The following is a 72089-nucleotide window of genomic DNA, read 5'->3' on the forward strand; positions in this document are numbered from 1 at the left end:
AGCTCCCAAGTCCAAAGAATCAGACAGAAAGAGATGGGAAACACCTCCCATGGTTTTGAAATCCCAACTCTTTACCTAGCCTAGATGCACAACTTGTGGCCTAGGAATTGCATAAAGGCTACCAGGGGTCCAAATACAGCTCCTTTTAGTTCCTTGCCCCACAATTCTGTTGCCTCCATCAATAAATGTCCATGTTCCTCTTGCTTCCTATGTCTGAGGTGTGTGTGAGAGAGGGAAGTGGAAGGGGAAGGGGAAGGGGAAGGGGAAAGGGAAAGGGAAAGGGAAAGGGAAAGGGAAAGGGAAAGGGAAAGGGAAAGGGAAAAATAGAGATAATGAAAGAGAGAAGAGTGAGAAGGGAAGGGAAGGGAAGGGAAGGGAAGGGAAGGGAAGGGGAAAGGGAAAGGGAGAAATAGAGATAATGAAAGAGAGAAGAGGGGGAAGGGAAGGGGGGAAGGGAAGGGAAGTGGAAGTGGAAGTGGAAAGGTAAGGGAAAGGGGAAAGGGAAAGGGAAAAATAGAGATAATGAAAGAGAGAAGAGTGAGAAGGGGAGGGGAGGGGAGGGGAGGGGAGGGGAGGGGAAGGGGAAGGGGAAAGGGAAAGGGAAAGGGAAAGGGAAAAATAGAGATAATGAAAGAGAGAAGAGTGAGAAGGGAAGGGAAGGGAAGGGAAGGGGAAAGGGAAAGGGAGAAATAGAGATAATGAAAGAGAGAAGAGGGGGAAGGGAAGGGGGGAAGGGAAGGGAAGTAGAAGTGGAAGTGGAAAGGTAAGGGAAAGGGGAAAGGGAAAGGGAAAGGGAAAGGGAAAGGGAAAAATAGAGATAATGAAAAAGAGAAGAGTGAGAAGGGGAGGGGAGGGGAGGGGAGGGGAGGGGAGGGGAGGGGAGGGGAGGGGAAGGGAAGGGAAGGGGAAGGGGAAAGGGAAAGGGAAAGGGAAAGGGAGGAATAGAGATAATGAAAGGGGGAAGAGGGGGAAGGGAAGGGAAGGGGTTAATATATATGAGAGAATTGGATTTTTGGTTTGGTTTGTCCTCCCATAATTAATTTATTTAAACCTGGTAATAAAGATAGATGGATGGATGGATAGTTTTTTTTTTTTTTTTTAATCCTGCCTTTATTATTTCTTTATAAATAACTCAAGGCAGGGAATTGTCCTAACAGCCAGGAACCACGCTGAGACAAGGAATAGGTCTCTAGTATTTTATTACTGCTACATAACAGAGAATCCTAACAAACTGAAGAAGTGTGGGAAAAACCCAGACATATAAACCCCAAAGACTAAGGCAGGCCCGATCTGTGTCTCTTTGAATGGCCACCTAATTCCTCAGTACTACGCATGCGCTTAACAGCCTGGATGGGAGCCCCCTGCTTGCCATCCTCACTCATGACAAATATACCTAATATTCCTTCCTCCTCCTATTTTTTCCCACAACAACAACCTTGTGAGGTGAATTGGGCTGAGAGAGAGTTACTGGCCCAAGGTCACCCAGCTGGCTAGTTATACTATTTATTATATGTTGATCAGATTAAGTACCCTGTGAGGTTCTGAGCATGACATTTAACTGACAGGACAAGATTGAGCTGCATTAGAAGTATTTATCAAGGCATGGGAAGGCATTACTCATGTCTACTTGGCACTGGTGAGACCACACCTGGAATACTGTGTACGATTTGTGGCATCCCATTCACAAGTTGGAATTCACAAGTTGTGTTCAGAGCAGGGCAACAAAGATGATATATGGACTTAAGGACATGCTGTTTGAAGGAACTTGGGATGTTCAGTTTGAAGAGAAGAAGACTTAGATGTTCAGGTACATAAAGTCTTAGATGCCATGTTTAATGCATAAAGAAAAGCTACAGGGAAGGTAGAATCAGGATGGAGTCAGGTGGCCTATAAATGAAATAAATAAATAAAATAGTCATGAACTATGGTCATCGAAATAATGATATAAATCATGAGCATAAATTGTATCTACTGTACCTAGAGTTTGCTGAAATATAAGGATATAACACCTTTACTGCGTGAGCTGCACTGGGTGCCAGTTTGCTTCTGGGTCCAAAAGGTGTTGGTTATCACCTTTAAAGCCCTACATGGCATGGGGCCAGGTTACCTGAGGGACCGTCTCATCCCCATAATATCGACCCGTCCCACCCGGTCAGGCACAGAGGGCATGTTGCGGACCCCGTCGATAAGAGAATTCCTTCTGGCAGGGTCCAGGAAGTGGGCCTTCTCTGCAGTTGCCCCCGCCCTTTGGAACATCTTGCCCCCGGAGGTGAGGCAGGCGCTTCACTTCCGACCTTCAGGAGGGCCCTGAAAACCTGGTTTTGCCATCTTGCATGGGGCGGGCAGGTGGGCAACCACCCATAGGGTTGGCTCACACCTTAGAGCCCCTCCCACCTGATCAGAATTTTTAACCTCTTGGATTTCATACTTGCATTTTACATCTGTAATTGTTTTTATAGATTTTAACTGTTATTATTATAGTCTTAATTTTATTGTAAACTGCCCAGAGTCCCCCTTTTGGGGGAGATAGGCAGTAGCAAAATTTGAATAATAAATAAATAAATAAACAAACAAACAAACTTTCGGACAGTAAGATCTGTATAACAGCAGAACAATCTACCTGAGAAGGTTGTGGGTTCCCCATCTCTGAATGTTTTTAACAAAAAGCTGGACAGCTATCTATCTGGCTTAAATGATTTTCCTGCCCATTGCTGTTGGTTGGACTAGATGATCCTTGGAATCCCTTCCAAATCTGTGATTCTGTGAGGATTCAGACTATGACAAAGTGCAACAGGTTTGAGCAAGGACCCAGAAACTGAGTCCTATGAAGACAAATTTAAGGAACCTGGAAAGCGTAGCTCCGAAAGGAGAAGGCAGGGATGTCAAAATCAGCAGGATGGTGGACAGTGTCATGATCCAAGCCTCATCCTTACTAAGAAGATAAACAGGCCAAGCTGGATTGGACACCTGGCCCATCTAGTCCATCAGTTTGTTATCCCAGTGGCCAACCAACTGCACAAGGAAGCTCACTAGTTTCCCAACAGAAGGCCTTCAGAGGCAGTCACAGTGCCATCAAGGCTAATAGCCACTGTTGCCCATGACTTCCATGAATTGGTCCAACTGTCATGTTCATCATTCCAATGTTCTGGGTACATCGTAACGTTTCGCATGTCAGTTTCCTGATCCGTGTCTGTCATTTGCTGGGAGGGGTATTTCAGCCGTGCCGGGCTGTAATCTCTTTGCTGTTGTTCTGGAATGTGTGTTTGGGTTATGACATGTGTTCAAGGTTACTTTCCCAGGCCGATGTCTAACGCTCCTCAGCAGCTGGGAGGGGGTGGTTGCTACGACAGGGCGAGGGGCGGGATCGGGTTTGGAGCGAGGGTTTTTAGTTTGTATTTGGCACGCTTTCTCTCATTCTCAGCTTTCTCTGTATTTGCATACTATTCTTTCAATAAATCAGTTTTCCTAAAGAACCTACTTGTGGACCTGAGTATGTTAGAATAGGCAACCATTACACCAACCGTTTTTGAAGCCAGACATGCAGGTAGCCAGCACCACATCTCACAGCAACATTAAAGCAAGTACAAAAAGCCAGTGTTTGCATAACCACTCTCCATCCATCATCTTGCTGATTTTTACCTACCTCCAGCCTTGGATGCTGTTGGAAGAGAAAATGTTTAATACCTGAAAGAATGTCAGATGGAAGACCTGTTCTCCATGGTTCCAAACTAAGGACACCAAAAAAAAAAAAAAATTGGATTTGAGTTACAGGAAGACAGGTTCCAAGTGAATGTAAGAAAGAACTTGGTAACAATAAAAACAGTCCTACAGTAGAACCATGGGACGCGGTGGCGCTGTGGGTTAAACCGCTGAGCTGCCGATCGGAAGGTCGGCGGTTCGAAACCGCGCGGCGGGGTGAGCTCCCGTTGCTCGTCCCAGCTCCTGCTCACCTAGCAGTTCAAAAACATGCAAATGTGAGTAGATCAATAGGTACCGCTTCGGCGGGAAGGTAACGGCGTTCCGAGTCGTCATGCTGGCCACATGACCCGGAAGTGTCTATGACAACGCCGGCTCCAAGGCTTAGAAACGGAGATGAGCACCGCCCCCTAGAGTCAGATTCGACTGGACTTTACGTCAAGGGAAACCTTTACCTTTACCTTACAGTAGAACCATTACTCAGAGAGCTGGTGGGCTCCTCTTCAAAAGATGTGTTCAGGCAAAAGCTAGATAACCCTCCATCTGAGATGCTTCAATCTGGAATCCTATGGAGGTTCAACTTAGTGGTCCCTCCCAACAGTGTGATTCTATGGAAAAAAGTGTAGTATCCTGTCTTTGCCCATTTCTTTTATTATCCATTGGCTCATCATAACTTGGAAGCATTATAAATGTTTCTTCTCCAGACAATTCATCAAGATAATGTTAATGCCCACAACTGGACTAATGAAAACAGTTCTTTTAGTTATAAAGCCCCATTTATAGTAAATAGGGAAAATGCTAGTGTAAAATTCATGACAAGACAGGCTTGGCATTTCAGAAGTGTTCTTCAAAATGTCAGTCAGCTTTCACCTCTTGAACTTCAAAGTAGGAAAAATCCATACTGTTAATATATTGACAAGTAGCCAAACCAAAGATGGCATGGGTGTCAAGAAATAAAAGGGATCTGAATAAGTGCTATGGACTATTCAGTTTAAAAAGGAACAAAAGAAAGTTGGACATGAAAACACTAAACTATCGGACATACTATCGGAGTTAATCTGACCCCCACTGGAGAGAATGAAGGAATTCAAGGTTGTTCTTTAGGAAACATCTACTTAGAGCTTTGAAATAAGAACCCCGAAATCCAGATCTTAGAATACCATCAATCATCAGACTTTTACATGTCCTCACATTTTTTGACCAATGCCTCAGAGTTTTCTTAACTAGAAAATACTGTCATAAGTCCATTGCTCTGTTCTTAACATTATAATCTGCTAGTTTCTCATGAAGTGCCAGCTAGGGTCATCACTTTCACCTGCCACCTAGGGAACATGAGTAGCACCCATGCCAGCTGTATTATTATTGTTGTTACCATTATTATTTCATTGCTAGGTTATGCCAGAAAAAAAAAAGAATTAGTATTTGAAATGTTAAGATCTACTAGAGTTACATTTGAGCATGCTCTTTTGCAAATGCATGTTTCTATAATGAAATTAAAATTACCTAACTTCCTTTCCTTTAAATCAAAGATGGTTCCCCTCTCTACATTGTCACCCCCTGAACTCTTTATAGACTTTATAGTTTTTTTTTAAGATGGCGCCAAGGCCGGGCATGTTGCAAAGTGGGTCCCGATGGTAGTTTGCTTTTAGTATGTTGCAGCAGGTTAGCAGTTTGGAGAGCTGGATGAAAAGGTGGTGGAGTTTCTGTGGATTTGGGCTTTTTCCCCACTGGACCTGGTGGATGCTGCTTTTTATCAAGCCTGCACGATTCGCCTCCATCATTAAGCTGGGCCGCAATCTGGGACAGAATTACATGGCGCGCCAGGGGCTCACCTTCTTGGTTGGGTGGCTGCTGGCTGGACTGTTGGCCGAAGTGCTGCTCCCCCAGGACCAGCAGCTGGAAAACTGGACTGCTGGGTGTGTGGAGCAGCTGCAGCACATGGATCAGCTATGGTGCACTGAGTAGTGTTTGGCCACACGGCAATGGAGGAACCCACACTGGCAGCGACAGAGGAGGCTTTAAGCTGGCTGGCATGGAAAGTGCAAGCTCTGGTGTGGTGACAACAGAGGCAACCAAGGCAATTTGGAAACTAAGATCAAGGGATCTGGGGAGATAGGGAATGGGCTGCAGCGGACGCAAGGGAGGTTGGGCTGAGATGTTGTTTTCAGCTCTAACCTTGCAGCTGTGGCTCCCCTCCACCCACCTATCCGTGCAGCCATTTTGCCTTCTCCACAAAGAGAATCGAGTGGAAGGACTGGCAAATCCACAGACTCCATGGACAGAGGGACACGGGATGGGCCAGAGGTATATTGTTCCTGTGGCGTGTTCCAGTTGCACCCATTCCTGGACTGGGAGGCACTACTCACTGTCACTCATGCCCTCATGACCTCCCGTTTGGACTGTTGCAATGTGCTTTACCTGGGGCTGCCCTTGAAGAGCATTCAGAAGCTTCAGCTGGCCCAGAATGCAGCTGCCCAGGTTGTAAATAGTGTCAGCTACTCGGCAGATGTAACACCTCTGCTTTGGGGGCTGCATTGGTTGCCCGTGTGTTTCCGAGTGCAATTCAAGGTGCTGGCTGTCACCTTTAAAGCTCTTCATGGCTTGGGACTGGGTTACCTGAGGGACCATCTTTTTCCAGTTAGTTCTGCCTGTCCAATCTGGTCCAGTAGGATGGGCATTCTCCAGGTCCCGTCAGCCAGGAATGTCAGCTGGCAGGGACCAGGAGACGTGCCTTGTCTATTGTGGTGCCTGCCCTCTGGAACATCCTCCCTCCTGAGATTAGGAAGGACCCGACCCTTTTGGGTTTTTGGAAGGCCTTGAAGACCTGGCTTTGTGCCTGGGCCTGGGGCCCCGAGTGTGTGAAGGGCCCCATTTCATGGTTGTGCTGACACCAATGGCTTTTAAGATCTCATGGCTCTATTTATATTTATATTTAATTTTTTGGTATTGTTTTTATCATTTTATTGTTTTTATTATTGTCAGCCACCCAGAGTCATTGGTCTGAGATGGGCGGCTATATAAATTGAATAAATAAATAAATAAATAAATAAATAAATAAATAAACTCTTCTTAATCTGTACTTTATTAATAAACCAGGGTGTTTAAAATTTTGGTGCAGCTGAAAATTTATGCTTAAAAAAGGGTGAATCTACAATAATGATAGTAATTAATAAGTCATCCACAGTAGACAGATCCTTTAGAACTCGGTGGGGGATCTGAGATCATTCAAATTCCTATCAGCACTGAAAATGTGATTAATAATTTATTCTTCCTCTTGGTATCAACAGTGGAAGCAATAATGATGCAAAATATGAGATTTAGAAAACCAGCTGGAAAGATAATATTGCTCAGTGAATAAAAGATTGGTTTTTCTGGGGTTGACCTACTCATGACTGAAATTCAGTTCCCAAAATTTGGTGATGATCAGCAGTAGTGTTTTTACTATTTACTTATTTAGTTGGTTGTTTTAGAGCAATGTGGAGATTGTCATTGTTATTGCTTAATTATTCTATTTAATGGAGGACATTGCTTAAGTAAGATAGCAAAACAGAATGGAAAATGCCTGTTTGGAGGCAACAAATCTCATTCTCTCACTGGAAGAAAAAGAAAATCTGATGGCTCTCAATCCTCTGATTAAAATCCTCCAGTGACTTCAATCCTGTAGTTAGAAATGTGTTTGTGTGTGTGTGTGTGTGTGTGTGTGTTCGTGTGTGTTTATGTGAATGTGTGTGCATCCAAACATGTCCAAACATGCATGTGTAAAAAACACGCTGTACTGAAAATTTCTTCTGCATTTTTCCAACTATGATGGAGAAGAAACTGCTTTAAGGAAATTAAGAGCAGAATTGTGTGAAAATTCCCAGAATCAGATGTCACTCTTAACTGAAGTGCAGGATTGTAGCACAGTTATAATGAGTTGTTGTGGCAACAAAAAACTTCCAGGATAATTTTTTTCAGTAGTTTGAAGCAGTTTGCAGTTCCTCTGTTGGTCATCATCCTGGTTTGAAAATATACACAAGATCATTACTGTCCTTCATGTCTTCCTCAACTTGATTTGAAATCAGATGTATAACATATGACAAAACAAGGGAAAGTTCAGGGTTGAAGTATAATTGGGGATCTGTAAGCTGGTTTCAGGAGGGAACACAGCCTCTTAGAAGATCCAAAGTGGCCATCAATGCCAGGTATTCAGTGCTATAATATAAGGGGCAAAAAATATCATAAATATGTTTTTGATTGACTATATGCCATTAAATCAGTGATGACTGAGTGACCATATAATTAGACCTTCTTGGGAAGATCTGTCCCCAACCTGGCCCTTTGGGTCTTCCAAAGGTACACTCATCACCACTGTAACTGAGTCTATCCACCTTGCTGCTGATTGTCCTCTTCTCTTTCCTTCCAACTTTCCTTACATTATTATCTTCACATAATGTACCCAGAATATGATAATTTAAGGCTGGTCTTTTGTGCCTTGAATGAGAATTCTGGGTCGATTCGGGATCGATTTGTTCTATTTTATTTCATATTTAAAAAAATTCCCTTCTCAGCCCTATGGCTGGTATGTGTCTTCCTCATTCTTGGGTCCTCTACCAGAGGCCCGGGAGTTTGAGGGTTCTGCGCAGGATCTGAGCTGTTCCTGGCACTGCAGTCTTCTGGACAGAGAGCTCTGATGTTGCTCCTGGGATCTGTTGAAGCCACCCTCCCAGCTTAAAATCACAGCCCCAAGTGCTCCTACCACCACTGGAACCACTTTGGCCTTCACTTTCTACATCCTTGCTAGTTCCTCCTTCAGGCCCTGGCGGCAAGGGAGCCACCTCAAGATTTCACCGGTCCCCTGGGACACCCAGGCCTGATGACATAAACAGGTCTTGAGGGACTTCTGGAAAATAAGTAGGGATGGAGGGGGGATGTTCCATGAGGTGGGCACCACAGCAGAGAAGGTCTGCCTCCTCAGGCCTGCCAAGTGTAGTTCCCTAACAGACGAGATCTGCAGCATGCTCTTCTGCCAGATCTGATGGGACGGGCAGATGTAATCGGGGAGAAGCGGTCCCTCAAATAACCTGGCCCCATGCCCAGGGATTTAGAGGTCAAAACTACCACCTTGAATTGGACCCAGAAGCAGACTGGCAACCAATGCAGCTTACAGAGCAGAGGTGTAACATGTGCTGTTCTAAAACCACACATAACTGCCTGCGCTGCTACATTTTCCACCAGCTGAAGCTTCTAGATTTATTTTTATTTATTTATTTATTTATAAATGTATTCACCGCCCATCTCCACCTCATGGGGGACTCTGGGTGGTTACTCTTCAAGGGCAGCCCCATGTAGAGCGCATTACAGTAATCCAATCAGGAGGTGACTAGGGCATGAGTGATTGTGAGCAGAGCCCTCTGATCCAGGAACAGGCACAACTGGCACACAACACAAAGTGGTGCAAAGGCCCTCCTACCCGAGGTCTTCTATGCTCCATTTGTCTGTTTTCTTGGCTCTCCATAGTATTCCATAGCCTTCTACAAGTGTGTTTTGTTTGATTGTTGTTTTGTTTTGTTTCACAGTTTTTGGTTTGTATCTTACACTCATTTCCAACTTTTCCAGCCCAGTCACTTCTCAAATTAATTGACGATGCCAACATTTTGTTCCTTCAATGTCAGTCAGAGGGAGATTTATTCCACTTGCCACTTACATACTCCAGAAGATTTATCTGAGTAGATCATATCCCACAGCAAGCTCTAAAATACCTTGATGGCTTATTAATAAGTTAATTGAATTCCACAGTTACTCTGCTAATGTTAATGCATCTATGCTTTGTCACTGACTGATAGGCAAAAATATCTACAAAGATATTTTAATAGCTGCTTTCATGAACAAATGAACACCTAGAGCTAAATTATGATAGAGCAAGTATTAATAAGGGGCACTGATAAGCTGGCATTAGAAAATTGTTAGTGACAATAATGAATGCTTCATGGATTCTGCTCCTGCTTCATTCTGCAACAAGGAAGTTAGATTAAATGTATATTGTTTTAAACATTCTATTTTGCTAAGGTAGGTTCCCACAGGTGGGAATAAGTTAATATGCTGAACAAGATATCAGCCTTGGACCAAGGAAATCTTAGCTCAAGACTTAATCAACCTTGGAACTTACTGATTGATTTGAGGCAGTCCCTCTTTCTTGTCCCAACATACATCATAGATTTGTTATTGTGATATAAAATCAGGAGATATCTCACCCCACCTTGTGAACCTCCAGTTTGGATAAATACCAATTATTATGATGTTATTTTATAACATTATGGTGCACTCTCCCTTGTTAACTACATAACAGACTCTAGTTTACATCTACCTTAGCATCAACATAAGGCTGTTCCATAAGGATAGTCTTAGGAACACCCACCAAGCCCATAGTGGAACCCAAACCTAATACAAACCATGGGATATGAAGAAGTCCAACACTCCCTAAGCATAAGTCAGGAATCCCAACCAAAATGTACATACTTGCCCACATTATCTGTCTGGGCTGAGAGACCCAAGGAAGTAAATACATATTTGTGAAATATCCACTGTTTTTAATTAGTTCAGTGAAATACACAGATCTAATAGGTAGTATTGTGCCTGAGCAGAAAAAGGGAACTTGAAATATAGAAGCCTCTGGTTAGGAAAGTCTAGAATTGAAACAATGGCAGTTTTATGAGTCCCTATGTCTTAACTCTTAGACTCTGCTTCTGGACTATCTCAGACCACATACTTGTTCTTCGCATTCTCTAAAGGTGGACCCAGTCAGTATCTGATCTTTAACATTCTGCCTTGATTCCTGAACTGCTGGACAATTGCATGAGACAAAACAATTGTAGATCAACTATTTCAGGGACTGACCATATAGGAATAGGTGATCAGCAGCCTTGTCTGAAAAGGCACTTCTGATATTTACTTTCAGGATTTATAGGAGTTTGTGATTCCCAAAGGAAAAAGAAGAAATTGGTCCTGCTGCTCTGACAGAATCTTTAATTTACAGTAGGCCTTGTCCATCTTTGAGGTAGTCCTTGGCTACCAGCCATTATCCCATTCTTGGCCTGTTACACACACAGGTTCGACTTATGGTCAATCACTCACAGACTCAGCCTGTTGAGGCACACGGATCTTGTCAGCCCCCCTTGCTTTCTACCTGGGTTTTCCAGATAGGTGCGGCTAGAGCAGACAAGACACACAGCCCTGGTCAACAGCCGGGAAGTAATTAGGGACACACTCAAATAACTTTCAACCGAACACTGAGGCACAACAACAACTAAGCTGCCAGGCACTAGCTAGAGGGACAGAAGCCGCCAAGCCTGGGTCCAAAGACAACTCAAGGAGTGGGCGGGCTTCAGGCCCAACTTCCTTTGTCTGGTTCAGGTGACATTTTTCCTTTGTCTCCTTAACGACTTGCTTCCTTCTTATCTACCTCCCTAAAGGGATCATTTAGACAAGATTATTCCTGTCCTTTGTCCTCTCTGCATACATGACTGCTCCATCTTTAGGTAATGGCAGCTTAAGTCTAGTCTTACAGGCCTCTAAGTTGAGTTCTTTGCCCCTAAGGAGGTAGAGGATGAGAATGCAAACAAAATCAAGGTGGTTGGTCAGGCTTGGAAGAACTGTAGTAGGATCTCGCAGGACTGAGCAACTTTGCTTTAATTGCTTCATCCCAGTTCCAGCAGTTCACTATGATTCTGCTGCTCTTAAGTTATGTACACTCAGATATTCTGCTTACAGAAAAGAATCAGACACCCGGAGATAAGTTTGAAGCTAACAGACCAAGATGAATTGTTGTACTTAACTGTAGTGTGCTGACCTGTAGCCTTTCAGAGAGCTTTACTATAACTCAAATGGTTCTCAGTGAATCGTAGGAGCATTCAGAACAAATTCACAAACACATTCTTCTCAGGTTCCTTCAGTTCACACAGACAAGTCTTACACATATGCAAACATGTCCATTTGGATCATTTATACTAAGTAAGATATTTGTCATGTGCTGTCCAGGGTCTAAAGGAGGGAGTGTACATCAGGTACTGATTGAACGGCTCTCTCTTTGACCTTCAGAGCTTGAATGCTGGGATGAAGTGCCTCCATACTACTCAAGATCTATTCAAGAAACCCTCTTTACTGATGACTGTGTGCTCCTGGTCCACAAAGACAGTATTCTACAGTTGAAACTGAATAAATTCTCAGACACTGCTATGCTCTTCGGCCTGACTATCAGCCTGAACAAGCAGTGCCAAATATCAACCCCATAGAACCAAAAATCACTGCTGATGACACCCAGCTGACAAATGTAAACAGCTTCAAACACTTGGGAAGCATCCTCTTGAGTGATGGGTCTTTGGACAAAGAAATTGACTCCAGGATCAGCAAGGCCAGCCAGGCTCTGGGCCAGCTGCATACTAGAGTACTTAATCAACACAACGTCCATATCTCCACAAAGCTGAAAGTCTACAGAGCTGTAGTTACCCCTCCCCTCCTTTATGTATGTGAGTCCTGGACTTTGTACCAACATCACATCAAACAACTGGAGATGCTTCACATGTCCACTCTCTGTTCCATCCTTGGCATTTGTTGGCAAGACCGTGTCTCCATCCTGGAGGACTTGGACCATACAAAGTCCACCAGCATTGAGTCCCTGATTATCAGAGCCCAAATGCGATAAGTGGGACGCATCATCAGAATGGACAACCACTATATGCCTCACCAGTTGGTCTATGGTGTGCTGGAGACTGGGAAGAGACTTTGAGGTTGTCCATGCAAGTGCTACAAAGATGCTATGAAGGAAACCCTATGCCACTGTGACATCCAGCCAAGGGAACTAGAAGCTGCAGCTACTGACAGAACCCTCTGGTGAGCCCTGTGCTATGAAGCCTCCACCAGCTTTGAAGACAGGTGCTGCCAAAAACTGATAGAAAATTGTGAGCAGTGTCACAGAACAACACCCACAGTTATTAGAACAATGGACTTCCAGTGCCCTCATCGTGCTAGACTCTGTGCTTCCAGACTGGGACTCAAAAGCCACCTCCGTGTCCACAGATGAACTGCATAACAGTGTGTCCTCTTTGAACCTGAAGTACTAGTTATACTAATGCCAAATTTTCAGTTGCCAGTGTGGCTGGGGAGCATGACCAATGTGCATTATCCTGCTCTCCCCTTTCACATGTTAAATGAATGCATGGGAGACCGAATATACTTGTTCTTTTCCACTTATAATTTATTTATTTGTTTGTTTGTTTATTTATTTATCTAATTTGTCCCCACCCATCTCCTCCCGTCAGGGGACTCTGGGCAGTTTAAAACAAACGATTAAAAACAACCATAAAATACAATAATAAATAATATAAATAAAGGTAAAAATAAAGAATCCAGGTGGTGAAGAATCTAAAACAGTCCAAGTGTGGGAGGAGTGGTCTATAGCAACCATCCCCATGTAGATCTATTCCCCTAATCCTTTCTCCAGTGATCCCAAGGTTGTAGATCACCACACCACCTAGATGTGAATCACCATACTTAATTATCAAGAACAATTCTCCCAAGATAATCCATTGACTCCTAATGTTCACAGCTAACACTGAGCTCTGTAAATTCTATACCACACTTTTTTTTAACCTGTTCAATCATGTCTGCTTCTCAGAAATTGCCTGGACTAGTCCCTGCAGTTTTCTGGGCAAGGTTTTTTTAGAAGTGATTTGCCATTGCCTTCTTCCTAGGGCTGAGAGAGAGTGACTGGCTTAGCTGGCTTTGTGCCTGAGGTGGGACAAGAACTCACGGTCTCCCAGTTTCTAGTCTGATTCCTTAACCATACACCAAAGTGCTCTCACACCATACTAGCTGTATCTATTATTGAGTTGGTCCATTATTATTTCTCTGAGTCACCAAGAGAAATGTTATCGGCTATGGGAGTTGTAACTAAGGTGATATATTCATTGGGATTGAGAAAAGTTTTGATTCAGATTCAGTTCAGAGCACATCTAAACACATTTTCAGGTCAAATTGGCTTGCTGAACTCAATAAGAAAGTTGAATTAAAATAAATGAGGAAAAGTCATTTTATGAATTATTTTGTAAAATCAGATCAAAAGCTGAATTGACCCAATTCAACCTTTCAGACTGAAGCACTGAATTGGATCAGATTTATTCAAATTCTCAATCAGATCATATCAACAATCCAGACTGACTTGATTATTCAAAGCAGATGACAGCTGATTCACACAGCTCTTATACTCATCTATTTTCAATCTGTATCACATGAATTTATCCCTGCCACATCTCTGAATCAATGCACAATTCTACAAATGCATGCATTTTACTCTTTCTTTCAAGAAATATGCATTCTATGACTCAATTTGACTCTGTATTTTACCCTAAAATGTACATATTATAAAAGTTCCAGTTAAATATTGCAGCCATATACAGATTAGCTTCTAAATCATTTGCTACGTGTTCTCTGAAGAAATATAGAAAGGAATTTTCTCCTTATCTTTAGTTTTTTCTTCAGCTTTGCCCGTTCCATTTTAGGAACAAACAAGAATTACCATAGATTAAGCATTCTTTCTCTTTAGCCAGACATGGGAGAAGTTTATCTTCTTTGCACTAAGTTGTTCATTAATGTTTCCTTTTCATTCATAGATATTTTAGATCAGATAGAGAGATTAGAAATATGGGAGCCCTCCAGTGGACAAAAATGTTCTTTCAGCATAATGTGATCTGAACTGACCGACAGTTGAAAATCCACAAGAAATAGAAAGTTTTGGCCCATAAACTTCTTGTTTGAGGACAAGAGCACTTGGCTGAAATAAAATGGAAATTCATATGGGATTGCCAAACCAGAGAAACCAGATATGACTATTCTCCCTTCTTAATCAATGCATAGCATCAACAGGTGAAATCATCATTTCATCCATGAACACCCAAGCAGGCTAATTAATGATCTCACAGCTAGTAATGATGTCATCACAAGAGGGCAAGGAACCACCCCACAGGGTTAGGGGCAGAGTTTTATTTAAAATATTTGAGCATTCAACTAATTGCTAGCTGAAAATGAATTATTATTTTATTGAAGTCAGATATCCTTCTAGCAGGCAAACCTTAAAGTGGAAAGAGGGGAAAAATAGCAATAGCAAAGTAATATCTGAGGAGAATATTTCCAGGAGAAATTATTTCATGTGTTTCCTTCAAAATGAAAAGATTGTAATCCTAGCTCCTGAAAAAGATAAGAGCATATAAATGTATCCTCTCCACGGTTTATTGAGCCAGATATTCATTGTCATCTAAACTGGCCATCATGACCAGTGACCAGCAATGACAGAAGTATACTGGGGTGGTTTGGATATACAGAGAGAATGAATGAGGATCAAACCACAGAACAAATATAGAAAGGAGTGCCTTGGGCTGAGAGGAAGAGAAAGGCCAAGAAAGTTGTGATTGGATGGAGTTGATGAGATCCACAAAAAAATGAGAAGCTTAAAGAACAAAAACAATTATGAAGCTGAATATAGACTTGGAGGGAGCAAACATATCTGGAAGGGTAGAAAGATAGAGAAAGATTTAGTGAATGTGTAGTGGTACAAACTAAATTTCATTGTATTTCCTTTCCTTTTCTCTAACCTTATTTTATTTTGAGATAAAATACTTCTCAACTGCATTCCAAGATGTTCTTCTCTCTCCCCACCCACCCCAATAAATTTGAAGCTAAGCACATTAGATTAAAAAAATACACCCTTAGTATTATTTTGGATTACTTCTCAGTGCCCCCCCTCCCGCCCCAAAATGAGTAAATGATTGAGGCAGGGGAATGAAGCAACTGCTTTGTTCATCAAAGGCATTGAGTAGCAGACATTTTAAGGTTTTGCTTTTATTACAGTTTGTGAAGACTGAAGTAATTTTTAATGCAGTTCTCAAGTACTTCTTGCTACTTTTTTCTAAAGCACAATGGTTCTTTCAGATTCTTAAATTACGGGTGTTTTTAAAACCAGCACACATACACATAGGCCATAAAATCAGAAAAATCATAGGTCATTTGTTTGTAAAATGCCAACTTTCATCAAAAAAGGACCCTGCAATTCAGATGGTCTTTACAGTCCTTGTCAAGGCTGGTGAACACTGAAACTGAAAGTACATAGTGAAGTTGTTAGTTATTTAGGAACACAGAAGCTGCATTATATCAAGTCAAGCTCAGTATTGTCTGTACCATTCTTCCCCAATCTGGCTCTCTGCTGCCTAGCCTTGGGACTAGATGATCTCAAGGTACCTTCAAGATCTTACATTCTGTGATTCATTTTTTTTTTAATCCATTCAGTCATGTCCAATTCTCAGAAACTGCCTGGACTAGTCCCTTAAGTTTTTTTGGCAAGTTTTTTTCAGAATTGATTTGCCATTGCCCCTTTCCTAGGGTTGAGAGAAAGTGACTGGCCCAAAGTCACCCAGCTGGGTTTGTGCTTAAGGCAGGACTAGAACTCAAATCTCCCTCTTTCTAGCCTGATGCCTTCACCACTACACCAAACTGGCTCTGTGATTCTATGACTTATGAATTCTGGGAACTGCACGATGATGATGATGATTTCTTGTTCTATCCTCCCTTAAACAACACAACAGCACTATTTTAATCCATTAATGCCAGCATTTGTCATTAATTAAATCTAGGTCTCTTACATATAAATCTGATAAACCAGTCTCCACTTATTTAGAGATGGTCATATATGGGTTTTGCAAAAGTTTGTTTCTGGACTGGGAAGTTTGGGTACAGTTGCAAATGCTAGAATGGCTGGTGGGAACTGTAGTCCTAAATGTCTGAGGATCATCACATAGTAGAAAAAATATTTATTCTCTGGCCATCAGTCTGTAAGAGATTTCAAGGTTCCAGTTTGTTTCTCATTTTACTTAGCACCTACATCAGTCATCCTTAATCTATGGACCATGGACCACTGGTGGGTCCACGGATAAGCTTCAGGTTACCCCTGAACTAACTCCCAAATAATTTTTATTTCCTTTAATTTTCTTCCTGTTACTTTAAACAAGTTCCTTCATGGGGAAAAAAATATACAAATGATGTTATTAAGGTGCTGCTTCACCCCAGTGAAGCATGGGGTGGCATTGGCTGCTATATGACATGGCTGTGGTAATCTATAATTGTCATCATTGCCATGTTATGATATCTAGAATAGTTTCCAGTTGATAGAAATCAAAGAACTACATAGTAGATTCTATCTGGTGTCCCTGAAAAGGTGATTTCTCCTTCATTAGGAACTTACTGAAATGTTAAATGTTTCGTGAATGAACAATAGTCATTATGGCTTCCATGATATTTAAGACTATATAAGTGCAGTGTAGTGTTCAGCATTTACCAGAGTTCATCACTGCCATCAACAGCGTGAATACTTCATAGAATTTATGTGGCTGTTTTGAGGCAGGTCAGAGCTGTGATTTTTCAACAATTATCTTCATATTTCTTCACAAATGAACATGAATTTTGAAGAATCCTGCTCAAACAGTAGACCTGTAATGCTTTGGAAGACATTTAAATTTATTTTTATTTATTTAAAATACTGTTTTCCTGCTTAAGTGCCTAACAAAAATGGTTATACTTTTAAAAATCCAATCAGTCCATTCAAAGCCAGGATTTTAAAAATAAATAAATGCCTACATATAGTATACACATTTAAAACACCAATCAGGAAGGATTGGAATAATTTAAAAAAAAATCCAATGAAATAAAACCTGATCTTCACTTTTACATCTAAAAACTGAAGAGGCAACTCTTAGTTCTTCAAAATAGGAATGGTGACCGAGATATCTCTATGGGGATTTTTGGCTCTCCAACTGTTATTCCAAAAAGGATGCATTCATGCAGAAGCAGACCAACATTACTTCTGTCTCAAGCCATTAAACTTTTGAAGGTCCTAATGCAGCATTTCCTGTTGCGGCCTTGAAGCAAACTGGTCATTCACCTGTGGCCATGAATTTTCTTCTGTTCCATCTTACTTTTCCATTTGTTTCCCATTGATTGTGTCTTAAACCAAAGTAATGTAGCATTTTCTTTTTCCATGCCATGTTTCTTAGGAAGGTCAGAAATTTTGAAAGAGGAGGCTGAGCACATGTGTTTGCCTGAAAACTTTATAGAGCCAAGATGTCATTTTTTGAAAAGCTGTTGAGAGACAATGATTAAGGAAGTATATACAGGAAAGGGCACTCCATCTGATTTCTACACAAAGAGCCTGTTCCAAAAATTGAGGAGTGAATGACATGGATAAACCACACAAAGAAAATTAAAGTCAGAAACCATTCACGAGGGAACATTTCTTATATTGAATATGGAATTGTATCTCAAATATAATAGCTTAAGCTCATAATTACCAGTGATTACTGAAATATTACACTAATGGCATGCAAATTAGAATGCACTCTCTTATTAGATATGATCATTATAAGAAAAATGTATTCTATTAAATTGATGCCAATTTTTTTAAAGTGCCTAAATAGCACTGTATGCATCCCAATCCCTAAACAAGTTAAGATATCCAGTATGAATTTTAGTTCACCTATGCAGTTTGTATGGATTTTAGACTAAGCTCCAAGCCTACTCTTTGACCCATTGAATTCAGTGGCAAAGCCTCTATCAATACTCTACTGTGCTTGTACAGTGAAGTACTTGATACTGTCTAGCTAAGTTGATGTGGCATATAGTCTTACTGAATGTTCAAATTATTATAGTTGCAGTCCAGCTTCCATGCAGAAAGATAGAGCAATCTAGTTGTCTGACCTTATACCCTCATAGTGGTCCTAAAGGCTATAAAATTCCAGAATGCAGCCACTCGGGCTATTTTTGGCACCCCTAGAAGGGCGCACATAACACCTTTGCTGCGCAAGCTGCATTGGGTGCCAGTTTGCTTCCGGGTCCAATTCAAGGTGTTGGTTATCACCTTTAAAGCCCTACATGGCATGGGACCAGGCTACCTGAGGGACCGCCTCTTTCCCGTTACATCAGCCCATCCCACCCAATCATGCAGAGAGGGCTTGCTGCAGACCCTATCGGTAAGGGAATTCTGTCTGGCATGGTCCAGGATGCAGGCCTTCTCTGCAGTAGCACCCACCTTTTGGAACATCTTGCCCCCAGAGGTGAGGTTAGCCACATCGCTCCTAACCTTCCAGAGGAATTTGAAGACCTGGCTCTGCCACCGGGCTTGGGGAGGGGAGGTGAATGGTTATACCTGGGGTTGGCTAGTGCCTTGAAGTGCCCCTCCTACGCAAGGACTGAATGAGACCACAGCCATCTGGATTTTATTTATATTTAGTAGCTATGTGAAATTGTTTTAGAGTGCACTTTTATCTTGGAATTTTATTATATATTTATTGTTTTTTTTATTATTTTGTTGTAAACCACCCAGAGTCCCTCTGGTGGGAGGAGATGGGTGGTGACAAATTTGATAGATAGACAAATAAATAAATAAATAAATAAATAAATAAATAAATAAATAAATGCATGCTTTTTGGGCAAATCCAAGGATTGGAAATTGCTCCCATGAAATAGGCAGGAGCTAAACTGAAAGAACATATATTTAATCTACATTGCAGTGATGCAGGGCTACCTGGGCAAATAATAAATCATGAACAAACAAGCTTGCATTCACAAAAGAGAAAGAAAGTATGCAGAAAGGATATACATGCAAGAAAGGATGTTCTGTCAAACGTTTGATTATACCGGAAGGAGAAAAAGATAGACCACAGATTGAAGGGAGTCACCTGAAGAAGCAGTGAATGGTTGCTAGAAAGAAAGCAGGAGTCAGCCATACCTGCTTTCACATATGACACATTCACATTATTGGCTAGATGGAAATGGGCAGGTTAGCTTAGAGAAATACATACGCCATGGGATGAGCAAATCTATCAGATTTGGTTTTGTTCAATTTTACATTTTTCCAATCTTCAATTTTACAGTATTCTGAAAGCACTTTAAGTTGGAATGCTAGAGCTAAGCTTCAGACCAGGTGGTGTACTGAAGGTCTCCCACACAGGCGTACCGACATTTATACATATGCATGGATACATTTCAGATCAGCCCTTACAATATTCAGAGCTAGCCTAATCTGAAATGACACCTCAATTGGGTTTTGGATTCTGGATCAGAAGCCCACAGAGTACAATTTATACACCAACATTCAATGACACCCACAGAATCTGGAGCATCCTTAAATCACAATACAAACACTTCCTCTTACATACATGCATGCAATGTCACAACACACATACAAAATGAATGGAATTTGTACCACAATGCTGTGATGCACATTTTGTCCTCTGTTTCCTTTGTCTTCTCTCTGGACAGCCATGCCTGCATTGCAGACTAGGATAAGAAGTCTGTTAAGGTGACAGTTTAAAATCAAGCACTAAACTCTTACAGGACCATACCCAAAAGGCACAAAATAAAAGGCAAAATATAATTTGCACTAAAATACACTGTCAGCATAACTCCCCAGAATATTTAATATAGTTTCTATATCTAAATTTCCAACCACAGGTAAATTGGCCCACAAACCAGAAAAGAAAGGTGTTCAGAAGAAATGAATGGTGCAGAACGTTTGGTGATTTTAGAAAACAAATGAAGGGTTGAATGACTCTGCTGGGAATGTGAAGAAAATAAATTCCATTGCAGTAGGTGTCCTTGACAAGCTCAGCTGAAAGGAAGATGTCAATCATGTATGGGATAATTTTTAAAAATTATCTCTTTGCTTTCAAATATTTGTAGGATTTGCGAAGAGGATGAGGAAAGATGCCTTAAGTATAACACTTCCCAAAACAAAGTTTTTTCTGCTGCTTAAAACAATTTTGTAGAAGAAATCAAGAGATTGGCAGACCTCATCTGACCTCAGATCTGACCACTTTTGACCTCCATTCAGTCACCATTAGTGCCACAAAGTATTTTTTTTTCAGGGGGGGGGGGAACCAGCTGCTTACTAGAAGCATCAGTTTCAAATTATAATTACAAGACTAAAGCAGCGATGGGGGCAGCAGATGTCCTTCCAGATGTTGATGCAGCACAAATCCAAAGCAGTTCTAGCCTATGTGGCCAATACTGATACTTTCTTCTTTAGATGATACTTCAGCAACATCTGGAGGGTCACAGTTTCCCTACATTGGGAATATATGTATTTTTCACTCAAGCAAAATTGTGCCATTTTTAATCTGGAGCAACAGATGGTGTTACCTTCCAGTTACAAAAATGAACTATGATCCCAGACAATGGCTTAAATATAATGTTACAGACAAATTAGTAAGCATTGGCAAGTTGCTATCTTTCAGTCTCCTATCTGCAATGTTGAGTTAATCAAACACACATTTACAATTGCCAGAGAAGTTTGTCTGAAATTAAACCATTGTGAATACAGAAGTCCTGTGCTCTGAGCACATCTAAAAGTACCTTGAACAAAAGAGAGAAGTGCAGTAATACTAGCTCCATTCCTAAGGGTAATTACATGCATCCCCAGTGAGGAAGAAGAAATATAAAAGAAGTCCAAGAAAATCTTTTCAACCAGATTCAATATACATCCTAGCCAAACCTTTGCTAAGATCATTACACAATGTTATAAGAAGATATTGGAAGATTTCATAACATGCATATTAAGCATGGTTCCCCTAACTGCACTGTCTTGGGGAGGAAGATCAAAACAGGATGGCAGTGGCAGTATTATGATTGCAGCATTATTTTTTTACATGTGTCAAGATCACATGCACATACAAAGGACTGGTTTTATTCACATCACTGGGACTACCATCTTGCTTGTTTTGACCACATCTTGAGGCGTACAAGATGACTTGGTTTCCCCATACCGCTAAGAACTTGCCACAATTTGTTATGGTCCACACAGTCAAAGGCTTTAGAATAGTCAATAAAACAGAAATAGATGTTTTTCTGACACTCCCTGGCTTTTTCCATTATCCAGCGGATATTGGCAATTTGGTCCCTAGTTCCTCTGCCTTTTCTAAACCCAGCTTGTACATCTGGCAATTCTCGCTCCATGAATTGCTGAAGTCTACCTTGCAGGATCTTGAGCATTACCTTACTGGCATGTGAAATGAGTGCCACTGTTCAATAGTTTGAACATTCTTTAGTGTTTCCCTTTTTTGGTATGGGGATATAAGTTGATTTTTTCCAATCTGATGGCCATTCTTGTGTTTTCCAAATTTGCTGGCATATAGCATGCATTACCTTGACAGCATCATCTTGCAAGATTTTGAACAGTTCAGCTGGGATGCCGTCATCTCCTGCTGCCTTGTTATTAGCAATGCTTCTTAAGGCCCATTCAACCTCACTCTTCAGGATTTCTGGCTCTAGCTCACTGACCACACCGTCAAAGCTATCCTCGATACTGTTATCCTTCCTATACAGGTCTTCTGTATATTCTTGCCACCTTTTCTTGATCTCTTCTTCTTCTGTTAGGTCCTTGCCATCTCTGTTTTTGATCATACCCATTTTTGCCTGGAATTTACCTCCGATGTTTCTAATTTTCTAGAAGAGGTCTCTTGTCCTTCCTATTCTATTGTCTTCTTCCACTTCTGCGCATTGCTTGTTTAAAAATAATTCCTTATCTCTTCTGGCTAAGCTCTGGAATTTTGCATTTAATTGGGCATATCTCCCCCTATCACTGTTGCCTTTTGCTTTCCTTCTTTCTTGGGCTACTTCTAGTGTCTCAGCAGACAGTCACTTTGCCTTCTTGGTTTTCTCTTTCTTTGGGATGTATTTTGTTGCCACCTCCTGAACAATGTTGCGAACTTCTGTCCAGAGTTCTTCCGGGACCCTATCTACTAAGTCCAGTCCCTTAAATCGATTCTTCACCTCCACTGCATATTCCTTAGGAATATTAGTGAGCTCATATCTAGTTGATCTGTGGGTCTTCCCTAATCTCTTTAGTCTGATCCTAAATTGTGCAAGAAGAAGTTCATGATCTGAACTACAGTCAGCTCCAGGTCTTGTTTTTACCAACTGTATAGATGTCCACCACCTTTGGCTGCCAAGGATGTAGTCAATCTGATTTTGGTGTTGTCCATCTGGTGATGTCCATGTATAAAACCGTCTCTTAGGTTGTTGGAAGAGAGTGTTTGTTATGCAGAGTGAGTTGTCTTGGCAAAATTCTATCAGCCTATGTCCTGCTTCGTTTTGTTCTCCCAGGCCATGCTTACCGGTAATTCCAGGTGTCATCTGACTGCCCACCTTAGCATTCCAGTCTCCTGTGATGAAAATAATATCTCTTTTAGGCGTGTTGTCCAGTAGGTGCTGCAGATCCTCATAGAACGGCTCTACTTCAGCTTCTTCAGCATCTGTGGTTAGGGCGTATAATTGAATCACTGTGATGTTAGATGGCTTGTCCTGAATTTGAATTGAGATCATTCTGTCATTTTTTGGATTGTATCCAAGCACTGCTTTAGCCACTTTACTATTAATTACGAAGGCCACTCCATTTCTTCTGTGGTCCTCTTGTCCACAGTAGTAGATCTGGTGGTCATTTGATGTGAAGTGGCCCATTCCAGTCCATTTCAGTTCACTGATGCCCAAACTGTCTATCTTTAATCTTGACATCTCACCAATAACCACATCCAATTTGCCCTGGCTCATAGATCTTACATTCCAGGTTCCAATGGTGTGTTGATCCTTAGAACATCGGATTCGCCGTTCACCACCAGCACCATCGGCCACTAGCTGTCCTTTCAGCTTTGAGCTAGCTGCGTCATCACGTCTGGGGCTAGTTGAACTCATCCTTGCTCCTCCCCAGTAGCATTTTGACCACCTTCCGACCTGGGAGTCTCATCTTCCAATGGTATACTGACATATCTCTGGTTGTACTGATCCATTTAGTTTTCACGGCAAGAATACTGGGGTGGGTTGCCATTACCTTCCCCAGGGATCATATTTAGTCTGACCTCTCTGTCATGACCTTCCCGTCCTGGGTGGCCCTTCATGGTTTAGCTCAGGAAGAAAGCCAACAGAAGTTCAATGCTATATACACAAGAAACACAAGAAACTTAAGTTTACAAACAGGAGGTCTGAGCCACAATAGTAATCCATAAAGCCAAAGATCAACTGTTTACAATAAGAGCTGTGTTGTCCAATCGCTAACTGAACTCTTGAATAAGGGGTTAGAAACTCATAGATCTCCTGATATTTAAGAACTGCACAGCCCAGGAGTCCAAGCTTAATTGCCAGTTAACTCCAATTGCATCCTTCAAGTTTTTCATTAATGACTCGAAGTTCCTAAGTCCTCCATTTGTGTCTTAAATATTGGGGCTAAGAACACATCATTATGATTTCAGGGTTAAAGGCTTGCATCAGTTGCCTCAAATGCTTGCTGTGATGGAGCTGTCTGGCAAGCTGGCTGGCTGTAGGCATGTTGCTTCATCCTTTTTCAGACTTCATCTGAGCTTGAAAAAATGCCTGAGGTCTTTAACTAGATGGTTATCCATGCAGGCGTCTGCATACCCCTGATCCCTGGATTGGTTTGTCCTCAGGCAAATAGGAAGAAAGATCATCAGGTTTTTTAAATGCAGTGCAGGGAATTAGCCAGAAAGGACAACACTTATTTCATTCCCAAAGGTCTACTTCCAGGAGGATGCAGTAGCAGATGCTGAAGACAAGAGAACAATTAAAAAGATTCCCTTCTCTCATGCAAGTATGATGAGCTCCGATCCACTAAGGTGATCATTTTGTTCAACCTTATTTTCTGACAGCTTTCTTGTCATCTAACTATGAGCCACTTTTATAGACCCAATAGTTTTGTTCAATCAATGCTCATGTTTCACTTACCTTTGCTCTCTTAATATTCTGATATCATTATCGATGTACTAACGTTTAAAACAAATTCCTTTTCCTTTCCTTGCAAAGATGTGAGCATGACCCAGTAGAAATTATGTCAGCAGTGTGTAGCTCAAGATCAGTTCCACCACACTCAGCTGCTCCACTGAATAACCAGACCCCTTAATACTTAAGAATATTAGTTAAAGTGGCCCATCTAGAAAGGTCCATAAGCATAATTTGATCTTCTCAACATGGTATGACATTGCACGCTGTTGATCACAATGAAATTTCAGATATTCCTCTTTCTGTCATAAGCAGTGGAGCCAGCTGAAGAAACCAGAGCCAAGATGTCAGAATCTTGGATCGAAGGTTCACAGAACCCCTTATCGGAGCATCTTCCATCCTTCTCTCATCGGTGTGAACAGACTTTGTGTCGCCAGATGGGAGGGGGTGCCAGACTGGCGTGTGAACTGAATTGTTATGGCCAGTGGCTTATTGCATCAACTACCCCAAGGCCATGCAAGCAGGAAACATCAGAGGAGCCACCTGGCATGGGAAGGGGGGGTGGCATGCTTTAGTGGGAAGAGGGGTAGAAGGTAATTTAGAGAATGCAGTTTTAAATGTAGGTTTGAGCGGGAATGGGGCATTTGGAGCTTTCCTCTTGTGCTGGTCATTTCGCTTCATTAAAACAGTAGAAAGAGCCTGGTCTCCTGACCATCACTGAATGAATGCTTGAATGTGCCAGTGCTCAAACAAGACAGAGTGCATGCTCAGGTTCAAAAACTGGCAGGAACAGGGCTTCTGCAAAGTAGTATGATTTTTTAAGAGGAGAAGTATGGTTTTTAAGGGGAAAAATAACTGACTAAAGAATTAAAATCAGAAACACAAAAATGTTAAATGTTAAATGTTTATAAATATTGTACATTTGTGAGAGAACAGCACAGGGGAAGTTAGGAACTAATTATTTAGAATGTTTTTAAAAGCTTCTTCTTTTTCACCTTGGTATTTTTAAACAACAAATAGTAGAGATTTTGGCACTCAGCTCAGACATTCAAATCCTTTCTCACATTGCTAAAATAATGTCATGTACTTTTATTTTATTGGTGAATTTCTCATAAACAGTATACTGAGCATATCTCGCTAATTCATTTGTCCACTTATTGGTTTTATATTTCTGTATAGGAAGAAAAACGAAATTCCCACAGTGAAGGAATGGGCTGTGAAAATGTCAGAATTTGCTGAGATGGCAAAGATAACTTGTTCGGTCAGAGAAAATAACAACAAAAACTTTTTTGAAAGACTGGAAACCTTATATAGACTTTTTGCTGAAAAAAGAAAAAATGGTATGATAATTTACGGGTTTGAGGATTTAAAAAGATGAAGTGAGGGGCTGAAGGGACTTGTATAACATCTAAGAGGGAGGGGGGGTTATAAGATTGTAATTATCTGTTGAAGAGAAGGTTGGAAGTCAATCTATTGACTTCCATGCGTCCCCCCGTGAGGGGGGATGTGCGGTGAATAAATTTATAAATAAAAAATTCTATTTCATAACTTTCTTTTCCTTTTTTTTTCTTTACTTGCACCTTTTTCTTTCTTCTTTTCTTTCTTCTCTTTAGACTTGCCTTTTACTTTATGTAAAACACTCAAGAAATATAAATTAAAAAAGATTTTATATTTCTGTATCAACTGTTTTCTTTCTTTGTTTTCCTTTTGCTTGCTCATTCTTTTTTTAATGATTAACATTTAAAAAAGAAAGAAAGAAAGAAACTCAGAATGTAAACAGATTGCACCATATATCTGCTGCAATAGATTTTCCAGGAAGAGGTCAAGAGAAGAAGGGAAGACTTGTTAGACTGCTACTTTTTGAAAATAGCCACATATCAGCATTAGGCTCTTCTATTCTCCCAATAGATACATTCAAGGATGTTGCTACCAATAGAGTGTTAGCAGCCTCTGTAAGATCATTTCCCACATTCATCTCAAGGGAGATGACCATTGATTTAAAACTAGGGTGGGCCATGTAGCACCCTCTGGGTGCTATGGTCTGCTACTTTCACAATTACAGGTTAGATGGGCTGAGTTGGACGTATAGGATCCATACATCAAAAGAATGTTGACTTTGGATAACCTTAGTGCTATGTCTACGACATCAAGCATAAATATTGCAAATGCCAACTCCAGATCCATCAAAAAATTGTTTTCTTCCATACTATATATCTATGAGCCATGGACTTTTTTTGTACAGTACAGTACAGTTAATTGGCTAAAGTTCCACTAAAAACAAAATCAGAGCTTAAAACATACAAAGTAAAATAAAAAATACAGCAGAAATAGCTATTTATTCATTCGTTTGTTTGATAGGTTGATGTATATAGCCACCCGTCTCACATACATAACTCTGGTCAGCTCACAACAGTTAAAAACAGCATCAAAAACAATAAAAACAACCAACATACAAAACCATACTACATACATTACCTGAGGGACTGCCTCTTCCCCATTACATCAACCCGTCCCACCCGATCGTGCAGAGAGGGCATGCTATGGACCCCGTCTGTAAGAGAATTCCATCTGGCGGGGTCCAGGAGGTGGGCCTTCTCTGCAGTAGCTCCCGCCCTCTGGAACATCTTGCCCCCAGAAGTGAGATTAGCCCCATCGCTCCTGGCCTTTCGACAGAGTCTAAAGACCTGGTTCTGCCGCCTCGCTTGGGTCGGAGAGGGGAATAGATCTACATGGGGATGGTTGCTATAGACCACTCCTCCCACACTTGGACTGTTTTAGATTCTTCACCACTTGGATTCTTTATTTTTACCTCTATTTATATTATTTTTTACTGTATTTTACTCTTTGTATTTATGGTGCTGGTTTTAATCGATTGTTGTAAACCCCCCAGAGTCCCCCGATGGGAGGAGATGGGCAGGGATAAATTAGATAAATAAATAAATAAAATAAGAAACCATTATAAAAACCATATTGGAAAACACAAAAACATAGTCATAATCAACAACAGAATACAATCCATACATCACATTTAATACAAGCATTAAATGTATTACTACAGCTAAATCCTCAAGTGCAGTGACAAAGTCACATCTTCAGAACCTTCTAAAAGGCCAGTAGGGTCAGGGCCAATCAAAGCTTGTGGGGGGTGGGGGGATGATGTTCCAAAGGCAAACACCATGGCAGAAAAGGGTGTCTTCCTGAGCCCCATCAGTTGATGTTACTTAGTGGATGGGACCCATAACATGCCTCTCCTGCTGGACCTGATGGGATGAGTAGATGTAACCGGGGAGAGCTGGTCCTTCAAATAACCTCATCCCATGCCAGGTAGGGCTTTATAGGTCATTACCAGCACCTTGAATTGAATCCAGAAGCATACTGGTAGCCAATGCAGCTCATGGAGCAGATGTGTCATATACACTAATAAAGGAGCACTTATATCATCAATGTGATTATATGGCAGCAAATTTTACAAATGTTAAAACACAACTTGGCCACATTTAAAGAAACATACTGGTTGGCACAAAATGTAGCCCAGGGCTGTAAGCAGTTGTGAAGGACCCCACACGAAGAACTGTAGGAATTTCTAGAGACTTTAAATAATTTGAAGAACGCCTTTTTTCTTGTTAATTTCAAACAACGCTTATCCTTTAAATCTTTAAGGAGCACAAGTGTCCTTAAAAAGTCTAGGGCTGGGGAGTGCTTTAGATTCAAAAGCAAAAGGATGCTTCAGAGTAAAAGGGGCAAACTGAAAGCCCTTAAACCAAACACTTACCTTCCAGGCATTGAAAGATACAGCAACACTGGATCAAAGAGGAACTTGATCTGGTAGTAAAAATGATTTAAAAAATAGAAAAATCAAAAAGAATACATAAGACATAAAAACGCCATGTTGGAGGTCATCAAAAACACTGTTCAACAGAGAGTGTAATGAAGATAGCTTGGCTGCAGTTATCACAATCCCTAGATTCTCCTCTGATTTAAAATCAAATAAAATTATAGATAATTTTCAGTTTATTTATTTCAAACTAGCTTTACTTCCCTTTAAACTAAGGATGACCAATTAAGTGTTGACCACACATTTTAAGATCAGATTGATTGATTGATTGATTGATTGATTGATTGATTTAGACCTCCAAGGATTTCAGAAAACATGGTGGTAAGGTGGTGACATCACCAATGCAGAGAGGCTGGATTTTTTTGCCCCCACCCAATTTCTGGGCTTTTTGGGGTACAGGAAAATAAGATTATTAAATGTTATGGAGTCTTAATGGACTTATTTGGGGATGATTTTAATTTTTAAAAAGTGTCATTATTTAACAGTTTTTATACAATTTCATCAGTGTGACTTTAGTGGACTGCAAAAAAGAATACCTTAGAGGGATGCGAAAAAGGGGGGGATAGGAGCTATTGGTTTCAAGTTGATAACCGCTTGTTTATGGTTATTGTTTGAAATGATGGCTGCAACAATTAAAAATTGGATTCATATTCAGTTAGTTTCTTCTCTTTTCTCTTTTCTCTTTTCTCTTTTCTCTTTTCTCTTTTCTCTTTTCTCTTTTCTTTTTGCACCTTCTTTTTTCTTCCTTTTCTTCCTATTTATCTATCTATCTATCTATCTATCTATTTATTTATTTGTCTAATTTATCTCCGCCCATCTCCTCCTGTCGGAGGCCTCTGGGAGGTTTACAACAAATGATTAAAACCATCAGAATAATAAAATACAATAAAAATATTATAAATAGAAATAAAAATAAAGAATAAAAATCCAAGCGATGAAAGATCTAAAACAGTCCAAGTGTGCGAGAAGTGGCCTATAACAACCATCCCCATGTAACTCTATTCCCCTCTCCACCCCAAGCGAGGCGGCAGAACTAGGTCTTCAGACTCTGCCGAAAGGCCAGGAGCGATGGGGCCAATCTCACCTCCGGGGGCAGCATGTTCCACAGGGTGGGAGCTACTGTGGAGAAGGCCTGCTTCCTGGACCCCGCCAGATGAAATTCTTTTACAGACAGGGTCTGTAGCATGCCCTCTCTGTACGATCGGGTGGGATGGGTTGATGTAATGGGGAAGAGGCGGTCCCTTAGGTAACCTGGTCCCATGCCATGTAGGACTTTAAAGGTAATAACCAACACCTTGAATTGGACCTGGAAGCAAACTGGTACCCAATGCAGCTCACGCAGCAGTGGTGTTACATGTGCCCTTCTGGGGGCACCAAAAACAGCTTGTGCAGCTGCATTCTGGACCAGCTGAAGTTTCCGGATACTTTTCAAGGGTAGCCCCATGTAGAGCTCATTGCAATAGTCTATCTGAGAGATAACAAGGGCATGAGTGACTGTTCGAAGGGCCTCCTGGTCCAGGAAGAGGCGTAACTGGTGCACAGCACGTAGCTGCACAAAGGCTCTCCTGGCCACGACTGCCACCTGCTCTTCAAGCAGGAGCCGTGAGTCCAGGAGGACCCCCAAGTTATGCACTGGGTCTGTCTGGGGCAGTGCAACCCCATCCAGAACCAGAGAAGTTAATGTCCCGGATACAGAAGAACCATTAACCCACAGCCACTCGGTCTTACCAGGGTTCAGTTGAAGCCTGTTGTTCCCCATCCAGGCCCCCACAGCCCCCAGACACTCGGAGAGGGAGGTCACGGCATCACTTATTTCACCCGGGATGGAGATATGCAATTGAGTATCATCAGCATACTGATGATACCTCATCCCGTGGTGACGGATGATCTCACCCAGCGGTTTCATGTAGATGTTAAAAAGGAGAGGGGAGAGTACTGATCCCTGCGGCACCCCACAAAGAAGGTGCTGAGGGGCTGATCTCTCCTCCCCTATCAACACTGACTGGGATCGGTCCTGGAGGAAGGAGGTGAACCAGCGTAAGACTACGCCACCCACCCCCAACTCCCTGAGCCGCCCCAAAAGGATACCATGGTCGATGGTATCGAAAGCTGCTGAGAAATCAAGGGGAGCGAGGATGGATGCACTGCCTCCATCCCGCTTCCACCAAAGATCATCCATAAGTGCGACCAATGCCGTTTCCATCCCATAACCGGGCCTGAAACCTGACTGAAGGGGGTCTAGATAATCCATTTCCTCCAGGACCCTCTGGAGCTGCAAAGCCACCACTTTCTCAACCACCTTCCCCAAAAAGGGGAAGTGCCGGGTTCGATGAGACAAGAGAGGCCACACAGGTGCAATCCTGTCCAAGGCCCCGGCCGCCTCCCTATTCCAGGCTGCAGCTAGGGCCTCCACTGGACTGTGCAGCAGATCACCGGGTATAACCCCCAGCTCCCTCTGAAAATTGTCCAGAGCAGTAGGGTCCAGCGATGGCTTCTTGAGGTGTTTCCACCAATGCCTCTTTAAAGGCTGCCGGAAACACCCCCTCTCCCAAGGATGTATTAACCATCGCATGGACCTAACCACATGTGACCTCCCGGCCTGCTTTTACTAGCCAGGAGGGACACGGGTCTAGATGGCATGTGGTGGCATTTACTGTCCGTAGGATCCTGTCCACTTCCTCAGGTCCAACAGGATCAAACTGCTCCCAGATAACTGGGTAAGCCTGCTCCCCTGGTATCTCTCCAGACCACGCCTCATGCCTGGAGTCCAACTTGGAGCGGATCCGAGCGATTTTGTCCTGCAGATGCTCAGTAAATTCCTCTGCACGGCCCTGTAGGTGGGTCGCTGAACCCACCTTCCCCAAAAGGGATCGAGTGATCTTAAACAGGGCCATCGGGCAGCATTCTGAAGACGCAATAAGAGCAGAGAAATATTGACGTTTCGCCGCTTTTATCGCCACAAGGTAGGCCTTGATGGCTGCTTTTACCTGTGTTCGGTCAAATTCAGTCTTCGTCTTCCTCCAGCGGCGCTCCAGGCATCTCTTAACCCTCTTCAGCACCCTCAGCTCCTCCGTAAACCACGGGGAGTGCCGGGTTCGATGAGACAAGAGAGGCCGCACAGGCGCAATCCTGTCCAAGGCCCTGGCCGCCTCCCTATTCCAGGCTGCAGCTAGGGCCTCTGTTGGACCATGCAGCAGATCACCGGTATAACCCCCAGCTCCCTCTGAAACCCTACTGGGTCCCTCAGTCGCCGGGGGCGGACCAATCGAATGGGTCCTACCTCCCTGCAGAGGGGGGTGGCATAAGAGAATCTCAGGGCCACCAGGGTATGGTCTGTCCATGACAATGGGAACAGATCTATCTCTCCCCTCAGATCACATTGCCACTGCTCTGACAAGAAAACCAAGTCTGGGGTGTGACCACTGTCTCGAGCTGGGTCCCGAATTATCTGGAACAGGCCCATGGCTGCCATGGTAGCCATGAACTCCTGAGCTGCCTCTGAGGCACGCCCCAGGGATGGCAGATTGAAGTCCCCCAGAACCATAAGCCTGGGGAACTCCACCGCCAGCCCTGAGACAGCCTCAAGCAGCTCAGGCAGGGAGGTTGCCACGCAGCAGGGAGGTTGGTATAGCAGCAACACTCCCAACTGTTCTCGGGAACCCAACTTGAAGAACAGGGTCTCACAACCAGCCACTTGTGGAGCAGGGCCCCTAAAGGCCACAAGAAGCTCTCAGATGACAACAGCCACCCCTCCTCCCCTGCCCTGGGATCTCGGCTGGTGCCATACCATAAACCCAGCTGGGCACATTTCCGAAAGGGGCACCTCCCCTTCCGCACCCAGCCAGGTCTCGGTAATACATGTCAGGTCTGTCCCCTCCTCAGTGATCAAGTCACATATGAGGGGGGGCTTGTTATTAACTGACCTGGCATTAAGAAGCAGCAGCCGGAAACCAGGGCCCCTATCGATCTGCTGACCAGGGCCTGGGTCTGAGCGCAGAGGGCCAGAACACGCCACCGGTAACAAACACCGGGGGCCTCTTCCCCGAAGATGGCCTGCCCTCCGGCTCCCACCATAACGTCCCCTACCCATCACCACCTCAATAATGAGCCCCGCCCTACAGCCCCCAGTGACTCCTGATCCATTAGCCCCCACTCCTGGACCTTGAGAGTCTCTGGGAATAAGTAGGGCTCCCTCCTTCCATTCATACATCCTTACTCACAGTCAATCTCCCACAGGGTGATGGTATTTGTATTTGTCTTTAACTTATGTAAAACTCTTAATAAATATAAGTTTTAAAAAATAGATTCAATGTCTTGCTCCCCATTGCTTACTTTAGCTCAAAGACAAATTTGAAAAACCAGTGCTTCTGAAACATCTTGGGCAGGAATCAGAATGAATCATGTTCGAAAAACACTTCCACTGAAAACTCTGATCAAAATTTGTACAGGTCTGCCTTCAAGAGTACTCAATCTGTATCCAGCTCACAAAGCACATTTTTTAAGATTCCTCTTTTTAGTTATATACTCAGTGGATTGTGCTTTTGTTATTCAAGGCTTGCAGTGAAAGTTGATGAATTTAATAAGATATGGTTATATCTATTCAGCTCCTCTTTCTGTCTAGGAGAAAAAACAGGAGGGAATATTGAGTGAATAAAAAAAATAACCTTGCCTTCAAATACAGGAGCCAGGAAAAAGCAGGCATCTAAGCACTATTCTCAAAATGTCCAGAATGGTCTCAGTATTTTTATATTTAGTACTTTTATTTGATATATGCTTATATCTAAGTGCAATACATGACTATTTTTCACCCCCAAACAATAACCTCGTGAGGAAGGTTGGGCTGAGAATGTGACTGGCCCACAGTCCCCCAGTGAGCTTTCATGGCTTAGAGTGAACTAGACCTGGGTGTCTCCTCTTCTGGTCCAACACCTTAACCCAGGGTTTCTCAACCAGGGTTCTGTGGCACCCTAGGATTCCACGAGAGGTCACTACGGGTTCCCTGGGAGATCACAATTTATTTAAAAAATTATTTCAAATCCGGGCAACTTCACATTAAAGAGGTAAGTTCCATTCTTTATCTTTATTTTAAGAACACTGTTAATGCACAGATACAGGCCTACCCATAAAACAAATATAATAATTTTGTAACCTCTGAGCTATATATGAGCCTGAATGTGCAGGGGTTCCCCAGGGCCTGAAAAATATTTCAAGGGTTCCTCCAAGGTCAAAAGGTTGAGAAAGGCTGCCTTAACCAATACACCACACTGGCTCTCAGAATTTCTCTGAAGGACCACATGGTATCTAGTCAAACATCCTAACAGATGATGTAACCCACTGGTAAAGAAGTGTCATGCACTGCCTACCGCCGAGTAACACGCAGACACTGGTTCAGTTGAAGCAGGCTCTGGTTTATTCATAGCGTAGTTACAGTTGTAGAAAAAAGCTGAGAGTGACAGGAGCGCGCCGGTGCGGGGTTTAAATACCCCGCGCCGGTCAGCGCCCCCTCACTCGAGGTTACGTCACCCCCCCTTTGTCCCACATGCTGTCTTGCCGGTAGGTGAGGGGTTGCGAGGCCCCGCTGGCGCTCCGGGATCGCCCATCGTCGGTTTCCCTATTCATCCGGTGATTGCTGTCAGCTGGGCGATCTCCGTTGCGCCAGCGCTAACAGCTTGGGTGTGCCTCACGATCCGCTTAGCCATTGTATCTTCTTCTTTCGTCTTTGTGAGTTGATGGCTGCTTATCTTGAGCCCCTTCCCCTGTTTCCTCGTTATTGTCATGTGTGCCATTGCGCTGATGTCTTCAGCTCAACGGCACTCATGACATACTGCCCCCTGTCCGAATAGTGCCCCCCCCCCCGGCTTTCCGGTTTTTTACCAGGAGAGCTGTCAAAATGTGTTTTTTTTTTTTTTTGAATTTCCCGCCGGAGTGTTTTCGCCCCTCCCTTTGTTCCGCTCTCTACCACGTGTCCATCTAGGGTGTGTTCCCAGTGCGCATGCCCCGGTCACACCCTGGGCGTGCGCATGCTCCAGCCACACCCTGCTTGTTTGGCTCAGTTCGGCGAGGAGAGAGGCGTGGCTGGTCAGGTGCACGGTAGGTGGGGGGGGCCCGCGGGGGAGGGGGTATGCAGGTGCCGGTTTGCTTGTCTCGCCTTAGGCTTTTCAGGGTACGCCCGGTGAAAAGCCCGGGTCAGGTCAGGCACGTTAACGTTGTGCGCCGCCACCCATTCTGGGTGGGGGAAGTGTTTCCACCTGACCAAATAGTGTAAAGTTCCCCGTTGCCTGCGGGAGTCGAGTATGTCCCTTACTTCAAAGTGATGTTGGCCGTCGATCATCACTGGTGAGGGCAGTGGCGCGCTTGGGTGCCATCGAGAGGTAGTTGCCGGTTTCAGGAGGCTGGTGTGGAATACCGGGTGGAGTCTCCGTAGGTTGTGTGGCAGGTCCAAGCGTATTGCCACTGGGTTCACTATCTGTGTGACTCGGAACGGCCCGATGTACTTAGGCCCCAGTTTTTTCAAGGGTTGGGGCGACTTTAGGAATTTGGTGGATAGGTAGACCATATCCCCAGCCTGGAACGTCGGTTGTTGGTGCCGGTGCTTGTCGGCCTGCTCTTTGTAGGCCGCCTGTGCTTCCTTCAGCGCTGCCATGATTATTGGCCACGATTCCGCAATCTTCCGTCCCCAGTCACTAACGCCCACCTGGGGTCCCGGGGGTTGTGGTAGCTCCGGTATGGGGACGAAGTCGCGCCCCGAGACTACCTCGAATGGAGTTTTCCCCATGCTCGTGTGAACGGCGTTGTTGTATGCGACTTCGGCGAACGGGAGCAGTTCGGCCCAGTCGTCTTGATGGTAGTTGGTGTATGAGCGTATGAATTGTTCTAGGGTGGCATTGAGGACCTCTGTGGCTCCGTCCGTCTGGGGGTGCCAGGCAGTGGATAGGGCCTGTTGGGTCCCCGTCAGCTTTAGGAAGGCCCGCCAGAATTTAGAAGTGAATTGTGTGCCCCTGTCGGTCACCACACGTGCGGGACATCCGTGTAACCCGTACACGTGGATGAGGAAGAGTTTGGCTAGTTGTTGTGCGGACGGGACCGATGTGCAGGGGATGAAGTTGGCCTGTTTCGAAAAATAGTCTTTCACCACCCAAATGGCCGTTTTCTTCTGGCTGGGTGGGAGGTCCACTATAAAATCCATGGAGATTTCCTCCCATGGGCGGGAGGGTTCTGCCACCTGTTGTAAAAGTCCCGGGGGCTTGCCTGGTGCCCGTTTGGCTCTGGTGCACGTTGGGCAGGACGCTACGTAGGCTTTCACGTCCTGTCTTAGCGCGGGCCACCAGAATTGACGCCTTGTTAGGTGCAGGGTCTTAAGGAACCCAAAGTGTCCCGCTTGCTTGGTGTCGTGGGATCTATGCAAGATCGCTTGGCGTTGCGAGTCCGGGACATAGATTCTGCCTTCCCCCCATGCCAGGTCCTGTGCCATCGTTACCTTGTCGGGGTTTGCCAGGAACCAGGGGTCGGTTTTGAGGGCGGCGGTGAGGTCCATGCGTATCCCCCCTGGTAGTTGCGATTGGCGTCGTCTGGTCACTGGTTGTCCCGCCGTCGGTTGCGCCGTAGAGTCGTGCTGCCTCCGAGTGCCGCTCCGGGTGGTCACAGCCATTCCCAGTTGGGAAGCGGATAGGACCGTCCCAATCGTGTCTGGGGCGGGCTCTTCGTCTTGGGGCAGTCGGGAGAGGGCGTCAGCCAGGAAGTTCTTTTTACCCGGCATGAACTTCAGCTGGAAGTTGAAGCGGCTGAAGAATTGGGCCCATCGGACCTGTTTTGGGCTGAGGCGTCTGGGCGTTCGGAGGGCCTCGAGGTTCCGGTGGTCGGTCCAGACCTCGAATGGTTGGGCGGCTCCTTCGAGTAGGTGTCTCCATGTTTCCAGCGCCGATTTTACCGCAAAGGCTTCCTTCTCCCAGACGTGCCATCGCCTTTCTGTCTCGGAGAATTTCCTCGACAGGTAGGCGCATGGTTTCAGGAGTCCTGTGGGGTCCTTTTGAAGTAGGATGGCCCCCAGGGAGAAGTCTGAGGCGTCGGCTTGGACCACGAACGGCCGTTCTGGGTCCGGGTGCGCGAGGATTGGCTCTGTGGTGAACAGCGCTTTCAACTTATTGAATGCGGTCTGGCATGCGGGAGTCCAATTCAATACTGTGCCCGGGTTCTTGGCGCGTCGGGTGACCCCCACCCCTTTGGTTTTGAGGAGGTCCGTTAGGGGGAGGGCTATCTCCGCGAACCCCCGGGCGAATGACCTGTAAAAATTCGTGAAGCCGAGGAAGCTCTGGAGTTGGCGTCTGTTGCGGGGGCGTTCCCAGTTCACCACTGCCTCGACTTTTGCGGGGTCCATTTCTATGCCGTCTCCGGAGATTCGGTACCCCAGGTAGTCTAGGCGCGCTTTATGGAATTCGCACTTTGCGGGTTTGGCATAGAGAAGCGCCCTTCTGAGTTTATCGAGGACTTGTCTGACTAGGGTCACATGTTCCTCGTGCGTTTTGGTGTAGATAAGGACGTCGTCTATGTAGACGAGGACCCCTTTGAACAGGTGTTCATGCAGGACCTCATTGATGAGCTGCATAAACACCCCCGGGGCCCCCGCGAGTCCGAACGGCAGCACTTTGTACTGGAAGGCGCCTAGGGGGCAGTTGAACGCAGTTTTCCATTCGTCCCCCTCCCTGATTCGGATGCGGTAGTACGCCTCGCGAAGGTCCAGCTTGGAAAAGACCTTGCCCGTGGACAGGTGGGCGAGCATATCTTTTACCAGGGGTAAGGGGTATTTGTTGGACAGGGAAGCCGCGTTTAGGCCCCGGTAGTCGGTGCAGAGCCGTAGGGTGCCGTCTTTCTTCTCCCGGAATAAGACGGGGGCTCCGACCGGTGAGCATGCTGGCTCTATGAATCCCCTCTCTAGGTTTTTATCAATGAACTCCCGGAGGGTTGCCATCTCCTTCGGGGTCATCGAGTAGATCTTCGGTCTAGGTAAGGGGACGTCGGGCAGCAGGTCAATCCGACAGTCCGTCTTGCGCTGGGGGGGTAGTTGATCAGCTTCCGCCTCTCCGAAGACCTCGGAGAAGTCAGCGTATTGTTCCGGTAGGTCTGCTGTGATAGCTGCGTTGTCCTGTGTAGCCGCCTCTGCTCGTCCCACAGTGGGGTTGGTTCTGCCCGCCGGAACTGGCGCCCGGTACTCGCCGTCGCCGAATGTGAAGGTGCGGGTCTCCCAGTCGATGCGCGGGTTGTTTGTCGCGAGCCATGGCATTCCCAAGACTGCAATGGGTCGTCCGATGTGGGTAACTACGAACGATGTGCGTTCGGTGTGAGTGCCCATTTGCAGGGTGACCGGCTCGGTCTGCATCGTGGCTGGTTTCCCTCCCGCTGTTGAGCCGTCCAGCTGGTGGAATGCCAGCGGCGTGGGGAGGGGGGAGCAGCGGAGGTCAAATTTGGCGACTAAGTCGGGGTGGATGAGGTTTTTCGAGCACCCCGAGTCCACTAGTGCCGCGGCCGTGGTGACTCCGTTGCCGGCAGAGAGTTTGATTGCCGCCATTATAACGGAGCTTTCGCCGTTCCGTCGAGGTGGTCCGCGCTGCTGTCCCACCGCCTGCCTCGCAACGCGTTTCAGGGCAGGCGGGGAGCGTTTCCCACCGGCTGGTCTGGGTCTACGGCGTCCTCTCCCCCCCAGTAGGCGTCCCAGCCTTCCTCTGGTGTCGCTGTGGCTCCGGTCGTTCGGCGGTGAGGGGGCGGCGGCGGGTTAGGTGGTTTGAGGCTACTTTTCAGGGTGGGTTTAGGCACACTCCCCGGCGGTCGGTTGGCGAAGCAATCTGCCGTCTTGTGCCCCAGTTTTCCACACCTCCCGCAGGGCCCGCGATTAAATTTCTTCCTTGGGTATGTGGGACCGGCCGTCCCCACAAGTGGCGCGGGTACCTTTTGGCAGGTGTTGGTCGTGTCTTCCGTCGTTGCAATGAGGAAGGTGCGGTGCGCGTGTTCTGCGTTCCCCGCGAGGTGGATCCACCCGTGTAGAGTCTCTGGGTCGTCGCGGTAGAGGGCCCATTGGAGTACGTCGCGGTTGAGCCCCCTTTTGAACATTTCCAGCAGGGTGGTCTCAGACCAGTCGTTGATCTTCCCTGCGAGGGCTTTGAACTCGAGGGCGTAGTCCGGGACAGTGCGTGCGCCCTGTTTGAGTCTTTGGAGTGCGCTTTTCGCCCTCACTTTGGCTAGTGGGTCCTCAAAGTAGCTCTTCATCTCGTTGATGAAGGCGTGGAAGTTGGCGAGGGCGGGGGAGCTGGACTCGTACAATTGGACGTACCAGTCCGCCGCCCGGTCTTGTAGTTTGATCGCCACGGCTGCGATCTTGTCCGCTTCGGAGTCATAGGAGCGTCCGTGCCTCCCCATGAACTCCCTGGCGTTCGTAATGAAGAACGACAGTTTCGCGGGGTTCCCATCAAAGAAGATGGGGAAGTCCTTTGGGGCCCAGGCGTTTTGTGAGCCCCCTCCTCTCACTTCCTGGCCTGTGGCGTCGTCTGCCTGGGCCGTTTGTTGACCATCATCTGGCCCGTGGGAGTTCGGCGCCTCGCTCGGGGTGTGGACCTGTGTGGGGACGTCGTTGGGCGGCGCGGGGGACATCAACGATTGAAGCATGGTCCGGAGTTCCTTCAGTTGGGTCTCCATGGCCGCGAATCTAGCTTGTGCGTCCCCGTCCGCGATCTGCGCCGCCGCTGGGGCCGGTTCCATCGGTGTGTCGGCGGGGGTGGATCGCCGGTGGGGTTCAGGCACTCCCGTCCATTGGCCCGCTTCCTCCGCCGTCGGCTGGGTTGCTTCTTCGTCCTCCCCCGTGCTTACCGCCGTTGGGTTGCCGCTCCACGCCCGTGGCTGGGGTGCGATGTGGGGCGCGGGGTTCTCCGCTGGTCTCGGGAGGTATGTTGCTCCCTCCCGTGGCCGGGTTGCCTCCGTCGCCATCTCCCCTTGGGGTTGGAGCTGAGGCTCGGGTTGGGCCGGGTGGGCGTCCATGGCTCCGGGAGTCCGCGGTGCCTCTGGCCTCAATCGGTCCTCCTCTGCTTCTTGCCGTGCGGCTCGCCCCCCTTGTCCGCGTCGCGCCGGCCTCATCGTTCCTGGTCTTCTCGCCGTCTACTCCTCCCGCGGCTCGTTGTCGTCCGGTGGGGCTCGGCGAGGCTGAGTTTGTGACTCTCAGCTTTATGTCATGCACTGCCTACCGCCGAGTAACACGCAGACACTGGTTCAGTTGAAGCAGGCTCTGGTTTATTCATAGCGTAGTTACAGTTGTAGAAAAAAGCTGAGAGTGACAGGAGCGCGCCGGTGCGGGGTTTAAATACCCCGCGCCGGTCAGCGCCCCCTCACTCAGGGTTACGTCACCCCCCTTTTGTCCCACATGCTGTCTTGCCGGTAGGTGAGGGGTTGCGAGGCCCCGCTGGCGCTCCGGGATCGCCCATCGTTGGTTTCCCTATTCATCCGGTGATTGCTGTCAGCTGGGCGATCTCCGTTGCGCTAGCGCTAACAGCTTGGGTGTGCCTCGCGATCCGCTTAGCCATTGTATCTTCTTCTTTCGTCTTTGTGAGTTGATGGCTGCTTATCTTGAGCCCCTTCCCCTGTTTCCTCGTTATTGTCATGTGTGCCATTGCGCTGATGTCTTCAGCTCAACGGCACTCATGACAAGAAGCTTTCCAGACACGTAAGCAAGAATCAGAAGAGGAAAGGTACCTTTTTTTCTGCTTTAAGGTACTAATACTTTCCAAAATGCAATTGGTTAGAAGAGAATTGTAGGATGGGATGATCAGCTAAGAAACACCCAACTACTGATTGTGTACATGTGGTTCTACTATTCAGAGACATTCTGCCATGATTAGAGCTGAACAAGTCTTCAGACTCAGTTCCAGTGGCAAACTATTGAGTCGTCCAATGCACCCATTCCCAGCAGAGGTCAAACAAGGTGGCCATTTGCCTTCTTGTTTCACCTCTCATACTGTAAACAATCATCCTTTTCAAAGTCTATTTACTGCCAATTTTTGTGCTGAAATATATATTAAATAAAGTGTATAAAAACAGAAACACACATAAAACAAGGTTATGTATTGATAGGTTAATAAAAATGTGACCAGAAGCTCACAGGAACTTAACCCTGTATTTCCCCTAGGAGCAATGGTTCAGCATTGGCTAATTCAGTATTTGTGGTGAGGTGGCTTTATAGAACCTAATCAATGTGAATAATGGGAATTGACTGTAAATCGTAACAGTATTTATTTTAAAAAATAAGATCCATTCAGCCAATTCAGTGATCCCAAACTGGTCCTGCAACACTGGTCCAAAATGTCCCTCTCCCATTATGGGATCCTATTTCTAAACCATGAAAGGTAAATAGTTTTAATCAAAGGTGTGAAAAAGTCCCATCACATCATGTTGCTGTTCTAAGTGTTCCAGAAGTGGATGAAGTCTTAATGACCTGCTCCAATCCCTGGAGGAATTGGAACGCTCTGTGATGGAATGTCCCTCCCCCACTTTTTTTTTTTCTTTTAATTATTGGGAGGCAGGAGGAAGCACATTTTGGGGAATGGGGATCATGGTAACTCATTGTACTCCAACAATGGCTTCTCAGCTATAATCTATTACAATCTATTTTGTTTCCTTCGTAATCCACCAGATGTTGTAATGGACTTCCAAGGGCAGTGTTAATAATAATTGATGCTAGAAGCAGAGAGAAGTCACAGGGAGTACTAATGAATTCTATCCAAGTTCTGTGATTCCACCCAGCCCAAAATGCAGAAGGAAGGAGGCTGATTCACCCTCACATATTTAATTCTACCCTCTCCTCTCCTTTTTATTTAGCTGGTTGTGGAGCATTATGTCCATGGAAACTTCTGTGTACCTGGAAACTAAGGAGCAAACTTCATGTGACATTAAATATCTCTTTAAGGTTAAGATGCAGCTGAAAAATTGTATTAGATGGGAGGCAGCTGATAATTAACAGAAGCCAAACAACCATGTAAAGGAAACTGTATTCTGTCTTCTGCTTTGTTCCTGAGGATAAGGATTCTTCTGAAAGTAATGTTTTCTTTGCTAGACTTTAGCATCTCTTCAGCTTATTCAGCAAACACAGGAACAGCAGGAGGAAAATGGTGACTTTTATAGAGCAATTTTATTGCACGTTTATCTGGAAGTAAATCCTATTGCCTTCAATAAGTTTAATCCTAGTGTAATGGTATGTGAGAAAGACCTTGAAAGATGGGGCAAAGAGATGCTGCCTAGGGAATAGTCTGATAAGAGAAGGCATAGCCCACAGCTGCATAATGGAAGGAGGCTCAGAAGGGACCCTCCCTAGCTTCTCAGGCTGTAAAGGAGATGGTGGGAGATTTGTACTTTCAGACTTGCAAGATTCAGCGAATGTAGCCTTACAATAAGTTAGAATTAGCTCATCTGGTCATGTTTCCTGTCTGATTTACCTGGAAAGGCTGACACAGAATATGTAGAGTGCAATTCTATTCTCTGTACATGTTTGTTGATTTTCTTCTTCCTGTGTATCAAATACAGTAGGTAGTCCTCTTTTAGCGACTGTCTCGTTTAGCATCCGTTCACAGTTAAGATGGTGATGAAAACATAACTTTACAAGTAATCCTCACATTTACAGCCTTCGCAGGTCTGTAAAGCAAAGGAAAGCTGAAGTAAGATCATAAGCACAGTCACAGTTTCACTTAGCAACCACTTCACTTAACGGATGAGTTGCCAGTCCCAATTGTGGTCACTAAATGAGGACTACCTGTATATGAGGATCTTGAATTCCTTCTCTAGAATTTTTTATTTTGATTGTAGCAGAAGGAAAATAACTATTTGCGTTACAAAATGTCTGAAAGACTCTGGCAGTTATTAATACGAAAGCCATCAAAAACTATCAGCGAGTGAAGTAGCATAAAACAAAGAAAGCATGTGTGAGATACAATTAACAAAAGAAGACACTGCAATGTAAACAAAAGTAAGTCTGGCTCCAAATGTTTGATTGGCCCTGAAAGATAAGATTGTGAATGTTTAAGCCTCTTCCTCTAAATACGAAAATAAATGTATATATTATACCACCAATAGAATAAATTTCTATTCCTGAAGCTATAGCCATTACATTGTTGAAAATGAGTCATACAGAATGCCTATCTCAGTGTTTTGAGAGCTAAAGAGAGTTAAATAGAAATATATCTTTACTGACATCCCGAAGTAAGGTTCTATTTTGAAAGCCTAAGATAATGCTATTCAAACTGTTTTCACCAGCATAGAGATATGTCTTGGAAGCTCGGCTTCTAAATGCCTTTTGCCCCGTTCTTTTATAAAAAGATTTTCTGTATACCAGAAAAAGCAATATGTGCACTCTGATAAATTCATCAAAATCATACATCAGCATCTAGGTTCAGCTTCAAAACAGATAGTTTGAATTTGTTCTTATCCACATGTTTGAGTCATGACCAGTATCTCAGTAGTGCTAAAAACTGTATAGTGAATAGCAAAAGTTTCATTCTGCTTATCAGCCTAAGAAGTGGGGGGTGGGGGTGTCAGGATGTTTTTCTGCCAAGAATTGGACTGCGAAAAGGTCCAATTCCTTGAACACCCTGAATTTTAATTCACTTGTCATCCACACTTTAAAATCCAGTTTGGCACACTTCATCTGCAGAGCGTTAAAATGTAAATACACCTGGTGAAAAAGAACATATTGTGCCAGTACGTTTGCCACTCTGTTGGCTTTCCAACTGAGCTCAGCAAACAAATATTGTTATTAAATATTGATTTTTTAAAAATTACTGGCTGCATCTCAAGCTTTGTTTTGGGGAAATCATTTGCTTTGCATGCCCTGGATGATTATTACCCGCACCTGAAACCTTAGAGCTTGTAGACAGATTGGACTTACATTTTCTTCAGGTTGTTCTAATTCGACATTTGTTGTTGCTGTTGTTCCAAAACAGCTCTGCAGAATTTGTGGCCAGCTCTAGCCAGCAAATCTTTTTGCTGCCTGAGATAAAGAGGATCTCCTCCTTCATTCCAGTTCTTGGAGACAACATGCCTCAGCAGCTGCAACAGTGAAAAGAGAGTTCAACATAATGTTTTCTTATGGCTGCCTAGCCTAAAAGATTTATCAAATAAGGTTGTGCATGGTTCCTTGGAAGGATTTTTTGTTTTTAATAGACACCTTCCATAGAGTTTCTATTAGGCTGGGCTAGGCAGCCCACTGCCTATGAGTCATATCTGGCCCCACAGTTTCGTATTTGCAATTCTCTATGCCATTGCCAGAATTCAGTGGCATCCTGAATGAATCTGAATACACTTCAAGAGATTCTCAAACCAAAGGAGGGGTGGAGAATGGTCACCTACTCCCACAGCAAGGATATCTCTGTATCCTGGCCATCCCTTGTACAATCCTATGAAGCTGAGAGGAAGCATGGGGAGCATGACAAAAAGGAAGGAGGAGAAAGAGAAGAAGAGGGGGAGAAGGCACAAAAATGGTTAGCGGTACCTTTTCAAAGGTGGAAAATTATGCTTTACAAGACAGGACATAGACATTTTGCTGTGACCTACAAAACCTGGGATCTCTCTGTTGGCGCTCATGTAACTCATTAGTCCCCTAACATGCCTTTTTTCAGTCCTTGGCAAAGGAGATGATGCAGTTTTTTTCTGCCAGTTCATTCAATTAGATGAAAGAATTTGCTTTCAACATTCCTTTCTGAGGAGAAGAGCATTTCAGTGAAATTTCATCAGTGGATTGTTCTTCTGCTGCAAGGTAGAGAAAAGGAGCTTGTGAAAAATGTCTTGTCTTTCATTGTACAATCGTTGCTCCAGTGAGCTGTAGCCTCCTTGGTTTCCCAAGACAAGACACCATGGGGAAACGCTTCCCACAAGGCTTTTTCAAATTAGAAACTGTCAACTAGGGAGGGTTCAGTGTGGTGGGGGGAAAAAAAACAACAGCAACAGCCTCAGCAGAATATCATCTGCCATCACCTCCCACAGTCAAAATCACCACCACTGAGAGGAATTCAGGAAGTTCAGAAAGGTAGAAAATTTGAAACCCTTTTTGTACGCAGATTTTGGCACAGGATTATCGACAGCTCTCTACTCCATTCTCCTGCCCAGAAAAATCAGACACTGTATCAAAGCTTTGGTTAGGCTGCCAAATATAGTTGGTGAATACATTTATCTGTGTTGGCCACAAAATCATGGAAGCTTGATGATACAGCTTTGTTTGGGAAACCTACCAACAGACTCTCAATTTTGCGGTAACAATACAAGATTGATTGATTGATTATATTTAATTTCTATAGCCACCCATCTCAACCAAGTGACTCTTGATTGACCCATTGGTGCTTTCTCAGGACCCTGCTGCTGATTTTGGAAGTCACGTATGGCCATCAAGACTACTAGAGTCATTGTTCCCCATGGATGTGGCGAATTCCCTTTTTCATTTATTTATGGACAGTATATTTGCAGTTGTGAATTCCACAGGAGGGCTGTGCCTGCTTCAAAAATGAAACTGCTGTGGACTTTGAAAAATTTGTGAGCTGAGTTGACCTCTGATCTTCATTAAAGCAGCCTGTCATTTTCTAGGCTTCTACGTGAGCCTGAAATAAATTGCTTCTTCTGTAAGGGTTGTGGTAAATTTGGCGATGTGCAGCACTTTGGATCTGAAGCTTTGAAATAAACAAAGGCATGCACACTGTACTTTTCAGGAACTGATGTCTTCTCCTAGGATTTCATGGAAGGCATGCAACCCCAGGAAGAAAGAATTTGAGGTAAACAGGCACCGATAGCACATCTGTGCCTTCTCCAAAGCATTTAATGGCAACCTGTCAGTGCCTCAACTCAAATGCACATTTTTCTAGGATTGTGTGGTACTGTGGCACCTCACAAAAAGATGCTATTCCTTAAGGGGGGGTGACAGGCATGGTATATGTACCCAAGGCTGCTCTAGACTTTGATTCTGAAGCATTTCCTATCCCTGACTAGCTTTCACAACTGGATTCTTGAAAGAAACTACAACTTTTGGGGGAGGTGGGGCTGATTTAATTGATAGCAAAAAGGTTCTGGACTCCCACTCATGCTAGGGCCCAAAACAACCTTTTCCCAATTATATTTGAAGCAGGAAGTGCTGTATTTAAGTATGCACTGGGCGAAGGAGCATTTCCTTCTATTTGTCTAGATTTGGTCACCATTCACATTCATTGAATCATACCCGATTCAAGGAATAAAAGAGTCAGGAATTTCCTATTCATTTTTTTCCCAAATCATGTTTAATTTTCTGTGGTAAACCCCCTGGAGTCTTCACTAGTCAGTAGTACAACCATTTTAATGCCCAGTTCTATAACCTCTTGTAGACAGTGGATCATATCTTTCTGTCTGATATGAATAATATGAAGCTCTGTATGTGCACCTGGGCATAAATACCAAATTCAGTCTTTTCCTACATGAAAAGAGTTCTCCATGATGTTCCACAAAGCATTTTCAAGCATGAGACATTAGCTTTCTATCTGTACTATTGCTGTAAAAATTAAAACAAGTCAATTACTTGGCTACCAGTTTAAGCTTGCCTTTGATACAATCAGAAGCATGGAGGAAGGCTTGGGGGCAAATGATGGTATCACCAGTTCCACTCCCTTTGTATTGCATTGTGACATCATGCACATGTACAAAAAGGCAAGGCTTCAGTTTGAAGGAAGCACTGGAAATGCCTTTAGATATAATATCTACTGTACAGCTGATAGTGGTACTCGCACATCATAACTGCCCAGAGTCCCTCCTTGTGGGAAGATGGGTGGTGATAAATTTGATAAATTAAAATAAATAAATAAATATTAACTGTATTGTCGCGTCACGCGACCAGTCCTTCGCCCTTCGGTCTATGGGATTCCCTGGGGGGGAATGAGCCAACGATTCCCTCGCAAGGGTGAGGTCGAAAAAACAACGGTAGGCACAGGATTCTTTTGTGGTGGTGAGTGACGCTACATCTCAGGAGGTTGCTGGTACTGCCTCCTGGTGCCACGCCCCCACCTCCTTTTATTCAGCAGTTCTATCAGGGCGGGGGAGTGAGTACAAAGAGAATAGGGAAATACAAGTCATGCCCTGAGGCTACGTGAGAGACATGCAATCTAGCTGTGCAGTAATGGAGTCAGGTACGTCACAATTCCACCTTTTTTATTTAATTTTGTTCCTCCCCCAGAGGGTCTGAGTCGGGGAGCCAGGGACTCTTCAGTCCAAGGAGACCCATCCCAGCGTCCTCTCTCGGGGGGTAGTGTGACCGGGGGTCCTTGTCCACTTCCGATTCACTATCGGAGGACCATTCCAAGAGTGGTGTTTTCTCCATACCTACAGCAGTGACCAGGTGTTGAACAGCAAGCTTTGTCTCGGATACCTCTGAGTCCAATGTATGAAGTCTCTGCTTTAAGAAGCGGAGAACGCGACCCAGCACACAGGGGCCTATGGTGCATACGAGAATCAATAACAGGAGGGGCCCCAACAGAGCGGACAACAGTGTGGTTAGCCATGGAGAAATGCTAAACATATTTTGATACCATGACATGGATTGTTGGCGCTCCAATTCCCTTGTTTTTAAACGGGAATTGAGCTCTTTCATAGAGTCCAATACTACTCCTGAGTTGTCGGCATAAAAACAGCAGTCTTCCTTTAGAGCAACACACAGACCCCCTTGTTTGAGGAACAGAAGGTCGAGACCCCTACGATTTTGCAAAACCACTTCGGATAGAGAGGTAAGGGAATCTTGTAGCGCCACAATAGATTGTTCGATGGCGCGAAGGTCAGTGTCAATGATAACGCTAAGGTGACGCAGGTTCTGATCATTGACAACAAGGGCTGACACACCAGTGGCGGCTCCAGCCGCACCTAAGCCCAGTAGGACTGATAAAGTTACAGCAGTCACTACTTCGCGCTTAGCCTTGAGGGGATAATGAGGGGGCTCTAAAATGGAGAGAAGTTCGTCAGGGGAATAGATAGAAATCTTGGGGAGTAGGAGCACCTGAATACAAAAGGCGTTAGTTTGTAACAAGGTATCACCATATACACATGCGGTGAGGCCAGAAGAACATGCCCAAACAGAGTTGTTCCCAGGGATAAAGTATTGCCCTGTCAATCGGGCAGAGATATTACCAGAGGTAGTGTAGAGTACACCGTAGCCACCATGGCCGGTGTGACCGTTGATGTTCAAGCGATTTTTTGGAAGATAGAGGGCACAGTGATCATGAGAAGAATTAAGGCAATATTGAATATAGTTAGCAGGAACACGGCCAAGGCAGCAGCCCTGCCCTATTATAGAGGTGATAGTCAACGTGGTGTTTTGCCAGCGGCAGGAGGAGGCTGAGGTAGAGTTTCGGATAGGGTCAGGAGAACCGACTGCTTCATAGAATGGTGGAGAGGAAGACAAACAAAGCCAACATCGAGATGTGTTAGAAGCGGTGTGAACAAGGGAAAAGGAGGAGTTAAGAAGAGAGACAAGGGGGTTTTTTTGTTTGGTGAGGGGTTTAAGAAAGGTGGAGTGAATGTCGTCGGCATTGGGCCCAACAGGTGGGGACTGAGGGAGAGTGACCTGTCGTTGAATGTAGAACATGTTGCCATAATGAAACCCGGGCCATCTGGCATACATACGACCTCCCCATTTTACACCTGAGTCCCAGGCATTCCCCTGAGCTTTTCCTGCAGCAGTGAATTGTACAATAACCGGATTACATCTATTCCAACCCCCCTGTCCTGCCGCATTCTTTTTGGTTGCGGTGCACCTAATGTCCTTTCTCAACCGAGTGAGGGTGATGTAATCAGTCTTATATGGAGGGGTCCAGTAGATGTAGCCAGTGGAAACGCAGGACCAAGATTTGCAAAAGTAATCTGCTATGCCTCCGCAGTCGTGCACGTGATCAGGGCTGGTGTCATGTCCTGGGCACACATACAGGGGATACCTTTTAACGGTGGAGTGGCTGGGCTCTGGGAAGCCGGCCAGCCTCCTGTAGGCTGTCACTCCTAAAAGCATTTCTGAAAAGTCAAAATACAGGTTAGGGAAACAAGATATAATTGGGCTATAACAAAAGGAGGTATTCAGGATCTGTCCCAAGGCATCGCGGATTGTCCAGGTGATATTGTAAGGGCGATGCGATCCCTGGGCGTCAAATGCCAGTAGGCGTCGTCCCTGCCAACGGGCGGGCTCAGGAAGGGAGAGTAAAAATAAGGTGAGCGTAAGGCGAGATGAGGTGGCGAACCCCTTAATTAATTTTGTTATTTCACAGTGATATTGTCCTAGATCGGTCAACTGTACGTTGGTGATAGCAAGGGTAGTTTGGCGAAAGTGATAAGTGATGGAGTAGGAATCGCCATCTTGGAGAAGAGTGTTGTTGCGAAACCAGCGCCAGAAGGTGCCTTTTCTTTTGATGGGAGAGCGTTGAAGACATTCCATGGCGTTGGATGCTGAGCTGCGGCCAATGGTGGCAGGGTAGCGTAAACGATGGGTTCGAATGAGAGAGGTTGTTTTAGGGTTCGTTGTGAGGGGAGCAGAGATGGAAGAGAGATAACAGAGAAGGAGGGTCAAGAAGGTGCTTGTCAGGAGACTGCCCATGATATGGCCGGATGCAGCGAGCAGGAACCCAGAGCACTCGATCAGGAAGTTGCACAGCAGCGTAGCCTTTTCCCCAGGTGACGAGTTGCGCAGGGCCTTTCCACTCAGGGCTGGGCAGTTGCCTAAAATAAACAAGGGGACGGGAAGAGGGAACTACTGGCTTGGAAAAGTGTCGAGATGCAGCCGTAGCAGGGGGGGTACCGGTAAGATTAAGGAAATTCAAGGTAAACAAGGTGAGATTAAGGATATTTTGTAACATCGGGAGGCTTGGGGGGCCTAAGGCCTTTTTCCCCGTTTGCCGATCAAGGGCATTCTTTAGGGTCTGGTTAGCCCTTTCCACAATAGCCTGACCTTGGCTGTTGAATGGTATACCGAATCTGTGAGTAATGGACCACTTACGGCAAAACTCAGCAAAGGGAGTGCTGACGTAAGCGGGGCCATTGTCAGTTTTCAAAGTTTTGGGACATCCCGATGTGACGAAAGTGCGAATACAATGATTGATTACGTTTTTCGTGGCTTCTCCTCTTTGCAAAGTTGCCAGGATGAATCCCGAATAAGTATCCACAGATACATGGATATACTTCCAAGGTGCAAAAGAGGGATAATGAGTGACATCCATCTGCCATGTGTCACAAGCATGGACACCCCTGGGATTAACTCCCTCAGGGATGCACTTTGCCTGCAAACTGCAGGTTGGACATTGTTGAAGAATGGCGGTAGCTTCTTGATATGTAATGCCAAATTGGCGCACCAAGGCTTTTTTATTTTGATGGAAATAAGCATGGCTGTCCCCTGCTGAAAGTGGCGGAGGAAGAGGGGAAGAGGCCATAATTTTGCAAGCCTCATCTGCCATGTGGTTGCCTTCGGACAGGAAACCGGGTAGCTGTTGGTGGCTTCTAATATGCGCTACAAACAAAGGGGATGTTCTGTCCTTCAGGAGAGTTTGAAGCTGCAAAAAAAGCGTCATGAGAGAGGGGGGGGTAACAGGGGAAATATATGCATCAAACATGGCCACAGCCATTTGAGTGACATACATACTATCTAATATAACATTCAAAGGCTGTTCTGGGAAAAGGGACAAGGCTAGCAAAAAGGCGGCTAACTCAGCCTGTTGGGCAGATGCTTGTGGGCCTGTTAGGCGTTTATGCCATTTGCAATTATTTTGCCATGTACAAGCCCCTATGGTTTTGGAGCCGTCTGTAAAAACAGTGAGGGCTTCCTTGAGTGGCTGCTGAACGAACGGCGAGGTTAGTGTGAAGGGTACTGTTCGCAACAGTTGCAATCGAGGATCAGGGGGAAGATGGCATGACACCTGGCCACACCAGTCCTCCAAGGCATCCTGCAGTGCAGTGGAGTTTTGTAGGAGGGGTTCCCATTGAGTAACCTTAAGGGGAATGTACAGGGTGGAAACATCCAGTCCCATTAGGGCTCTAATCCTCTTCCGGCCTTTCTCAACAAGAGAGGCCATTTGTGCTGCTCTGGTGATGATGGATGTCTTAGGTGTGTGTGGCAAGTGTAGCCATTCTAAAATATGTAGATGTTTGTTATCAGACGTTTGGACGATGATGGCAGTTAACAATTGATGTGTCGAAAGAATGGCAAGAGAGGGTGGTTTGTCAGTGAGCGCACGGTCCACCCATTGGGTCGTAAGGACGGCATTGACCTGTTGTAGGGCATGCAATTGTTGTTCTGTAAGGTATACCTTGTCAGCTGGGTTTGTCAAACCCACTAACGCTTGGAATAAAGGTGATAACATGGGTGTAGTTAAAGCAAGGTATGCGCGGGCCCAGTTAATGACCCCCAGACATTGTTGTAATTGGACCAAGGTGGTCGGCTGGGGAAGCGTGAGCATAGGTAGAAGTGGGGCAGCAGTGGAGGCTAAAACTTTGTGGCCTAGATATTGCATTGGATAACGAGACTGGACCTTTTCTGGTGCAACGTGCAACCCTGCCGTTGCTAGGGTGGCTAAAAGAATAGGAAAAGTTTTTTGAACTGTCCCTTTCGGGCCCTCAGCAGCGACTAAAATGTCATCCATATAATGATACACAAGAAAATGCGGAAATTGGGATCTATAGGGTTGCAATGCTTTATCGACAAAAAATTGGCACATTGTGGGTGAGTTCAACATGCCTTGTGGGAGGACCTTCCACTGGTACCGAGCAGTAGGCTTTGAATTGTTAAGTTCCGGTACCGTAAATGCGAAAATAATTCTGTCCTTTTGTGCCAAAGGTATGGAAAAAAAACAATCCTTGAGGTCTATTACAATAAGGTCGTGTCCTTCCGGAATCAAGTTGGGGTTGGGAAGTCCACACTGCAAAGGTCCCATGGGCTGAAGGATGGTGTTGATAGCCCTAAGATCCTGTAGGAGGCGCCATTTGCCAGACTTCTTTTTGATGACAAATACCGGAGTATTGTATGGGCTGGTGGAGGTTTCGATATGGCCTTCAATTAACTGCTGTTGGACCAAGATATGTAAGGCGTCCAGTTTCTCTTTGGTGAGTGGCCATTGATCAACCCATACCGGCACAGAGGTTTTGAGAGAGAGAGAGAGAGACCCTGAAGGGTCCTGTAAAGCCATTAGGGAAGTTGAATAAAAGCGTGGAACTGTGAAAGCAAGTCACGGCCCCATAGGTTACAGTGCAAAGGCAAGATATAAGGCTTTAGATACGCTGTAATATGAGAATGAGCAGTCACAGCAGAAAGCCAATGAGAGCTGACCTTAGCGGCCTGTGCTCCGCCTACTCCTTGCACCGAGGAGGCTTCAGCGATAGGCCAGGAGGAGGGCCATTCAGCGGAACGAATGACAGAGACGTCGGCGCCGGTGTCAATCAAGCCTTCGAAAGAGCGACCATTTAGTGTGACAAGGAGGGTGGGTTTAGAGGTTTGGACTGGTTGCTGCAAGGCAAACAATGATGGCATATCAGGAGAAGGGAGAAGTATGAGCGTGGCGACAATTGTTCCTTTATTTAAGGAAAAGCACCTATCTCCCACTCCTGCCAGAGCAATTTGTGTCAAATCTGATGAATCATACAAATAGGGAGCAGCAACCATCCCCTCAAGCGTGAGCGAGGAGTTGGGAATAAGCAAAGCAGGGGTAAGAGGAGGGAGGGGTTTATGCAGCGTGACAACAAGAGGAAGGGAAAGGACAGCCCCCGGATCGTCATACAAAAGATCCTCTGCCAACTCCACAGGGAAGCTGGTGATGGGTAATTCAGCCTTTGGGGCGGGGTTAGCTGACAACCCCCGATCTAGTTTTCCGAAGGCTGGTGAGGGGAGGAGTTATTGCGACATTGCGAGGCCCAATGAAAGCCTTTGCGGCACCTGGGACAAGGAGTTTTAGGTTTGGAGGGGGGGGGCGGCCCCCTTTGAGTGGAAGGGGGAGCCCCACCTCCCCCGGGTGCACGGCATTGATTCTTAAAGTGGCCCGGCTTCCCACAATTGAAGCAATTTCCATGACGAGTGATTGCGAGGGCTTCCGGGGAATGGAGCTGAGGGGAGGGGTTAGTAGAAGGCAGCGAGGTGGTAATGGCGGCAGCGAGAGCGCTCACTTTGTGAGAGGTGGTACCAACGATTCTGCAGAGTTGCAGGAAGTCTGCAAGCTTTACACCCGGTTGATTGACTGCGGGTTGCAGAATGGTCTGGCAGTCATGATTAGCGTTAGAGAAAGCAAGTTTCATTAGCAGCTCATGTTTAGCCGTGGCATTATCAATTTGTCGGTCTAAAGCAATCTGAAGGCGACTTATGAAGGAAGCATATGGTTCATTTGGTTCTTGCATTATTTTCAAAAACGTTTGGGTGGATTGAGAGTCGGAATCATCCACTCTTTTGAGAGCATTCATGGCGCACATGTGAATAATAGCAAAACAACGACGGGGGGAGTTCTGTTGCTGGACTAAGGTTGCGAATTGTCCCTTTCCTAATAATTGATTTGCGGTCACCCCTGCGGGAAGACCTCTTCTAATTTCTACTTCCACCCCTTTGTCGTATTCAGATTGCCACACAACGTATTGCGCCGGGGTCATAAGCATAGAAAAAAGCATTTTCCAATCATACAATAACATAACAGTGTTAGCAGTAACTAAAGAGTCTAAAACTCCCCTAGTAAAAGGAGAGTGCAAGCCGTAGGTGGTTACAGCATCTTTGATTTGTTTCAAAACCTTAAGTTCAATATTGTTATACAAATTTCCTCCCGCCGCCCCTAGGCCGATGGTCATGGGAAAGGCAGAGGGACTCTCCATTTCCAATGAGAGGGGGGAGGAGAGGAGTTCAGTGATGGCGCCTCCTAGGGGGTGGTGTTGAGGGGATCCGGGGGTTGGAGCTGAAGGGGGAGGAGGAACGGCTGGGTATGGAGGGGGTGGTGGTGAGGCAGCATCGAGATGGGCGGCAAGAGGGGGTGGGGTTTTTGGGCCGGGAGGAGAAGGGCAAGTTTCCGGGGAAGACGGGGGAGGGTAAAGAGTGTTGATGGCCGCCATAACAGCCTTCCAGGCAGTCAGAATAGGCACGGGTGCTCGTGGGGTATCATGAAAATATTTTCCTATCCTTTCCCAAGTGGATGCTTTGAGCGACCCCTCTGAAGGATAGACAGGGCAGTGTCTGTCCATGTACAGTAGGAGTTGAGTCACCGATTTTTTTGAAATGGGAAAGATGGTCGTACCGTTAGCCTTTTGACAAGAGTTAGCCTTCTTCACTAAATCATAAAGTTCGTCCCTATGAACTGACGAAACTTTGGAGAGTGGGGAGCCCATTACTTACGATTGCAGAGCCTTTTCCAGGTGCGTAGTAACGAGAGTGAAGGCAGTGCACCTCTAGACAGAGATCACACCGTGAGACCGAAGGGATCCCGGACGAGCCCCCAGTTGTCGCGTCACGCGACCAGTCCTTCGCCCTTCGGTCTATGGGATTCCCTGGGGGGGAATGAGCCAACGATTCCCTCGCAAGGGTGAGGTCGAAAAAACAACGGTAGGCACAGGATTCTTTTGTGGTGGTGAGTGACGCTACATCTCAGGAGGTTGCTGGTACTGCCTCCTGGTGCCACGCCCCCACCTCCTTTTATTCAGCAGTTCTATCAGGGCGGGGGAGTGAGTACAAAGAGAATAGGGAAATACAAGTCATGCCCTGAGGCTACGTGAGAGACATGCAATCTAGCTGTGCAGTAATGGAGTCAGGTACGTCACACTGTATAATATCTGAGAAAAGGGGTATGATAGATTGATGGCTTGGAGTCCATGTTAAAATGCTCACATTGATAATTACTTGAGCAGCCTGGTATAAATACATTGGCTTCCTGTTTGCAAAATGACAGCTCAGAATAACCCTGATAGAATTTTACCTATCAATCTTTGATAGAAATTCATTCATTTTCATTAACCTAGAAACCTAAAAACCTATCAGAAAAGTTAAAGGAACAGCTCTGGTAAACAGATGAAGGACACCAGAGTCTTGTAAAAAAAAAAACCCTAATTTGTATAAAATTACATGTAACCACTTCCTATGTGTGAGGAAATGCTGCTGGGCTGCATTTAGACAAGAATTTGTATCACCCTATTAGTCATAATAATAGGAATACTGTACATGCATATCTTTCACCACCAATGCTAATTATTCCACAAGGACTAAAGGTTGGATGCTAAGTACAATGTGTTGACAAAAGCAGTATTACATGCTGGTGGAGTGGACCTTAGTGGATTCTGGTCCATGATGTTTCTTAAATCAGAAACTGGATCAGCTGTATATAGAAGCCTTCACACTGAATGAGGCCAAGGTTCTTTTCAGATCTTACCATGATTATCAACTCCCTCTGCTACTGCAGCTTCATCCATCAGCACAATTCAAGATCAGTTTTGAGAGTTCCTGCTCAAACCAAAAAGCTGAAGAGGGTCAACAGAAGTTGACTCCCAGAAGAGCTTCAGTATGTCTAGCAAAACATTTGCTGGGAAGATTCTATGGCTCCTCAGGTCACTTTCAAATTTTATCTAAGTCAGAATTCAAAATTAATCTCAGTTATGTTAAGCCAACCTTCTGCAACATCTGGAGGGCTGGATGCTTTAGACCACAGCTCCCATAATTCCCACTCAGAAAGGCCATGTTTGGTTGAAGGCAGCAGGCTGTAAAAGGGCATATTGCATTTCATTTGCAACCTTGAGCAGAATCTACTGACTTCAGTTAGATTTACTCTGAGTTAACATGTGTAAAATTGTAGTATAAGAACAGAAAGCATGCTTCCATTTTGGTCCAGGCCACCTACACTGGTCTAGTAAGAGATTTGACTTTATAACTATAATTATAGCCTTATGCTGAAATTACCTGCATAGGGATGTGCATCTAATCATGCAGACTAATACAAGTAGGCTGATTGTGGGATCTATCAACATTCCCGCCAAAATTTGCTAAATTAATTGAAGCACGTCTCTCAAATTTCCTCTGGAGCATCTTCAAATTTCCTCAGAGTCTTGCTGAGATGAAATTATGGATTTGTAGATCTTCCCATGAGAAATGTACTAATTACAGAAGTAGTAAAGTAAGTGAAATGAGGCATTAAGTACCTTATTCTTGACCCTCTGAAGCCTTCTTCAGTGTCTATTTAAATCCTGCAATTTCCCCACATGCTGACATCAATTTTCAAGCTTATTTTCATATCCTTACATTAAATTCATCCTAAAATTTCACTCAAGATACAGCTTTCTGTCAGCCCTAACTCTAAAATGTCTATTTTTTCTGGCATAGTAACTGTCCTGTTGGTTCCCCAAATCCTCCTAGAGTGCAAGAAAGGGCTTTTAGAGTAATTCAGTCTTCTGGGTAGAAAATGGAATGAGAAAGTCAGCTGAATCTTGATTCCCTGATATTGGAGCATGCCAACTCCTGACTGTTTGGCTTCATCCTGGATATATTATATTATATATTATATTATACAGCAAGTTTGGTCTAGTGGTTAAGGCAATAGGCTAGAAACCAGGAGACAGTGAGTTCTAGTCCCACCTTAGGCCGGCTGAGTGACTTAGGGCCAGTCACTCTCTCTCAGCCCAACTCACCTCACAGGGTTTTTGTTGTGGGGAAAATGGAGGAGGAAGGAGTATTAGGTATGTTTGCCACCTTGAGTTATTTATAAAAATAATAAAGGTGGGATAGAAAATAAATAAAATTTAAAAAAAAACATTATCTCACCATGTAAAAAGGATATGAAGAAACCATTGCTGTGTGTGATAGTTAAGGATCCTAAATTACATAAGGTGCTATTGGTCTATCATGACATAGCAAAGTGGAGATCTTGTTTATTTTAACAAAGCGGGCTGAGGCAGATCTTCCTTCACTTTCCTATTGAGGATAACAAAACAAAATCAAAACAAACCACAAAAGTTCTGAACCAAATAACATTAGTTACTTTCTGTCCACAGTTCTGAAATAGCTCAAAAATACTCGTTATCAAATAACTATTTACAATAAATAAGTCCTTACAATCAAGAGAGAACTGGGTTCAGTCAAGAACAACTGGGCAGCAGCAAGGAAACCAGCAAGATCGCAGGAGGAGATGGCAACAAGGCAGTGGAACAGGACTCTTGAATGAAGACTGGAAGGCTGGGAGAAGCTGGAGTGCAAGACGCTACTGAAGCTGAAGTCGAAGGGTCTCAAACTGGAACACCACTCTAATTGGATTGACACCGGAACACTGGGCAGGGCTGGCCAGAGCCCCCTGGACACTTCTGGGATCTAAGGACCAGACTGGACTGGACACAATGACTCGGGCTGGACTAGATACTGGGAACTGAAGACTCAAAACAAGGCCAAGGACTTGGAACAAGGCTGGACTCGACTGGAAGCCCAGAACTAGACTGGATACTTTGGACTAGGAACTCAGAGCAAGGCTGGATACAGACACAGATTACACCAAACTGGGTCTCTCTGATAAATTGAGAGATGAATATAACTCAAGGATAGCACAGATGTTTTGCAAGCAAATGTTCAGATTCAGCCTCCAGTGGTTTCTTTATATAAGACTGGAACAGACATTCTTTTTTTATATATAATTAGTATTGTTGATCAGAGGAAATACACTCAGGAAATCCACAGAGGAACACTTAGTTCATGGCTAATATCATGTTTTCATTTCATATTCTGGAAGCAATGATGGATTATTAGTTCTGATCCTCAGGTTATTCTTCATAATTGGGCAGAAATTGTGTGTCTTTTGAAAGATAGATACCTTGGGTAAATTGTCATGTGCTTTTTGTGTGAAACACAAAGGACTTTGCTGCATTCCGGGAGGCTGAAAAGCTTGAGAGAGTTATAGTGAGTCAAAAGTACTTGTTGAATTGTCATCAGGGAATTTTGGGAGCTATCCTGATCAGATCCTGACCTCAGCATTCAAGTCTACACTATCAAAGATAAGCACACTGAAAAATCCAAAGCTACTGAAAGTCCTTCTGAAATCTTTTCAACTCTTTAGCTGTCTTCAGCGATACCGGCTATGTTTTAGAAATGATAAGTCCTTGCCTGTCATAACTATGGGCTTTTAACCTAACCTCACATCTAAGAAAATAAAATATTGAAGTTTGGTTGGGAATTTTCACCTCACGGTCAGGAAACCTGTAATCCCTAATGTGTACAGAGCTCCTGTAGTTAGTTAGAAAATAAATGTTTGCCTTTCTTCAAAAGCAATTTATTCTATCTTTACTTCATAGATTCCAGGGTTAAGCTCTCTGGCACTGGAATGCAGAAGTCCTGGTCAGTCATAGCAAAAATTAAGCCCTGCCCGTAACCATTCATATTAAATAAAATAAATTGCATGCTAGCATGCTTGCATGCTTTTTCCATGAGGTCTATCTTTGGCCCAGAGGGACAAAATGTGTTAGTAAAATCATCCCATTTATTTTCTGGTCTCTCCTATAGTTTGCCAATACAAATCCATTAGGTTTTGTTTTGTTCAACTAAGCATAGCATAGTTGGGTCCAGTTGGAAAGCACAGAATTTTATGTTTTAGGGCCTATGTGGTATCTAAGTGATTTTATTTCTATATTATCTCCTGGTTTTCTTTTGGGTGGTGGGTGTGGTGGCTTAGACCTTGGTCTGACTACTGTTGAAGTCAGTGAAAAACACTTGATTTCATTGCAGGAGATCACGTCTAAATATAGAAAAGGGAAAAGAAATATCCACTGATTTTTTTTAGTTAAACTTATTGGCCAGGAACATAAAATGATTCCTGAGTTATTGTCTAGAAAAAGTCTGCTTAATAGTTCAGTTTCACCCACCAAAAACAATCTCCTGAGGAAGTTGTTACTGAACCATTTAAGCTACTACCCGTGTTATAACTGGGACCAGCCAGACTGACATGTTTGAGAAGCTCACAAGCATATCAGGAAGAACCAAAGGTATACAGTAGTCTTCTAAAGGCAAAAAATCAGTGTTAAAGCTATTTAACACTGACAAATTAATTGACAGTTAAAAACATTGCTGACTGTCAGGAGTGCTTTATTTTCAATAATTGTTTTTAAGCTTTTATTTGAACCAGAAAAAAAAACTAGAGACAACAATCACATCTAATGATAGTGAATTACATAACCAAAGTCAAATCTGTTTTGTGATGGGATATAATTTAGAAGTGAGCCATCAGTGAGAAAGGAATGCAGATCACATGATCCAATGATGCCATTCCCATAATACGGATCCCCAAACGATTCCTTCAGGATTATCTGAGGATTTTGTTCAATCCAGGTGTTTGGTACTAAGGTATTACCCAAATGGGCAGATTTCTTTATCAATGGGATGGCAGGAATTTGAGATTAAGATGAGGTGAGTTCTATGAAGGCTGAGTACCTGACTCCTAAAAGTCTAATTCTACCCTATCTCTCACCCTTTCTCTCTCTCTCTCTTTCTCTCTCTTTCGTTTTTTTCAACTCTACTCCTCGTTTTTAACAGCTACAGGTCAGTAAGTGCAGTATGATCCTGCCTGTGCTGGCAATAGCTATTCTTATTTAATATTGACAGAGCAGATTGGTAAGCACATACTCCTTTCTGAGAAATTATCAACATTTGCAAAGTTCTTCAGAAATGGAGTAGAAAGGGACAGTGTTTGTTTTTAGCCACTTTCATTTTACTTGGAGAAGCTTTAGGACTGGTTCGGATATGATCACTACTTTCTGCTGCTCCTTGCTAGGCACTAGGCTGATATTTGGAAGAGCTATGCAGAACAGCCTGGTTTATCAAATCAGAACTCCCTAACAGTTTTCAGACTCCATCCTAACAGAACACGAATTTTGTTAGCCATGGAGATGACTGATAAATAAAAAACTTGCTATAATTTACAGGATATCAATCCATATTGCAGAACGTATTGTGGAGTGAAGTTTCTAATTTTCTAAAGCTTCCTTAGGGCATGTTTTTAAGCTTTAAGCTTTAAGCTCCAGATCTCCCAAAAATGGTTATCCCCCAGCACTGAAAGCTGAAAGAGTATGGATCACCAGTCCTTCTTGTGCTGTGGGATAGTCCATAAAGCAAGAAGGATGAGAAAAGAAAGTAATTAGAAAAGTGTTTCTCAACCTCAACAACTTTAAGGTGGGTAGACTTCAACTCCCAGAATTCCCCAGCCAGCATACTGGCTGGGGAATTCTGGGAGTTGAAGTCCACCCATCTTAAAGCTGCCAAGGTTGAGAAACACTAGTCCAGATTGTGGATTGGGTTGGCAGTTGGATTGGGCTGGTGCTCAGTCTTAACTAAGGCCAACACAGACCTGATTGGTTGTTCCCCTGTGTGTGGCCCATCCCATATGTGCTAGGATGTCAAATGTTGGATGGCTGTGGTATGAATGGACCTCCCTGTGCCTGCCTTTTCCTTTTGGAGAAGGCCAATGGTCCTTCATGTTTGCTTTCCCTCATGGATGCCCTTTCCCTACTCTTGCATTTTGCCACTTTAACTTTATACAATCCCCTTATTTCTTCTTTTATTTTTTCATTTATGTATTTATTATTAATATAAAACCAGCATTGTCCAGATAAACTAAGGCTGTGGATTCACCCATCATTCCTTCATAGGATCTGTTGCTGCCTTGCCTTTTCACAGGGCATGGACCTGGCACAAGGAGAGCACAGCACAGTTTATGTCAGATGTCCTCCTTGCTATTGGCTAGGCAATATGACTCATGAACAGCACACACCTTAAGCTCTCTGGGATAAACCAAAGGATGGCTCTACAGCTGAGGAAGGAGGACATCTCCCACAGGATAGCTCAACTCCAGATCTCCCAAATGTTCTGTATTTGAAACAACCAATATCCAAGTGTTATGGGAAGTGGTAACCAATAGGCTCTTAGTAGAATTTAAAAAGTAACTGTTATCATCTTGGAAACTAGAATTTGCTGGACATGGTCACCTTGGATCTGTTGTGGCCACTCTGTTGTCCTAAGTAGATGTCAACATGGTAATGTTGATGATGTGCCCAGGTGCTGTATCTGGATATATCAGTGGCAAAGTAAAATGGAGAAGTGTGAGGAAGAAGCATCATACATGGCTCAATATTATTGCATCATGCAGTTTAAGGCATGATTGAGATCAACCAGGGGTGGACACTGGAGGTAAAAATTGAAATGTGGGAAACAGGGTCCTTGTTAGGAAAACAAGTACCTGGAGGTAGCAATGCAAGGCATGGTCCAAACAGGCATTATATATACAAACTGGAGTTATTTCCACTGCTGGATCATTTGCCACTCGGTGTCACATGCTGGATTGATCCCTCATTCCATCAGAGGAATAATTAATGTTTGCCAGCCTGCTCCTCTTTTCAGCCCCCTCACAACTAGTAGCTCTTTGGTTAGGAAGTTGATGCAATGTTCCTTTCCAGACTTTTGTATATAAGACTCAGAAACATAAGGCCATGTTGCATGCAGTCAGCAGGGGACGGGAGGGAAAGAGAAGCAAGCTTCGGGTAGTCCAGGAAGAAACTGGAAATCATGAGGATTTAGTGTAGCAGAAGCTTTGACAGAGACTGGAAGATCACCAACCATTGAGCTTCCTGTGAAACAACTGCTAGACTTTTAGAAGTTTTTAATTTACATTTTTTTAAATTGTAATTTAAAAAATAAAATGTAAAGAAAAGGGCACAAAGATCTGAGCAACTTGGCAGCCCAAGAGGAAACAGCTGCACCGGGCAATGGTCAGCTGAAAGGAGAGGGTATAGCAAGCCATGCAGCCTGTCAAACAGTGGCTGTTAACTACATCAGAATGGAGTGCTTGAAATGATCTGCTCTGAAAGGCTTTCTGCTTTGGCAGAAAAACACCAGTATTGGACTGTAGCTGGAAAATGCAGGCAGGGGCTACTTTCTGTGGTGGGCTAGGAATGGGAGGACCATGACGTCCCTGCCCTCTGGAAGAGGTGAGTGACCCCTACTGACAATGAGCTAAGCAGGACATGCTGTCTCTTCATGTTCAGTCTCTTTTAAATTCTCTGTTTCTCAAACAGGTATGAGAATGAATATTTTTCCACTTTCTATTCCCCTAATTGAGGTTTTCTTTCCTGTTTTCCTATTTATGCGAGCTGGTAAATTAAGGGCTTTGACAACTGGTAAAGCCCCGGCAGTTAGCAAATTGCTCTGAATAGGAAGAAATGAAAGCAGCGTTTAAGGTATCAGATAAAATAACCTCACTCTCTTCTCCTAAACAGCAGAAATATCAGGGAGGGCTTTTAGCTACCTGAAATGGAACCTTTTCAGATCGAGCTATGGAATGAAAGCAGTCTACAGGTGATCCAAACTTGGCCACTGGTGCTTGAAAAACCACTGTCAGCAATCACACATTTGTTTTGCAGTTGTTCCTTGTTTAAAGAACATCCAAGGATCTAGTAGGAATCTTAAATCTATTTAAAGGATGCTGAAAAATAAAGGAGGATGAAGGCAAGAGGAAAAAAGCATAGGCAGGGCTTTTGATTAAAACCAATGAAATCTTCATAAATTTGTTTTCACTTTTCCTCATGAGGAAACAGCACATAATTTATTGAGCTGTCAATACCAGTCATGGTCATAAATATTCAACTTTTCTTTAATCACTGAAGTTAGTGGACTGAAAATCTGTGACATACAATATAGAAACAGCCATTCTTAGTGTCAGCACGTCCTTCCCATTATTGTTAATAACTGCTACATGCAACAAGGTAAACCAGAAGCAGGTTTGCTCTGGAGCTAGATTAACACGTGGGCATGGAAGCTATTATGGTCTACTGGATCAATAATCCATTAGAAACTAAATATATGCTAGTGACTAGATGGCACAGGGGAATTGTAAATGGCCTACTGAGATTACTTAACTACTAATTGGAATGCAGATGAGATCAATGGTAAACAAAGATAGCCACCTTTTTAAGGAATGTGGTTGCAAAACAGAGCATCTTAGATATGGCTTCTGTTGTCTTTGATAGAACAGAAAAATATTTCTGATAACCTGCTGCCTGACCACAGCAGTTAAACACCCAGGGCTTACAAATATACTGTACTGAAGATATAGTCCAGAAATTGCACATAGATGACTAATCTTGCTGTATTCCTCTAGTTGTAATGCTCAAGAACTGAGGTACTGAGTTCCTCAGGTCAAAGCCCCCTTCAAAGTACTTTGTTGTTCAGTTGTTAAGTTGTGTCCAACCCTTCATGACCCCATGGACCATAGCATGCCAGGCCTTCCTGTCCTCCACTGTCTCCCGGAGTTTACTCAATTTCATGTTCATTGAAATTATGGTTATTTTATCCTCTGCCTTTGCAGAGGTTGACTTATCCTCAGTCTTTCCCAGCATCAGGGTCTTTTCCAGTGAGTCCTCTCTTCACATTAGGTAGCCAGAGTATTTGAGCTTCAGCTTCAGTATCTGTCCTTCCAATGAACAGTCAGGGTTGATTTCCTGTAGGATTGACTGATTTGACCTCCTTGCAGTCCAAGGGACTCTTAAGAGTCTTCTCCAGCACCACAGTTTGAAAGCATCAATTCTTTGGCACTCAGCCTTCCTTATGGTCCAACTCTCACAGCGATACATTACTACTGGGAAAACCATAGCTTTGATTATACGGACCTTTGCCGGGAAGGTGATCTCTCTGCTTTTTAATATGCTGTCTAGGTTTGCCATAGCTTTCCTCCAAAGTGTCTTTTAATTTCATGGCTGCAGTCACAGTCTGCAGTGATCTTGGAGCCCAAAAAAATAAAATCTGTCACTGCTTCCATTTCTTCCCCTTCTATTTGCCAGGAAATGATAGGGCCAGATGCCATGATCTTAGTGTTCTTAATGTTGAGTTTCAAGCCAGCTTTTGCACTCTCCTCTTTTACCCTCATCAAGAGGATCTTTAGTTCCTCTTCACTTTCTGCCATTAGGGTGGTATCGTCCTCATATCTGAGGTTGTTGATATTTCTCCCAGCAATCTTAATTCCAGCTTGTGATTCATCCAGCCTGGCATTTCTCATGATGTACTCTGCATATAAGTTAAATAAGCAGGGTGACAGAATACAGCCTTGTGGCACTCTTTTCCCAATTTTGAACCAATCGGTTGTTCCATGTCCGGTTCTAACTGTTGCTTCCTGACCCACATACAGGTTTCTCAGGAGACAGGTAAGGTGGTCCAGTACTCCCATCTCTTTAAGAATTTGCCAGTTTGTTGTGATCCACACAATCAAAGGCTTTAGCATAGTCAATGAAGCAGAAGTAGATGTTTTTCTGGAACTCTCTTGTAAAAAAATACTAGGTGACCCTAAAGTTGTGTGTGTGTGTGTGTGCACGCACACATAAACTTTAAGGCAAGGCAAAAACTTACAGAAGAAATGCATTTCAATCCTTCTTCCTTGCTCACCTTGCAAAAGTGAGCTTATATTTTGAGGCATGGGGAAAATGCCAAAAAAGAATGTGTAATTACAGCTCTTAAGAGAACTCGCTTTAATGAGGCAGTCAGATACAAAGCTGTTATTAATATTTCAGTGAAAACTTATCTGATACAACCTTCACAATGTAACCATAAATACTGAGGCAAGGTTATCTCCAAGATCACCTCATCACAGCAGGGATGGTGAAGAGACCTTCAAAACACTTTAGTAACTGAGACAGCTGCTGGCATATTGCAGGAGGCTGAAGTGACAGCCCAATTTTAGCAAAACTATAAAATTTCCAGGGGTGTATTGTGACCGCTGATAGCTAATTATCGCTTGTAACATCTAACTTCAATTCTACAATTATGTACTATTCTACAGGAAGTTGATATTCCTGAATGTTGCATTGCTGTTAACGGGTGTGTCTCCATGCACACCTGTGCACTTCTGCCAAAAGTCCAGCACACAAGTGGAAGGATGTTTAAAGAAGGGGGATTTGATATGCAAGTAAAACACATATTTTGATCTTCCATTTACAGGGGAGGACAAGCCCTAGAGTCTACTCTTAATAACTTTTTACAGCAGCTCAGGAATACATTGTTTATTCATTTATCAAATCACATTTATTTATCAAATTGTCAGAGATATTAAGTAAAATAGTTCAAGGAACTAGTGTCAAGAAAGCTTATGTACTGTTGAATGCCAGCTGCAAGATGAATAATGGTGTATATTTGGCCCTCAGTGTGCAGACTGTTGTGATTCTAACATGCATGCACATTAAAAGCATTGTCCTTTCCAAGAGAATTGGGAAGAAATCCTTTGGACCCCATATGAGCTCAGCATTTCTTTGTCATTCCTTGAAACCGTTAGGCCTTGTTCCAACTTCTGCACAAGTCTGGGGGGAAAAGGTGCCACTGCTTTAAGGAAAGCAAATGATTCTTAAAGCAGGGTCACCCAGAAACCTGGAAGAAGTCAAGCTGCTTGAATGACTGGGGAGAAGTTCTGCAAGATCTAAAGCATTCTTTCTGGACTGTGTTTGAAGGGGGTTTTCTTGGAGGGGGGGGGTTCCTTCAAGTCAGAGTTGACTTCTGGTGACTGCCTGGACAAGTCCCTGGAGTTTTCTTGGCAAGATTTTGGAAGCGGTTGGCATTGCCTTCTTCCTAGGGCTGAGAGAGAGTGACTGGGCCAAGATCACCCAACTGGTTTCATGTCTATGGTGGGACTAGAACTCACAGTCTCCCAATTTCTAGCCAGGTGCCTTAACCACTACACCAAACTGGTCATCTTTTGAAGTCTGCATAGAGCTACCCATATTGCTTATCCAGTATATTTGAATGACCACACAGAATGCAGCTGCAATATTGGCATATCTTATAATCGTGACTGGAAATTTAGACTTAAGACTGTGCAACCAAACAAGCCCTATGAAAGGGGAGGGGAAGGTCCAAATAGAAACAGAGACCTACAAAGACAAATGTCTACTTTAACGCAACTGATTGTGGAAATATTCAAAGAAAGGTATAAAACGAGGTGCACAGCAGCATGCCCACGTTTCTGCATAGCTCCTATTTCCTGCACCTTAAAAAAATACCCTGATCTTTTACTACAGTCACCATGTAGACAGAACTGTACATTGAATACTTGAGAAAAAAAGGCAAAGTTGTATAAATTTCTGCAATTCAATTTATGCAACAGTAATGGCTTGCAAAGAAAATATGAAAGCTTCTCACAAACTCTTTTTCCAAGTAGCAACCCTCAGTTCCACCACCACAGTCCTTATGGACAATCTCTCTTTTTCTTATTGGAGTGGGGAAAGAGGGCAGGTGGGGTTGCAAAGGACAGGGCTTGTAAATAGTTCTGGAGGATAAACAACCATCCAGAGCCACTCTTTGAGTGAGATGGGTGGGGACCAAATTTGAAATCTAAATAAATAAATACACATAAATTAAATAAATGGCAGGGGAGGGAAAACATTTCAGAACAGATCTATCTCTGCATATATTTTCTCTTACTTCCTAAAGATTTTGATGCATTTTCCAAGTGAGGAAAGCTTGCGTTTTGAGCTCTCCTTTATGAGCACCCCTGGAAATGGAAGCAGTGATGAAAAGCTGCAGTGAGATGTTTGTTGGGCCCTGGGGTATACCAGATTGATTCATTTTGCCCTCCCTGCCCCTGCAATCTCCCCTGCAGACAACACTGTGCAAGGGAAGTTTTTTATTTATTTTTGTTGTTTATTCGTTTAGTCGCTTCCGACTCTTCGTGACTTCATGGACCAGCCCATGCCAGAGCTTCCTGTCGGTCATCAACACCCCCAGCTCCCCCAGGGATGAGTCTGTCACCTCTAGAACATCATCCATCCACCTTGCCCTTGGTCAGCCCCTCTTCCTTTTGCCTTCCACTCTCCCTAGCATCAGCATCTTCTCCAGGGTGTCCTGTCTTCTGATTATGTGGCCAAAGTATTTCAGTTTTGCCTTTAATATCATTCCCGCAAGTGAGCAGTCTGGCTTTATTTCCTGGAGGATGGACTGGTTTGATCTTCTTGCAGTCCAAGGCACTCTCAGAATTTTCCTCCAACACCACAGTTCAAAAGCATCCATCTTCCTTCTCTCAGCCTTCCTTATGGTCCAGCTCTCGCAGCCATATGTTACTACGGGGAACACCACTGCTTTAACTATGCGGACCTTTGTTGTCACTGTGATGTCTCTGCTCTTAACTATTTTATCAAGATTTGCCATTGCTCTTCTCCCAAGGATTAAGTGTCTTCTGATTTCCTGACTGCAGTCAGCATCTGCAGTAATCTTCGCACCTAGAAATACAAAGTCTTTCACTGCTTCTACATTTTCTCCCTCTATTTGCCAGTTATCAATCAAGCTGGTTGCCATAATCTATTTATTTAAATTAATTAAATTTATATTCTTAATCCATAAAAAAAAAACAAGGCAAGGCTTTATTACGTGAGTAGGTGCTGCTGCCTGTTTTCTCTGCACATCTATCTGCATGAGTCTGTGGGTGTGTTTGTGTAGTCTGCCCAGAAAAATCTTTCTTTTTTAGGATGGATTAAAAACATAATAACAAAATTAAAAACCCATCTTCAACCAGTAAATTAATGACCAGGATAACCCACTTATTAAGTAAGGACTTATGCTGTGCATACTGTGGAGATTGGGCTTTGCAAATCGTTTGAAATTTGGTACATATCAGTATCCCATGCTCTCACGTTCTTTTATCTGTTAGATGCATAGCCTACCTTTCCATCAATAGCTCAAAGCAACATATAGAGCATTCCCATCTTCATTTGTCCTCACAAGAACTGGGCAGGCTGAGAGAGAGAGCGATCATCCTAAAGTCAGCCCCTGAGCTTCCATGGCTGAGGGTGGACAAAAACCTGTGTCTTCACAGCTCCAAATATCAGGTATCATGGTAGAAAACAAACAAAAGCATCTCTGAGTGTTTCTTCTTTCCAAAGCAGAAAGTCCCTTCCCTGTCTTCTGAATATGCTTTCTTCCTTTAGACAGAAAGAAAAAAAAAAGCCTTCCAAAAGGTAAGTCATAAATTACATATTTCAGCAAGATCAGCACATATGTAAAACTTGACAAGTTGGTGTGACTATGAAGTAGATCGACATGAAGTGATTCTGTCAAGCCATACATCAAGGGATGCTTCTACCTACTTAGATGTTTTCTGTCTGCTGACTTAGGGTTTGCAAAAAGAAAAACCTTGAAGAAAGACCCAAACATAGTCAACAGGAAGCTTGGGCTGAGTAGCTTTGTTCATCCTGGAAGAATTGCCTCAATCTTGATGGTTGGAGTGATCCAACTCAAGGCAATGCTTTCACTCCCAAAACTCAGCCTTGAGTCAAAGTATCAAAGTGGCCTGCCTCAAGCAGGATGGCTGCTTTACTCTTCCAGAAAAGACTTTTTTTGTACTATGCCTGAATGAAGAAAATAAACACTGTCTTCCATACAGTTACATGACCATCCAAATGTATAAATGTATTTGTAGCTGATGCCTTGGGCCTGGTAAGCAGCTCAGCAAAAAATGGATAAGTGGGGTGGGGGGGAGAGAAAGAGAGAGACAGAGGGAGGGAGGGAGGGAGGGAGGGAGGGAGGGAGGGAGGAGAAATAAATGACTAGCAAGCCAAGATGGAATTAGACATTTTCAGGCTGCTGAAGAGATGTGGATTCCAGAGTGATTCAAGACCACTAAGGAGGATTTAAAATAAGAATCATTATGCAAGGGTGATGACATGGCATGGGAGTTGTCTAACCTGCACCAATATCCGGAAAGAGACAAGAAACCAGAAAAGAGGAAGGAAGGAAGGAAGGAAGGAAGGAAGGAAGGAAGGAAGGAAGGAAGGAAGGAAGGAAGGAAGGAAGGAAAAAGAAGATCCAACTATTGCTATACATGACAGGTTGCCAGCTAAGTTTAACTGAAACTCTTGATTAACTCTTTGGGGAAATTAGTAGCAACTACATTTTAGAATTGGTACACCTTGTTTTAGCCGAAGCAGTACTATTGCTGGCAGAGGGAAAGTTATCTCTGAATTGTACTGCAGTTAGTTTATAAAGTAATTTGCTACATCCCTAACTCCTTTGCAAGTAGAGATATGGAGGGCAGTGGGGAGGAATGATGACTTTAAGTTTCTTTGCTTGGATTAGCTGAATTCTACTTGATTAGTTAAAGTGATGTCTTTTTAGCCTTGTTATGCTCAGAACGATGTGGGTGGGGGATGGAATGATTTACACATTGTGCTGTATTTGGGGTGATCTTGTAACATACAAGCACAACATCTATCCAGAAGCCCCTTTCAGCCCCAGATGGAAGCAGCCTGGTTGCTATGATCTGATGCTTTGAAGGGAAGTATCACTTCAGTTCCGTGCTTGCTCTGAAAGGCTGTTTCACTGAAAGCTTTGTCAAGTGGTTGTGTCCCTTCAAAGCGCCACACAGCTTTGAGCAGGTACTAAATATATATACTGTGCTTTCCTTCCTTTCTTCTTTTCTTTAAACTTCAAAGTAAAAATCCTAACTATCTGGTCAATGGATAGGCAATCGATCTTATGGGTTTAAAACGGGTTAGCAACACAGAAACCAACAGGTACAAGAGCACCCGTGATGCCCTCAATGAAATAGGCAGGCAACCCAAATAAAAGTAAAATAACCGATTTCAAAATGTTGGGCTCTTGCACAATCTCAGCATTCTTGCATGCAGTCTCATGACATTTTGGATAAGAATGCCCCAATCTCATAAAAGTTTAGCTTTTCGATGAGCCATGTAAGATCATGGCGTTGAGATCTCTGTAAAAAATAGTAAGATCTGGTGATTTTGCAAGAACTCTAGGTAAAAGTAAAGGTTTCCCTTGACGTAAAGTCCAGTCGTGTCCGACTCTAGGGGGCGGTGCTCATCTCTGTTTCAAAGCCGAAGAGCCGGCGTTTGTCCGAAGACACTTCCTCTGTGGTCATGTGGCCAGCATGACTGCACGGAACGCCGTTACCTGCCCGCCGAAGCGGTACCTATTGATCTACTCACATTTGCATGTTTTCGAACTGCTTGGTGAGCAGGAGCTGGGACGAGCAACGGGAGCCCACCCCGCCGTGCGGTTTCGAACCGCCGACCTTCCGATCGACAGCTCAGCGGTTTAACCCGCAGCGCCACCGCGTCCCTTCTTGCAAGAACTCTACCATTTTTAATTTGGAGGAGGGGGAGTCAACACTCTCATACAGAATTGCACATGAAAATACTGCCACCTAGACAGGATAGATTATAGAAAGAAGGGTCTTATGATGTAACTTTAAAGAGAGAGATTAAAAATATAATAGTACTTATAACTGCTGTGAAGAATATCGGAAGCTACTTCTTTGTATCTTTTTTCTTTCTTTTCCATTTTTCTTTAGCTTTTTTCTTTTCTTGCACTTTTTGCTTTCTCTTTGATTTTTTTTCTTTTTCTTTTTTCTTCCTTCCTTTATATTAGTTTGTATTAGTTTTTTTTTCTTTTTAAACATTTGAATAAAAATTATATTTAAAAAAATGAAAATATTGCCACCATCTGCTCTAAAAGAAATCTGCCATGGATGAAAAAGGAATCAGAATGGCACAATTCACTGAAATGGATTCAGTTATGACATAAACCGGTAGCAAACTGAGTCTTCATCTATCAAACTGAGTCCAGCATCTATCATTCCCTGCTCAGAAATGCAAGAAGCATATATTTTGGATAGATGTATCCATGATGCATCATGTAGTAGGAAAAATAATGTATTATGGGTTGTTGATTATGGAAACTTACAATTCTTTACACAGATGGCTATAGTTACCCATCACCCTCAGTTCTGCATATCTGTAGTTGATCAATGTAAACTAGACTTCATTATTTGTAGTAAAGCATTTCATATATCTACATTTTGGGGCACATAGTTCTGTCTTGAGGATGACTTTTGGAGTGTTCGTGTGTATTTATTTCACACATCTGCAAAATGGCAGATGGGCTTTAGCATGTGGGTACAATTACTGTTTTCAATGTCTCATTATCCACAGTTTTATCTGCATTGTTAGGCTAGAAGGAACCTCTACAAATATGAGGACCACCTGTGTTAGAGAAAATTGTGAAAATGTGTGTATTATGGAAGGTTTCCAAAAGCGAGGGAACAAAATACTGTGTGAAAAGCTATAGCATTAGAAGCAGAAGAGATTTCAATTGATCTACACATCCTTAGGTGTCAACAAGCCTTGCTGTTGTTGTTCAGTCGTTAAGTCGTGCCCGACCCTTCGTGACCCCATGGACCACAGCACGCCAGGCCTTCCTGTCCTCCACTGTCTCCTGGAGTTTACTCAGATTCATGTTCATTGCATCGGTGATGCTCTCTAACCATCTCATCCTCTGCCATCCCCTTCTCCTTCAGTCTTCCCCAGCATCAGGGTCTTTTCCAGTGAGTCTTCTCTTCACATTTGGTAGCCAAAGCATTTGAGCTTCAGCTTCAGTATCTGTCCGTCCAATGAGCAGTCAGGATTGATTTCCTGTAGGGTTGACTGACTTGACCGCAAGAAGATCAACAAGCCTAGCCTATGATATAAGTACCTGGCTGAGCATTTCAATCCTTTCTCCAAAGTGGAAGTTCTAAAAATGGGCTCTTTAACATCCTCTCAAGAAGTTCAACACAATGAAAGGCAGAACTCTTAACTCATCAAATACTTCAGCTGTGCACCCCCACATTTAGCCAAGATACTGGATGTTGGAGAATTTTCTTAAGCAAACTGTCTTGATTCAAGCATCCCAAACTAATTTATGGATGGAAAACACTTTCTTTTTGGAATGATTTGGCAATGCAGCTTTTAGTTCAAAACATGTATTCATGTTTTTGGTTAATTATTCTACTCCTCTAACTGCAGTACTCTTAATGATATACAAATCTATTAAAATGTATTATAAATGTATTATAAAGAAGGCAGTGTAATAGAAAAACAGCACCGTAAGCAAGATAAAAATGATTGCAGCAATAGAGTAGCAACACATACAGCATAAAAATCAGAACAATAAAAGAACCAATAAAACTGTGATGATCTAAAAATATTAAAAATGTGTATAAACATGTAGCAATTTGTAAATAAAGGACCATAACGGAGGTACCAATTGACCTTCTCTAAGTGCATATAATGTTCATGTTAGCAAAATATATATGTTAGAGAGAATGCATGCAAAAACTACAGCAAAATATTCCAAGAAATTGAAACAATTTAATTGTGGTGTATCTGTACAGTGTTTTTGTAAAAAAAAAAAAAAAAACAGCATAGAAAGGGATGCTGGATTTTATTTTCACAGTGACCAACCAGATTACTTTGGGATGCTTATGAGCAGGAGGTGGAGACATAGCCCTCTTCCACTGTTGTTCCCTTGCAGCTGGTATTGGATCTAATCCCATCCTAGTATAACATTGAAGCTTCAGCTAATAGCCCTTGGAAGAATAAATGTGAATTGATTACAGAAGTGGCTAATCAGTAAAAAAAGAAGTACATTTTGGTGCATTGGTCATATAGGCTGAATGAATAAGGAAAAATTGTAAAATATATATGAAGGAAGAATGAACAGGTTGAGAAGAATGGAAAGAATGAGAAGAACTTAGCTGGATAAAGTTCATGAGATCCTTAAATCCTTAAAAAGAGAGGTGAAGTTTAAAGAACAAAGGAATGCATGAATTGGTGCATGGAAGTAGTGGGAACAGGTATAGTTTGTGAAGCTAGAAAGTTATAGAGAGATACTGTATACTGAATGATATTGGTGTAAACTAGTTTTCTTTTTCTTATCTTGTGCCTTTAATTTCTTTCTCTGGCTATGTCATACTTA

This window comes from Candoia aspera, chromosome 5, assembly GCF_035149785.1.
Source record: "Candoia aspera isolate rCanAsp1 chromosome 5, rCanAsp1.hap2, whole genome shotgun sequence".
Lineage (NCBI taxonomy): Eukaryota > Metazoa > Chordata > Lepidosauria > Squamata > Boidae > Candoia > Candoia aspera.